At 41.9% G+C, this 72,089-nt stretch overlaps 4 protein-coding genes across 4 annotated transcripts; 2 read left to right on the plus strand and 2 right to left on the minus strand.

The window, feature by feature from the left end:
• Nucleotides 1-15,376: 15,376 nt before the first annotated feature.
• On the minus strand, nt 15,377-16,228 carry LOC110891219. Its single transcript, XM_022138921.1, has one exon. The coding sequence runs from the start codon at nt 16,226-16,228 to the stop codon at nt 15,377-15,379; it is 852 nt and encodes a 283-aa protein (XP_021994613.1).
• A 1,496-nt stretch (nt 16,229-17,724) lies between these two features.
• On the minus strand, nt 17,725-18,144 carry LOC110891228. The gene has a single exon (XM_022138926.1). It carries the CDS (start codon nt 18,142-18,144, stop codon nt 17,725-17,727), a length of 420 nt encoding a protein of 139 aa, XP_021994618.1.
• A 25,101-nt stretch (nt 18,145-43,245) lies between these two features.
• Nucleotides 43,246-46,344, plus strand: LOC110891238. Its single transcript, XM_022138932.1, has one exon. The coding sequence runs from the start codon at nt 43,246-43,248 to the stop codon at nt 46,342-46,344; it is 3,099 nt and encodes a 1,032-aa protein (XP_021994624.1).
• A 15,186-nt stretch (nt 46,345-61,530) lies between these two features.
• LOC110891242 lies at nt 61,531-66,754 on the plus strand. The gene is made up of 2 exons (XM_022138934.1): nt 61,531-63,085; nt 63,192-66,754. Exons 1-2 carry the CDS (start codon nt 61,531-61,533, stop codon nt 66,752-66,754), a joined length of 5,118 nt encoding a protein of 1,705 aa, XP_021994626.1.
• Nucleotides 66,755-72,089: the final 5,335 nt, after the last annotated feature.

Consider the following 72,089-nt stretch of genomic DNA (forward strand, 5'->3'; position numbering starts at 1 on the left):
CATCTGTGTTGTTTGATACTGGTGCCGATTATAGCTTCGTATCTCTAGAATTTAAGAATATACTTGGTTTAGTAGCAAGTAAGTTAGATGTTCCGTACTCGATAGAACTAACTAATGGAAAGCTAGTAGAAGCTAATGAGATGATTAGAGGTTGTGTTATAGAGCTTGGAGAGCGGGAGTTTCCGATAGATCTTCTGCCAGTTGACTTAGGAAGCTTCGATGTCATAGTTGGAATGGATTGGTTGTCTAACAATCGTGCAGAGATTGTGTGCCATGAGAAGATTATTCGCATCTTGATGGCGAATGAAGAGACAATCGTGATTCATGGAGAGAAGCATGATATGTCTTGTCACACCCCGACCACGTAAAACAACAAATCATGGCGGAATCGTCGGGGAGTGTTGTAACAGAATCATTGTTTCATAACACATGGAAATTTAAATGTCGTTTTATTGATTTAAAAGAAATTACAATGTCTTAACAACAAAGAAACATAACATAATTAACTAGTCTTGCATCTTTTAATGTCACTAAGGCCCAAGTCCGCCTATGTGTATCTTGATCAAACCTATGCATCATTTCCTGAAACACATGTGAAAATAGGTACGTCAGCATAAAAATGCCTGTGAGATACATAGGTTTTATTGATTTAGGATTCATGACTTATAAGTTTTAAAGAAAAAATGTTTAACAAAAGTTAGTCATGATCCTTGAAAAATGTTTTCTTTTAAAGTCATTTGAAAAGCGATGATAAAATAGATGATATGTAAGATTAATGTAAGGTTAAATGAATAACCAAGTAAAAAATGAGTTTGTATATAATAAGTTGTTTTGTAAAACTTAGAGGGGAAGACATGTGAGTTCCGGTCGGCTGTAGTTTGGGACACCATTCGGAAACGTGAAAACCAGGTGTTATGGGCTGATATGGTTTGGTATTCATAATGCATCCCGAGACACTCGTTTCATTTATGGTTGGCATTCAGAAACAAACTAAAAACGCAGGATAGATTGGCAGTGTGGGAGGCGGGTAGTCACACCAACTGGAACCTGATGTGTTGTCCGTTGTGTCATTTTGATCGTGATAGTAGGGATCATTTATTTTTCAGATGTGCTTTTGCGGCTCAAATCTGGAATGAGGTGAAGAAATTGGTTAACTTGGGCAATGTTGATGATACGTGGAATTCGGTTTATCTTGGGTGGAACAACATGCTAAATCCAAGAATGCGGATCATATTGTGTGCAAGTTATTGATTGCTGCTTCTTCTTATTACATATGGCAAGAGAGAAACAACAGGCTTTTCAAGAATAGCAAGAGAACAGCAGATCAAGTGGCAGAGGTGATTAAGAATACGGTTCGGGCCCGGCTCATGGGATTCAGATTTCGAGCGGCTTCATCGAAGGAGAGAATTTTCAAGATATGGAAGATCGAAGATATAGCTACGGATCCAGGCTAGGGGCGTAGTTCGGTTTTTTGTTTGTGGTTTTGGGTTGTTTAAGTTAGTGTCGTTGGTTGGCTGTTTTTTAGTTTTTATGGATGTTGTCTTTGTTTTCCTAGACTTGGTATGTCAAGTCTAGTTGGTGTGTTGCTTTGACACACCCTTGTTCGGATTTGGTTCATTTATATAAATTCATCGGGGTAACCCTTTACCCAAAAAGTTGTTTTGTAAAACACTATCTTGTGAAAAATATGTCATTTGTGTAAAATGTATAAGTCCAAATTGAAATGATTTAGGTAACGCTACAATATGTAATATCATACAAGCACTTATATATAGGAAGTACCAGCGGTGTATCCACCATGCTTGTATCATACTACACACGTCTCGTTACTTAAATCACTTACCAAACAAACCATCAAAGTAAAAATGTTTATGTATAGTCAAAATGTCATATGTTTAAGTAAAAACCATCAAATGTAAATCATGTAATGTGTAAACAAATGTTATGTAGAGTGAATAAAAGCATTTATTGATTAAAAGCATTTATTCAACCCTATAAGAAAGAAATGTACAAAACAATGCATTTGATAAAATATAATCAAAAGTTATGTTTTGTAAGATAATGCATGCTTTACTGATACAACATCTATGCGGTTAAGTTAAACGCCTACATCCAAGCCTTGAGACAGACGGATAACCTTAGAGTGAAGGTTATCAAAAAAAATGTTTTCGGATTCAGTCATTCCTTCCACCCAAACAAACCTAGGGTTTTAAGAACGGGATTTGTCAAGTCCTATGGTACCACTACCAACTACCGAGCGGCATGATCGGTGTTAATGAATGTAATTTAGTTCCGTTAAACAAACCAAATGATATACCAAATGTAAGCATGTTTTATGAAAATAATGTACTTAGTATGCTAAGTGAACATACAAGGTAGAGATATAAAACAATGTGTCCATATGTTACGAGAACATATGCAACAGAGATGCAATGTAAAACAATGTACTAAGTATGCTAAGTTAACATACAAAGCAGAAAAGTCATGTAAATCAATGTGCTAGCATGCTCAGTCAACATACATAGCAAAAGAAAATGTAATGTAAAACAATGTGCTAGCATGCTCAGTCAACATACATAGCAAAACATAATGAAATTATGTACTAATAGTGTACTAAGGAACATAGCGAGTATATTATATGAAAACATGGAAAGCATGAAAGTAACAAGTAGGCACATGTGTTTCACCCCAAAACGTTTGAAAAACAGTAAAAGAGGGGACTATGTACTCACTTGAGGGTGCTTAGAAGTCTTGAACAACAACCAAGCAAAGCTAGAGGGATCACGGAATCAAACGACACCCTATATAGATAACTACATAAATAACCGGACCTAAATCGGGAGATTGGATAGTAGGAGGTTTCGTAAACCAAATGAGTATTGGAACTCATATGATATGGTTTAACAAAGCCTACATACTAAAATGAAACATAACCTAAGTGCTTACGACCCATTACGACCCGTTTACGTAGCTTATGCTACTTTAACGCGTCGTTTGCGTAAAACGCGTTCGGACCGCTTAACTAGTCCTATGACAAGTAAAATATGCCATAACATGTCTAATATAGTTGCCTAATCAGTTTAGATGTCAAAATTTAGGTTACATATGCTTAAAATGAATTTATGCATAAAAAGGGTATTTTGGTAATTTCCTAAGGCATATAAACTACCTATCATACAACTACTTAAACGACGTGACCATAAGGTATAACCTCGGAGAGTTATTCCCTATACAACTATGGTCACCTAATGTGTTTGGTCGGATCCTAATGATCGACCAAACGGGTCGGGTTCGAAAGTATAAGCGATTGTTTAGATCGCTTACCTTACGACCCTATATAAGCACAAATCTAAAAAGTGACGAGCTAAACATGTTAAAACATGTTTAACGAGGTTTGAAAACAGGTTTGGTATCAAGACAAAGGGTCTTGATACCCAAAAGTAGTTTGGTTACAAAATACGCAAGAATGCGCATTTTGGCCGAAACTACGACTCGTCACTGAGCCTAGATAACGTGGTAATCAGTAGGTATAGTCACTAGGGACTATAACCATCGTGATTACACTCACGTTATGAAGTTCAAACGAACTTCGCATTGACCATAAACTGGTCAATGCAGAAAGTCAAACAAAGTTTGACTTTAACGCTAAAACGTAAAAGAACGAAAGAATACTTACAACGGGTCCAAAAATGGAAGCTTTGATCCGATTACTCTCAGGTATGAAGTAGATACTTCAACTTAGAGAGATGAAATCAGATTCAAAGGTGTGAGTTGCAACAAATGAATGGGGGTATTTATAGATTTCATGGAACCGTTAAGATCATTCGTCGAATAACGTGCTTTAATCTCAACCGTACATGTGCACCCCTTGTTTTATGAAACCATGGGAGCCCCTAATATGAGCCCATGGTATTGAAAATACCTTTAAATACCAGCCCATGGTTTTGCAAAACCATGGGTTAAAACCATTAACACTTCATGATAACCAATGCAGGATTTTTGTTACATGCCAAGGTTACGGATGTTTATTCTGATAATTCGTGGGCTTGGCCGCAGGCTTGGAGATCTCGGTTTAATGATTTGAATCAGCTGGATATTATCCACTTGCAACCGAATAAAGTTGACAGATTATGCTGGAAAGAAGGTGACGTTCTGCATGATTTTTCTTCTTCTAGAGTATGGCAGTCTCTTCGTTCTAGGGAGCAAGAGATCGATTGGGTTAATATTGTGTGGTTTAATCAATGCATTCCTAGACACGCGTTCTTAATGTGGCTCATTATGCGTCGAAAGCTCCTCACGCAAGATATCATCTTAAAGTGGGATGTTTTTTTTTTTGGGTAAAGGGTTACCCCGGTTAAATTTCATTCAACAAAACCAAAACAAAACAAGTGAGGGACAGTGTATCACCCCAGTTCTCTAGAATGACATGCCATTGCTAGAGTAGTACAAAAAAATACGCAACAAACTGCAAACAAAATAACAAAACAACGAAAACTCGACAAGCAAGTAACCACACATGGCTACAGACACACGAGAACAAACTCAGCCAAAATCATCTTGGTCTAACAGCAACTCTCGAGGAAGACTCCACTCACTTAAGATTTGGTTCACACTATTTGTCCTTCGAAACTTCATTGTATGTAGTTTCATTCTAACAGTCATCAGGACCACCTCGATAAGTTGAGCCGCATTCCTTTTGTTAGCCGAGAACAATCTGTTGTTACGTTCTTGCCAAACAAAATAAGCCGATGCTGCCACCACTAGTTTACCAATAATGTGAGAAGCATGTTTTGAAGCCGCATGATGCCTTAGGTAATCCATGATATCGTCCCATCTCTTCCCGATCATTTGCATGCCCACTTTGTCACGAACCCCATACCATACTTGAGATGCAAACTCACACTCAAAAAATAGGTGATCATGAGAGTCCGGCCCCAAAGTACATAAGGAGCAACACAATAAATTATAATTTGCATTACCCGACGCCCGCCAATTGCACATGATATCCTGTGTTTTAAGTTTCTTGCAAACGATAAGCCACATAAGAAACGAATGCCGGGGAATAGCCTGTGGATACCACACTATACGATCCCAATCAACCGGTTCTTGGATTTCACGAATATCATTCCACACCCCAAAAGTGCTATACTCCATATCTTCACCACTTCTAGACCGCCAAACAGCTCTATCTTGAACTTGTGGGAGTAACGTGACATTATCGAGCTGTTGCAAAGCCGGAACTCTAGCTACCCAAGAGTTCGGCCAAGCCCACCCCCCGTTATGAACCATATCCGCAACCGTAGCCCCCATCTCAAGACCCGCATTTGTTATCATTCTCGGAGTGATGACTCGGCTCAATGGACATACAGCATCCCATTTATCAAACCAGACTTGCGTATTAGCGCCATTGCCCAATTTAATCCAGATGTGTTGGCGAATGATCGACCTTAATTGGAGAATCTTACGCCAACCCCACGTAATGTTGTTCCGAATAGGCACATCCCAAAAACTTCTACCCCTGATACGATACGAGTGAACCCATTTAACCCATAAGGATTCCCTGTGAGTCAAAAGGCTCCAGATATGTGCTACCATAAGAGCATTGTTCATGTCATAGATTCTCCGAATGCCCAAACCACCTTCTGTCTTAGGCAAACACACGCGACTCCATTTAACTTTAGCTTTACCTTTGATGTTATTTCCTTGAGCCCATAGAAACCTTCGCATCCTATCTTCAAGATCGTGAATAATTCTTTTAGGCAAGATGAAAACAGACGACCAATAGGCATGCATAGAGGCTAAAACTGATCTAACAAGTTGAAGACGACCAGCAAAAGACAAGCTTTTAGCTTTCCAATCAGTGATTCTCGATTCCAGATTTTCAACCAGCTTTTTACAATCCGAATAAACTAGCCGAGAAGAGATAAGAGGGACACCGAGATACCGTACCGGAAGTACACCTTCCTCGAACCGCATAATGGTTTGAATTTGCATTTTAACATGATTCGGAACTCCACCAAAGAAAGCAGTACTCTTAGTCATGCTCGGAACCAGCCCCGACATATTCTTGAACATATTCAACGATTCTTGAATGACAGCCGCAGATTTAGGATCGCCTTGAGCAAACAAGAAAAGATCATCTGCAAAACATAAGTTAATAATCCTCTGTTCCTCACATTTGTGATGGAATCGAAAATCGGTAGACATATCAACTTGCTTTTGCAGGATCAACGTAAGGACCTCCATTACCAACGTAAAAAGATAAGGAGACATAGGGTCCCCTTGTCGTAACCCCCGCTTCCCCTTAAAATAGCCATGAAGATTCCCGTTTATCGCCAGAGAAAACGTGGTCGAGGTGACACACGCCATTACCCATTTGATCATCTTTTGGTGGAACCCAAACCCGTGAAGAATATTTTCCAAGAAACCCCAATCTACCATATCATATGCCTTCTGAATATCAACTTTAAAAGCACATCTTGGGGGGCCATGATTCAGATGATAATTATGCATTAACTCTTGAGTTAGGAGAATATTATCAGAGATCTTTCTACCCGGGATAAAAGCAGACTGATTAATACTAACAATATCTCCAAGGCCCTCTTTAATACGAGTGGTAATAATCTTACTTATACACTTATAAAGAGTATTACAGCAAGAAATAGGCCTATAGTCCGTAACAGACTCAGGAGTCTTAACCTTCGGGATTAACGAAATTACCGTGTGGTTTAGCTGATTAAGAAGCTTTCCATTCATAAAGAAATTCTGAATCGCTAAACAGACATCCTTCCCCACAATATCCCACGCCTTCTTAAAGAAAACAGAGGTATATCCATCCGGGCCTGGCGCCTTATTCCCGGCAATGGAGAACATCGCTTCTTTAATTTCACCTTCAGTCACTGATCGGATCATATTATTAGCTTTTACAGCCGAAAGTTTATTGCGAAAAAGATCCATATTAGGACTAAGATCCACCTGGCCAACATTCCCCAAAAAATTAGCAAAATGGTCAACGAAAGCTTGGGCCGCTGCGCCCCCCTCATGTAAAAGCCCACCAGAATCACGTATCGAGAGAATTCGACTACGATGATTCTTAGCTTTCACAACGTTATGAAAATATTTCGTATTCGAGTCCCCCAGATTCAACCAATCAACTTTCGATTTTTGTTGTAAGAACATTGCTTCATCATGAATAGCATCCTTGTATCTTTGAAGAAGCCTGCTATGGTTTGCGAGAAGGCTCCCATTAGACGGATCCTGATCCATATCACCCTGGCATTCATCTAGCTCTTTTCTAGCCTTCTTAACATTCTCATGCAGATTGCCTTGTTGAATGAATAGCTTTCTCAAGGGGGTTTTAAGAAGCTTAAGTTTCATAACAATTTGATACATATGAAACCCCGTAATTTCTTTGTTCCAAATCAGATTTACCTCATTAAGAAAACCATGTTTCTCCGCAATCAAATTCACAAATTTAAACGGCCTTGGTTTTTCTCTAGTTATCCCCGGCAACTTCAGAATACAAGGGGCATGATCCGAGACCCGAAACGGGTGAAAATAAGCACCTGCATTTGGAAAGTCCGTAATACAGTTTATGTTGCACATGATTCGGTCCAATTTTTTGAAAATAGTGCCACCTCGTTGCTGATTATTCGTCCATGTGAAGTGAAGGCCTGTACTATTAACATCAAAGACTTCAATGGTATTAATACATTCCTTAAACTCCCGCGAACCAATGTTATACTTTGAAGTACCAGCACTCGAATCATCAAGAAACAGTGAGGCATTGAAATCCCCCATAAGAACCCACGGCTTATCCTTCATAAAAACACTATGACCACATAAATTATGCCACAAGTTCCTTCTATTCATATAATGGTTCTCCGCATATACAAAAGAACAGAATAGAGACTTTTTATCAAGTTTGAAGATTACTTGGGTGTGAATTACCTGGTCAGATTGCGAGAGGACCATAACATCAACTACATTAGGATCCCACCCCAACATGATCCTAGTTCCTTTCGTACAGCAACTAGCATTCGTAGTCCAAAACCACGAATTAAAAACCTTTTGACACACCTTGGAAACATTTGAACTGTCAACATGAGTCTCCATGATTGCACATACTTGAACATGATTATCCACAACTACCTGACGAACCTCCTTCTGTTTGAGGGAGCGGTTCAACCCCCTAATGTTCCAAGAAAGAATACTACCCATTAAAACCCGCTGGACCGGGTGTGCTTGCACCCTCAGACTTGTTACCAACTTTGTTCGCCATGTACTTAGGAATGTCAGCTAGAAGACTATCCACATCCGTGTCATCCACCATTACCTCATCCGTGGTCTGACTCTTACCCTTCGATTTTAAAACGGTTCCCGCATCAGCTCTGCTACCCCCATTTACGTCATCCATACTATCCGCATCTGATCCTAACACATCAAAAGGATTAGAAGTGTGGATTCGGTTAGTATTTGCACCTGAATTGTTCGTTTTAGACTTGGATGTGTTGCCTCTTGTGCTTTGAGAATGTGGATTCTCACGAACACCTTTTCTTTGAGTGTCGGTTCTCAACTCAAATTTGGTGTATGGTCCGAGATAAGGCGGGTATGGCTAATGTTGATCAAAAATGGTCCTCAATTGTCAGTTGGCTTAAGGATCGAGGTAAGTCGAAGAGGGCGGCTGATTATGTTAGCAGGCTTTTGGTTGGGGCGACGGCTTATGTTATTTGGCAAGAGCGTAATCAGAGATTATTCAGAAATCAAACGAGACCCCCGGATGTTATTCGAGATACAATTCTCAAGACTATTCGTTATAAACTAATGGGCGTGAAGTTCAAACAGTGTGCTAATGTGAGGAAGCTGTTGGCAGAGTGGGAGATTGCTGAAGACAAGATGAACGATGATGGAGGCTAATTATCATATTGGCTAGTTTTTTTTTTTGGGTAAAGGGTTACCCCGGTGAAATTTTATATCAACCAACAATAAAAAACAGGGTGTGTTAAGACAATAACACACACTTCTAGGCTTGACATACCAAACCTAGCAACAAACAAAAAAGAAACAAACCCGACTAACGTCAAAACCAACGAAAAAAAAAAACTAAAACAGCAAGGGATCACAACCCAAAACAAGACACACAGCCGAACTAGATACTCCTCTTTAGCCCGGCTCCAAAGCCATATTCTTCGAGATCAGCCACCTTTCCAGAATGTTGTCATACTTTGGTTCCCCACTCACCTTGAATCCCATAATTCTAAGCCGAACCGTATCAACAATGATCTTTGAGAGAGCCTCAGCATTTCGAACAAGAGTAGAAAAAAGACGGTTGTTTCTTTCCTGCCAAATAAAATAAGTGGTAGCCGCAACCAGGATCTTGCAGATGATATGCTCAAGCGTTCTAGAATCAGAAACGCGCTCCATCCATTGAATAATCGACGGCCAGGTGTTCAGCACACCCCCCATGTCAACGTATTCCCTAACCGATCCCCAAACCTCCGATGAAAATTGACATTGGAAGAAAAGATGATCTCTAGAGTCACGATTACATTTACATAATGGACAGCACATAAGCTGTAAGTTAGTAGCACTTCCAGCTTCCCAAACGGTCAACCTGTCTTGGGTCTTTAGTTTGTTTTTGATAACAAGCCACAAGTGGAATGAATGTCTAGGAATGCATTGAGCGAACCAAACCGATTTAACCCATAAAACCTTATCCTCTCTATTCCGTAAGCTATTCCACACCTCCTTCGTTTCAAAATGCTGCAGATTACCATCCAGATCTTTCCACTGTAGCCGATCATGTTCACCAGCTAAAATTTGTGGCGTGTCAATATTTATAAGGACCGGATAGGTATCATACCAAGCCTCGGGCCACAACCATTGACCATTATCATCCGCCACAAGATCAGCAACCATAGAAGAAAGAGTGAAACCAGCATTCGCAATCACTCTAGGCGAGATAAAAGACCGAAGAGGACTAAACGGGCACCAATTGTCACTCCAAGCATTAGTTTGCCTTCCACTCCTAATAGACATCCAGAAAAACGATCGTACTTTATCTCGGATAGATAGGAGCTTTCTCCAACCCCAACTCTCGCTACCTCTACATTGAACATCCCAAAAGTTCTTACCTCGCAACTTGTGAGAATGAATCCATTGAACCCAAAGCGACTTACGATTAGAAAGAATGCTCCAAATATGGGCTGTCAAAAGAGCTTTATTTACATCCGTAATGCTTCTAATGCCCAAACCACCCTCATCTTTAGGAGTGCACACAATTTTCCAGGCCACTTTAGCTCTAGCCGAGCCTTGGTAACCACCATTCCATAAGAACGTTCGTAACCTCTTCTCCAAATCTTTTATAACACCTTGCGGAAGCATAAAAACCGAGGCCCAATAAGAGTATATGGCAGCCAAAACCGAATTGATAAGCTGAAGTCTACCTGCAAAAGACAAGGATTTAGACATCCAATTATCTATTCGCCGTTCTACACGTTCCACAAGAATACGACAGTCACGAGCAGCCAATCTCGTAGAAATCAAAGGAACTCCAAGATACCGAACCGGAAGTGTACCCTCTTGAAAGGGCATGATCTCCAAAATCTGGTCTTTAACATAACGAGGAACATTACCGAAGAAAACGGTACTTTTAGAAGGACTAGGGACCAGACCCGAGATGTTAGTGAATTTGACAAGCGCATCCTTCAAATGTTTCACCGAAGTGCAATCCCCATGTGAAAAGATGAACAAATCGTCTGCAAACGAGACACTAATGATCTTTTGTTTAGGACAGTTAGCATGAAATTTGAACGAAGAGTGCAAAGCCGCTTTCTGAAGGAGAAGGGTCAGAACCTCCATAACTAGAGTGAACAGATATGGAGACAACGGATCACCCTGTCTAAGACCTCGTTTCCCTGTAAAATAACCATGCAGCTCACCATTGATACATAGAGAATATGAAACCGTGGTAACACACGTCATAATCCATTTAACCATTTTGCAATGAAAACCAAACCGCTTAAGAATAGTTTCCAAGAAAGACCAATTAACAGTATCATACGCTTTCTGGATATCTATTTTGAATGCACATCGAGCCGGCCCTCTATTAAGATGGTAATTGTGCATCAATTCCTGCGTGAGAAGAATGTTATGATCTTCCTGCCAGGAACGAACGCCGACTGATTTATACTGACCAAACCCTCCAAACTCCCTTTGATCCTATCTGTAATAATTTTACTTATGCACTTGAAGAGGACATTACAGCAGGATATAGGTCGGTAGTCAATAACCAAGTTAGGAGTATCCTTTTTAGGAACTAAAGCAATAATAGTGTGGTTGACCTGTTTCAAAAGCTTACCGTTCTGAAAAAAATCGAGGATAGCCGACGTTACCTCATCTCCCACTATATCCCAAGAATGTTTAAAGAACGCCGAAGTAAACCCATCTGGGCCAGGGGCCTTATTCTCACCAATGCTAAACATTGCAGCTTTGACCTCCTCTCGAGTCACTTGTCTAACCATATGGGTGGCCGTGTCAAGGTTAAGGGAATTAACAAAAAGATCTTCATCATCCAAACTTAGGACATTCTCCTCGGTACCCAAAAAATTAGAATAATGATCCACCAGGGCAGTAATGACATCCTTACCCTCAAATCGATTCCCATGCACATCATGAATGCAGCATATTTTATTTCTAGAATTACGACTCTTTACCGCATTGTGAAAATATGAAGTGTTCGAGTCACCTGCACAAAGCCACTCAATCTTTGACTTTTGCTTTAAAAAACATTCTTCATCATAGGCCGCCACCTGAAAATCATGGAGACACTTGGCCACCACGTTACGAGCTTCGATATCTAGCGGGTTCATATCAACATGATGCTGTGCTAAATCCAGCTCACTTCGAAGTCTAGTAACCTTCTCATGGAGATTTCCTTGCTGATGAAGGAGTTTGCGGAAGCACGGCTTCAAGTTCCTCAACTTCTTCATAACGGAAAACATAGCATAGCCTTGCACACCCTTATTCCATTCATCGACAACATACTGTCTAAACTCCGGTTTAGACGTTAGAAAGTTTGGAAATTTAAACGGCTTTTGCTTGTCTCGTGCTATGGAAGGCAACTTTAGAACACACGGGGTATGGTCAGAGACCCGAGCCGGCTGAAAAACGGCATACACATCCGGATATAAATCCAAAAACCTGATGTTGCTCATAATACGGTCTATTTTTTTAAGGACACCAATCCCTTCTTTAGGCTTTTGATTCCATGTATAATGTAACCCGTGGCTTTTAACATCCATAAGCTCAGCAACTTTGACGCACTCAAAAAAATCCCTCATACTAACTGTGTGATTTGAAGGCCCGTAGAGGCAATCTTCCATATTGAGCGCTGTGTTAAAATCCCCAAGAACAACCCACGGCTGGCTACGAGCTAAGCAGCTATGCTTACATAGATTTTCCCAAAGAATTCTACGTTGCTGGTATCGATTTTCTGCATAAACAAAAGAACATAGGAACATTTTTGAATCAGTTTTGTAACGAACTTGTGTGTGTATAACCTGGTCCGATTGAGAGATAACCATAAGATCAACTTCATCCGGATTCCACCCCAAAATAATTCTAGTTCCTCTTTGACACACATCCCCATTCGACGTCCAACTCCATCTACGAAAAACCGCCTTACAAATCTTTCCGAGATTGCTAACATTAACATGAGTTTCTAAAATAGCACAAATACTTAAATTATTTTCAGCAATAAGAACTCTAATCTCGTTTTGTTTCAGGGGACGATTCAAACCCCTAATGTTCCAAGCTGCAACACTACCCATTTAAACCATTAGAACCGGGAGTGCTTGCCCCCTCAGACGGACAATCCGTGACATTAGCAGCCATAAACTTGGACATCTCCGTAGGTATCTTCTCTAAAACTTCCTCAGACTCTTTAGTTTCCATCTCCTTAGATTGAGTATGAACACTACCATTGACTTCTGGGACACTCTCGTTTTTTGGATGATCATCATCATCCAATGAAATGGGCTGAAACGAGTTTGCAATTTTTACCAAAGGTTGCCCACTACTGGTACCGGAAGAGCTCGCTCCTGAATTGTTTGTTTTCGGCTTGTAGACGAACCTCGCCTTTTGCTTCTTTTGGGGAAAGCCATGTCGAGCAACACGTTTGTTATCCATTACATAACCCTCGTCATCCACAATAACCTGTTTCGCCTTACCTTTGTCATTCTTACTACACGTTTTATCATCATGTCCAAACAAACAGCAAGTAGAACAACGTAGGGGCTTCCATTCATATTCCACTTTAACACGTTCCATAACATACCCATCTTCATCCATTTTAGGGATAGCTAGCGTTATATAGTCCTTAAGATCATTATCAGCATTAACCTCTATCATAGCCCGAGCATAGCTGCTCCTACCCCAATTATCCGCACACATATCCGCAGTATATGAATCCAACCTTTTAGGGACACCAATTTTAGAGGCCAACAAACTTAGCCCATCATCTGTGTAAACCGCAATCGGAACATTATGCAATTTAACCCAAAGAGGAATAGTTTTGATACCTTCTTTTTTTAAAGAAACTTTCGGTGACCACTTATTCAGAAATAAAGGCATCTTCCTTATTAACCACGGCCCTCCTTCAAGCACTTTCGTCATACCTTCGTTCGAATCAAACTTGAAGAAAAAAAATCCTGCTGAATTCATCATGAGCTTTGAAAACCCAAACTTCGCCCAAACGTTTTTGGCATAGTATTCTACTACCAGATACGGAAGTCTATTCCCCAAAAAATAGCCGTATAGAACGTTTTCAAACTTATCCTGGACCCTTTGAACAACCTCTTTTGGGATAACAATGTCAGCATCCTCCCTTGTGTTCCACTGGTTGTATAAACCTGAAATTAACCTCTCTTTTATTACGATTCTGTGACATGAGCTTTTCAGCATATGAAACCGGCTCCTCCTGAATCGGTCCTGAAGAAAATCCATGTTGCGTCTCCTGACTGTTAGAGCCACTCGTATCCGGATGAACTGGGACCGTGATTTTCTGTAGTTCATCAATAACATTGATGACCTTAGGATCCTTCGGCACAACACCTCGACGAGGTATCAATGGAATCCCATCAATCCGCACAGGTTTGTTCAGCGAAGAAGAGTTTTGACGCATATCCTGAACATTAATTGAACCCTTTGACGTAATGAAAACATCCTCATGCATCCTTTCTGAAAAGGACCGAAACCCTAGATCCTCTAAACTGTTATCACGATTATACTCCATGCATACGAAAGTAAAAAGAACCAGAAGAATTAAACATGCAACGCGGAAAAAACACAAGAGGAACAAAACCTACGGCAATTAAGCACGATCGGCAGAACCCTAGCAGAAGACGAAACGAAAAGAAAAAACCCTAAACAACAACTTCAAAAGATTAGAAACCAGGATTGAAGTCTAGAACCCTACTCAGAAGGAACGACAACACCCCAATACCTAACCCAGATCGATTGAAGATTAGGGACGAAGATCAAGAACAAGCTAGGGTTTTAGAGGAGCTGCCAAAATCGCCAAAATCGCCAGAGAGAAGCCATCTGCAAACCTGATTGATCTTTCATATTGGCTAGTTGATTGTGTGTTTTTCTAGATAAGTGTCTAGTTGTTTTTAGTTCTGTTTTTTGTTGGATGTTTGGCTTACTTACATGGGGCATGTCTCATGTTTGAACTAGTGTGGACGTCTCCTCACTACTTGTTTTATTGTTTGTGAATATATAAAATCACCGGGGTAACCCCTTACCCAAAAAAAAAACCATTAACACTTCAAAATTGGATTAGGTTCATTGAATCTGGTCAAAAATTCAAAAATGGTCCATGTACTTGTAAAACTTGATTTTTGGCACTTTTAAGCCCCGTTAACCCCATTTCAAAGCTTTAAAATGATGCTAAAGTATAAGGAACTTAAAATATGCTCAAAAACATCTCGGATGTCGGTTCGTTTGGTCGTACGGTTGCGTTGTTCGGTTAATTACGACGGAAGTCGTAACGAACGCAAAAACGATCCAAATTACGCGACAAATGGAATTTTTTTTTGGGTAAAGGGTTACCCCGGTGAATCTATTAAAATGCAACCGCAAATAAGTACAAGTAGTGAGGATGTGTTCCACACTAATTCATATACAGGACATGCCCTATATATGTAGAACAAATAAAAACCAAAGACCTATATCACCCCATAACCTAGTCTACTATACATCATGACACGACATCTAGTAGACAAAAATGCAAAAACACAACCAGAATCTTCAACCGCCATCATCAAATATAAAGAAGCCGCAAAACAGCAGCCCCTTCAGACGGAAAGCAGACATCCTATCCATTCGAGAACTTGGAAGAAGAGGTGCTTGCCCCTGCTTTCGAAGATGAAGAGGAATGATGAAAACCCGATGTCATAAATTTACTAGTTTCATTGTAGACTTCCTCAACCACTTCTTCATCCGACTCCTCCCTGTCCCTTGACAGTTTCTTCTCCACTCTACCCACCGTGGTACCTTCTTGATTACCATCATCATCTTTAAGACTATCAAAAGGGTTCGACGTTGCAACCTGATTCGAATTTTTCACTGTCGAATTCAGTTTAGGCTTGACAACTGGACGATAGACTACCTTAGGTTTTTGATTTTTTATATGAAGCCCTGGAGTAGTAGCTTTCTTCTTTTTGGCACCCACGACCTGAAATTCATCATTATTCCTCTTCTCAGTATCCCCAAACGAACTTACCTGAGGAATCTTAGGACACGAGCTGTCTTCATGCCCGAAAACACAGCAAGATGAGCACCTTAGAGGCTCCCAATCATACTCAATCTTAACCTCCGCCACTGAATGGCCATCACCCTCCAACGATGGGATTGCAACATTAACACTCTTCTTTAAATCAGCCCCTGACTGTACCTCAATGAGTGCCCTAGCATAGCTACTTCTTCCCCACGATTCAGTACACATTGTGGCAGTATACGAGTCCAACATTTTAGGCACCCCAATCTTCGATGCAAGTAGACTAAGCCCATCCTCAGTAAATGCCGCTAAAGGCACATCATGCATCTTGACCCACACTGGAATAGATTTAAGTTCCTCTTTTTCCAACTTAGTAGAGGCAGACCACTGTTTCAAAATTATTGGAACATTTCGTATCATCCACGGTCCATCCTCGAACATTTGGTCCATTCCTTCTTTAGTTTTGAACTTGCCAATCACTAAAATAAAATATTTTAATGATTACATAAATATTTGGATGTCCGGATGTATTCAGAACGTAAGATATGCGCGAAAATGCAAACTTATGCACTTTTTGACGCTTTTAATCCCTGATTGATCAAATAAGTTTATTTTAGCACATCGAACCCCTCAAAACCTATTTCTAAGCTATGTAAATGATATTTAGGGTGTGTTTAACTTATGATTATGTTCCGGAATGTTCGTTACAGTACAAATCGACATACTTTCGCAGTTTGTCGAATTTAGTCCCTGTAAGCGAATAAACTTGATTTCGGCACACCAAACCTTCCAAAACTTATTTCTAAGTTATGTATAGGTTATTTAAGGTATGTTAAGCCTATGTCACTGTTCCGGAGCGCATTAAAATGGTTATATTTACTCATCATTGCACGTATAACATTCTAGAAAGCGATTTAAAGCCCGAAATCGAACAAGAATTGATATGTGCAAATGATACACATATTTATACAAATCCCAAGTACGAAATATAATATTTCATTAGTTTGGTATTTGTTTGATGGTTGAAGTGACACAGGTGTTACAGTCTCCCTTACTTCAGGAAATTTCGTCCCGAAATTTATTTTAGAGGAAACTTGTGAGAGTTTGAAACATGAAGTTGAAAAGATCAAACAACACTGGTTAGAGTCCTGAACTTCTAGTAACTTTAAATAACATCATGCTTGCAATGTGAGAGGGACACTTATATACAAGTATATAAAGTGTTATTGGTGCGTCCACCGTACCTTCATTACATTGTTCACATTTCGTTATTGTTGCCACTATCGCTTCTTACACAAAATAAATCACACTAGATTCCTGTGTACTGAATTTCATAATAATGTACGCGACCATAATTACGTAATGTCACACCCCAAAATCCACCCGCGGAGTATCACCGCTTGGGAGCGTGACTGACCAGGATCAAGCCACCAATCATATTGAACATGTAATTATTATATAAAAGTAAATGCCATTCAACCACAAATATGAAAGGTGTTCAAAACATAAGTATGTTATCACCGTTTAGCGGAAGCGTATAAATAAAACCCAACATTATAAAGTATGAAATGTCATAAAGTGTTTAACGAAACAATCACGATCCAAGCCCACAACGACCAGCTCCTCCCTGTGCAAGCTCCACGTATCTAACAACCTGCAAGGCATGTAACAGAGGATCAACAACTAGTTGAGCGAGTTCATAGTTTATAGTTCAGTAATTGTAATAGTATAGTAAGCCTTGTGTTTTTTTTGGGTAAAGGGTTACCCCGGTGATTCTATATATTCACAACAAAAAACCCAAGTAGTGTAGAGAGTCTACACTAGTTCAATCATGAGACATGCCCCATGAAAGTAAACAAGCAAAACAAAAATGACCCAACGACAACCAAAACAAGGGAAAACCAACTAGACAAAAATCTAGACATAGCAAGAACAATAAAAACTAATCAGCCCCCATCGTCATCCTTATCTTCCGTCTGAATCTCCCATTCTCTAAGAAGGTTACGCACCCTAATGGTATTCTTCAGCTTAGCTCCCATCAACTTGTATCGCACTATATTTATGATTACATCACTAACCATCTCAGGAGGTCTTAACTGATTTTTAAATAGCTTGGCATTCCTCTCTTGCCAAATACTATACGCTGCAGCCGCTACAAGTAGTTTAGCCACATAAGTATCGGCCCTTCTTTGATGATCATGATTACAAAGCCATTGAACAATATCCGTCCATCTCGGCGAAACAGAACTCATCCCAACCCGGTCTCTAACTTTAAGCCACACTTGAGTTGAGTACTTACATTCAAAAAATAGGTTCGGATGAGAATCAACGTTCTCATAGCACAATAAACAGCACATCATATTCATGTTTTTTCTCCTAGATAAATCCCATTGCAGAATTTTATCTTGCGTAAGGAGCTTACCTTTCATAATTAACCACATCATGAATGCGTGTCTAGGGATACACTGGGCAAACCAAACAATGCTACACCAATCCACTTCCGGTTCTCTATGCCGAAGAGAGTGCCAAACACCAGAAGAAGAAAATTCGTTAAAGTCACTACCATCTTTCCATAACAATCTGTCAACTTTCAAGGGATCTAAATGAACATGATCAATCTGATTGAGGACAGGAAAAATATCCCTCCAAGCAGTAGGCCACAACCAAGAACCTTCAGCATACACATCGGCCACCCGGCTTTCCAATCTAAAATCAGCATCGGAAATATTTCTTGGCGATATAAAATCGCCAAGCGGACCTAGCTCATCGGAAGTAAGCCTTGTGTTCGTTCATTAAGTCAAGCATCGTATTAGTTCGAATCGCGGCCCTCTAGGCATGTATGCGAAGATTTGAGAAAGTTTCCAACTATTCTAGACTAGGTATATTTGTATCGCGGCCACCCGGCACCTGTGCGAAGTTTTGTGTATAGTTTGCAGCCTTCCTAGGCATGTGTGCGAAGATTAGTCATATTATCGCAGCCAACCCCGGCGTGTATGCGAAGATCAGTTCTATTAGTATCACTAGTCTAGTAGTATCTTATCAATAACCTTCCTCACCCGAGGATCATATCACTAATTTCCATTATCTAGGTAAGTACAAGTAAATAATCAAATCCCATTCCCACCCTGGGAACCCCATGCCTTGGCTGTGAGAACTCACCTTGGTTTGCTCGGTATGTTATTGCTTCTAGGGTTTATTAAATGTCTAAGTCCGTTACACACGACCTAGGATACATTGCACATGATACGATGTAAGTGTTACATTCAAGTAGGGTTTACAAGTCCTTGATATTCAAGCAATTGTGTTATGTGTGTTCATTGTGTACAGAATGATATGAAGAGATTGTTCACACATACAGGAACATACAGTTGCATTCAGTAGCATACAATCATATATAGCATCATACAGCAAGCTTTGATACACACAGCACTTGTAAAGTTCGGACTATTAGCATGCAATCAAGGTAACATAATGTTTAATTCACAAAGGTTGGACATAACAACACAATAAAAGGTCAGACAATGTTCCAGGACCAGAAATTCGGACTCAGGGTTCCCTCCTTTAAAATTCGGACCCATGAAGCCTTAACAAAACTCTGACAAATGTTCCCCCTTTAAAATTCGGACCTCCTAGGGTTTCATTTACAAAATTCGGACAAAAGGGGAGGGGTTTGGGGCCATAAAACTCGGACAGGAACAAGGGGGGCTTCCCCTTCAAAAGTCGGACTAAGGGTGGGGCTTCCTTACCTTAAAACTCGGACAGAGGGGGTGGGGGACCTTCACAAGGTCGGACAAGGGGAGAGGGGTTGAAACTCCGACCAAAAGTCCTCTTGCAAAACTCGGACCACTCATGTGGTGTCAAAACTCGGACCACAACACTTTAAGAAACTCGGACCCTCTTCTAGGGTTTAAAGGTCGGACAAGGTTCAACATCACCTAAAATTCGGACTATAACCTCAAACAAGAAACTCAGACAACAACACATACGAATATTCCAGTTCATTGTAATTGTAACAGTTACGTTTTCATACAATCAGAAAAACCCTAATTCATGCTTTCACAGTGCAGAACCAAATCAACCATCAATAGTTTTGACATATTATACATCTAAATCATCAGGCAATTGACTACATACATACAACCTTATACATTTCTCAATAATCAGAATAAATCAAATAGGCAGAGAATATCATATGAAGAACTTAGGGTTTACAAGAATCACAAGAATCAAGAATTGAGAACAATCAAACAATCAATAAACAATTACCTTGAATTGATTCTAGTTAGAGTGTGGAATCAAGAGTGATGAATAGCTTGTGCCAATGATGAAGATGATGAATGCCAGAGAAGATCAGAGGATGAGAAAGTACGTGCTTTGGTTTTTGTGTGGTGATTAGTGAATGATTAGGGTTAAGAATGATTAGGATTCACTAATTACTCTATACATCCCGAAGTATCATATTTTACATAAGTACACCATCTCAAAATAGTTCACAGTTTCACCACCAAGTTCATACATTTGACAACACTTAACACATAACCATGTACAATCACAAAACACTTTATTGTATCAAAACGTATACAGTTTCATAGCAAACTAATTGTGCAAATAAATAGCTAAACAAACAATGAACGTGCAATAAATGCAAAAGTAGAATCTTGGAAACTCGAGTTGTCACATTATCCCCAACTTGAAAGAAATTTCGTCCCGAAATTTAGCATGCGGTTACTGAGGAAGCTAGGTGAGTTGTATCGTTTACTGGTTTTCCTGGGGTGTCACATCATCCCCCCGTTGATTTGGAATTTCGTCCCGAAATTCTGCAGTAGTAGCTTCAGCCAAAGTAGTGGTTGCATGGTTTTCGAATAACTGGGGATACTTGAGTTCCATTTGATCTTCTCGTTCCCAGGTGTACTCTAGGCCACGACGGGAGTTCCAACGAACTCGTACAAGAGGTATTCTAGTGTTCTTGAGGACCTTGACATCCCGGTCCATGATTTCAACTGGTTCCTCGACGAACTGCAACCGCTCGTCGATAGTGAGTTCCTTAAAAGGAACTATGAGGGTCTCATCTGACAGACACTTCTTCAGATTCGACACGTGGAATACGTTGTGAACTGCACCGAGTTCAGCTGGTAGGTTTAGTCTGTAGGCTACCTTGCCTATTCTTTCAGTGATTTCGAACGGTCCAACATACCGTGGATTGAGCTTGCCCCGCTTACCAAAGCGAACCACACCCTTCCAGGGTGAGACTTTGAGTAGCACTCGATCCCCAACTTGGAATTCGAGCGGTCTTCTGCGTTTATCAGCGTAGCTTTTCTGGCGATCACGAGCTGCCGCCATGCGTTGTCGTATCTGTGCAATTCGTTCGGTAGCGTCAACTACCATTTCTGGACCTGTGATTTGACTATCTGTGACAACTTGAATTTCCAAGATTCTTATTACGCATTTATTGCACGTTTATGTGTTGTTTAGTTGTTTGATTCAATATAACGTTTTGACACAATGAAGTGTATTGTGTGATTATGCATGGTTATGTGTTAATTGTGAAAGACTTGTCAAATATGTGAACTAGGTGGCAAAATTGTGGAATGGTTATGAGATGGTGTAATTGTGTAAAATAAAGTAGTTCAGGGTGTATTGTGCAATTAGTGAAAAGTTAATTATACTTAACCCTAATTCTTCACTAAATCACACACACAAAAATCCAAGCACGTAGTTCACAATTCTCTGGCAATCATCACCGAATCATTGGCAAGACATCACAAGTTTGATTCCTCTCTTCCTCTAAAATTATTCAAGGTAATTGTTATTGATCATTGTACTATTTGTAAACCCTAATTGATTTCTTGATTATTATCAATCCCTGATTGTTGATTAAGTGCTCATAAAAGAACCCTAGTGCTTCATATAATACGCTACAATTCTTGATTTGATTCGGATCGTGATGATAATGATATTGAATGGTGGTTTAATCGGTTGCCTGTGAATGATAGAATAGTTGGATGTCAACTGATGTTTGCAATGCAATGAAATCTAGGTTTCCAGATCGTAGAATATGAGAACGTAACTGATGGAATGTATGTGTGTGTAACTGTTACGATTGTGATTATGTTTGTCTGAGTTTGATTTGATATGTTAGTCCGAGGATTGAATAAATTAGTCTGAGTTTCATAGAATGTTTAGGCCGAGGTTTCATGATACACTTAAGTCCGACTTTCATTACCATATAAATGCCCGAGTTTTATTCATGAACTATGATCCGAGTTTCATTCATGAAGCATGGCCCGAGTTTCATCCAAGAAACTCTTGTCCGAGTTTATTACTAAGACTAGTCCGAGTTTTTGAACTCCCCTACCCATGTCCGAGTATATTTTGATGTTCCTTACCCGAGTTTAATAAGAAACACAAGTGTCCGAGTTTAAATGATTGTGCAATGTCAGTTTTATCAAGGTTCTCCTGTCCGAGTTTACAAGAGGACTCAAGGTCCGAGTTTTGTAGTCTTGTGGTTAAGTCCGACTTTTATTTACAAGAGGGGGTCCGACTTTTTATTAATGTTACATGGTCCGACCTTGTTGAGAGTATCTAAGGACCGAGTTTCTTTTTAAAGATGTTGAAGTGTCCGAACTTTATCCACATGTATATGTGAGGTCCGAGTTTAATAAGTAAGCTCCATGTCCGACTTTTAAACATTTCATATGGTCCGAGTTTCTATTACAAGTATAGTCCGACCTATATGATATATTGTGTTTGATCCGAGTTTTGTGATCAATCCCTTAGGTCCGACTTTGTGAAAGGGGTTTCTCCCAGGTCCGAGTTTCAGGGCAGCCCCCCCCCCCCACCTTTATCCGAGTTTTGTAAGATGATGGCATGTCCGAGTTTTAAAGCATGAACTTGGTCCGACTTTCACTTGTATAAGTGTTAGGTCCGACTTTTATCCCTCATAGTTATAGTCCGACTTTTATACATCATGTGCATGATCCGACCTTGGTAGATTAAGTAATGTCTAACATGATAAGTCACATGCTTGTTAACCTAATCCGAGTTTCGTTATCTGTTTGTATGTTAATACTGGTGATATGATAACACTGTTACGTATGTAAACTCTCTTATGCTTGCTAGTTCTGTAATTCTGAGCAACGATATAACACGATTAAAATTACTAAGACTGTTGATGAATAACTGAGTTAAAACGACTGAGAACAACCCTGATTGTAAAGCTTAAGCTGCATAAATGTGATTAGCTGTTTATGTGGTACATGATGATAACTATCAAACGCTGTGTGACATAGATGTCATGCGAATACGATGAACTGATTACATAATGTATGACTCTATATGCGTATAATCGTATGATACTGAATGCAACTGTATGATTCTGCATGCGCGAACATTCTATGTGATATCATCATGTACACAATAAACACACAAGACACAACTGCTTGAATGTCAATGATTTGCAAACCCTAATTGGATGCAGACACTTACATCGTATCATGTGCATCATATCCTAGGTCGTGTGTAACGGACTTAGACATCTGATAAACCCTAGAGCATAGCATACCGAGCAAACCAAGGTGAGTTCACACTCTTACTAAGGCATGGGATTCCCAGGGCACGGGAATTGGGATTGAAGGATTGAGATTGAATTGAACTGTACTTACACTATCGCTAGACTACCATACCATCGTCCTCGGTTGTGCAGGACACATACGTGCAATCTACGCACACATATACTTACTACTATCCTCGGTTGTGAAGGATACTTATACTTACTACTATCCTCGGTTGTGAAGGATACTTATACATACTACTATCCTCGGTTGTGAAGGATACTTATACATATTACTATCCTCGGTTGTGAAGGATACTATTACTTAATTACTATCCTCGGATGTGAAGGATACTTACGTAAGACCTACGTGAACTTATACTTACTACTGTTCTCGGATTGTGAAGAACACATATGGTTACGAATAGTCTAGTGGATATACAACATGGGAAGCCCCCACCAATAGAACGTACTATCGGCCCAGTAGAGCCACATATTACAAATGAATTTACTATTACGCATTTACTTTCTATGAACTCGCTCAACTAGTTGTTGATCCTCTGTTACATGCCTTGCAGGTCGTTAGATACATGGAGCTTGCACAGGGAGGAGCTGGTCGTTGTGGGCTTGGATCGTGATCATCTTGTTAAACACTTATGATACTTGATACTTTATTACGACGGGTTTTATTTATACGCTTCCGCTAAACAATGATAACTTACTTATGTTTTTGGAACACCTTTCATATGGATTGGGTTTGGTTTGATAGCAATTACTTTTACTATATATATTGTTCTGTATGATTGGTGGCTTGATCCTGGTCAGTCACGCTCCCAAGCGGTGATACTCCGCGAGTGGATTTTGGGGGTGTGACAGATTGGTATCAGAGCCATTGGTTATAGAGAACTTGGTTTTAATATGGGAAAAACGTTTTTATTAAAACCAGACTATAACCAGAACAGTGCTCTCAACGATCCACAACGACGCTTCGCTCCACGTGCAAGACTCGACATCCTAGGTAATAAGGTTTATGTTTATTGCCTACATGCTAGAATTGCATAGAACTTTGCTCGTAGTATGCTCACATTACTTTGCTCACTACTTGTTATTGCTTGAGAACACCTATGTGCCTACACTTTTCTGTCATCGCACTACTCGCGAACCATTCATACTTATGCTACCTTTACTATTCGATCATGTCTGGACGTGTTAACATGACTCAAGCCCAGTGGACGGCTCTCATTAACGAAAAAGTTGCTGCAGCGCTTGCAGCCGCACAAGCAGGAGGTATAACCTGCTAATCCAGACCTATCCTAGGATGTTAGATCCTACTCTCGTGACCCAACTCTCGCGCTTAACCTTGATCTATCTTTCTCGCGCAACGGGTCAGAACGCATAGCAACCTGTCTACACATTCAAGAACTTCATGGACTGTCGTCCAAACGCATCCAGTGGCACGGAAGGAGCAATGGGACTACTCCATTGATTTGGGAAGCTCGAGTCAGTATTCGAGATGTGTGAATGCCCTGAGGCACGCAGGGTCAAGTACGCCACTAGCACGTTGGAAGGGATCGCGCTAACCTGGTGGAACGTGCAAGTTCAGATATTAGGGCTGGCAGCTACTCACGCCACCCCTGGAACGAATTCAAAGAACGCATTAAAAGGGAAAATTGCATGCGTGATGACATCCACAAGTTGGAAGTGGAGCTTTACCATTTGAAATGACGGGGTCAGAAATTGAAGCTTATACGAAATGGTCAAACGAACTGGCCATCTTGTGTCCAACCACGGTGGACCCTCCAAGCAAGCGTATCGAATTGTACCTCAAGGGTCTAGCCTCAGAGACGCAGAGCCATGCTACATCGGCTAACCTCGACAATATCCAAGACATTCAGCGTCTTGCTCATCGCCTCACGGATCAGGCAGTGGAACAGAACAGGCTGCCTAGTTGTATCAGCGCTATTACTACCGCTATCACTTCTGCTACTCTCGCTACTCCTAGTGACAACAAGCGGAAATGGGATGGGTATTCCAGCAAGGGTTCCGCTACCGTCCAGTCTCAAGCACAGCAGCAGCGCAAGAATAGTGATCACCAGAGCCGAGTCAGCCAACTTCTGGTGGTCAGGGGCAGGGTGGATATCGGGGAATTCACCCAATGTGTAACTAATGCAACAGACACCACGGTGGTTAGTGCAACGAGGGACGTTGCCAGAGGTGTCTCAAGATGGGCCATGAAGCTAAGGATTCAGGAGCCCACGGCCTGCAAATCGGAATCGCCAGCAGCAACAGCAAGCAGAAATCCTATGCAAAGAAAAGATTGTTCGCATTCCTCGTTCTGGTCAAGAACCTCTCGAAGTTCAAGGCGACAAGAGTGGTGCTGTGGTTGGCATCACCTCTTTCTTGAAGGCTCAGAAATGTTTGCGGAAGGGCCACACCGCAATTTTGGCTCTCGTTACTGACACATCAGCGAAAGAAAAGAAGTTGGAAGACCATCTAGTTGTACGCGACTTTTTTCAGGTGTTTCCTAAAGATTTACCTGGTCTACCGTCTCATCGTCAGGACAAATTTCAAATCGAGCTCGCTCCAGGAGCAGCACCCATAGCTCGAGCACCGTATCGCTTAGCTCCACCAGAATCAGAAGAATTATCGACGCAGCTACAAGAAATCTTGGATAAGGGATTTATCCGACCTATCTCTTCGCCTTGGGGAGCTACAAGAACTATTGGATACCAATTATCGGTGAAAAGAAGGATGGCACCTTCAGGATGTGAAATTGATTACCGTGAACTCAACAAGGTTTGGCGGGTTACTACAGACGGTTTATCAAAGATTTCTCAAAGACTGCTCAGCCACTTACACTGCTGACACAGAAAGGTGTTACCTACCGTTGGGGAGATTCCCAGGAAACCGCTTTTCAGTACTTAAAGGATAGGCTTTGCAGCGCACCTATTCTCTCATTGCCAGAGGGCACGGACGATTTTGTAGTATACTTGATGCATCCATCCAGGGTTTTGGATGTGTGTTAATGCGGCGCGACAAGGCCAATGCTTATGCTTCGCGCCAACTCAAGGTTCACGAACGGAATTACACGACGCACGATTTAGAGCTGGGAGCTGTTGTTTTCGCGCTTAAGATATGGCGGCACTACCTGTACGGTACCAGGTGCACGATTTACACCGATCACAGGAGTCTCGAGCATATTCTTAAGCAAAAGGATTTGAGCATGCGACAACGAAGATGGGTTGAACTACTGAACGTCTACGAATGCGCCATCAAGTATCATCCAGGCAAGGCCAATGTTGTGGCCGACGCCCTCAGTCGGAAAGACACTCTACCTAAGCGCGTGCGAGCGCTACAGCTTACCATTCAGTCCAGTCTTCCTGCACAGATACGAACTGCTCAGATAGAAGCATTGAAACCCGAAAACGTCAAAGCTGAAGCTTTACGCGACTCGAGGCAACGAATGGAACAAAAGGAAGACGGCGCCTACTATGTAACGGGGCGTATTTGGGTTCCACTTTATGGCGGTCTACGAGAGCTTGTGATGGACGAAGCGCACAAGTCTCGCTACTCAGTACACCCAGGGTCGGATAAAATGTACCACGATATCAAAGCCACATACTGGTGGCCAAGTATGAAAGCCCACATCGCCACCTATGTTGGCAAGTGCTTGACCTGTGCGAGAGTCAAGGTTGAATATCAGAAACCCGCAGGCCTACTTCAACAGCCTAAGATACCTCAATGGAAATGGGAAGAAATTTCCATGGATTTCGTTACAGGCCTACCTAGATCCCAGCGCGGGAATGACACTATCTGGGTGATCGTTGATCGACTCACAAAGTCTGCTCACTTCTTGGCTATCAAAGAAACGGATAAGTTTTCTATCTTAGCAGACATCTACTTGAAAGAAGTTGTTTCGAGGCACGGAGTGCCAACCTTTATCATTTCGGATCGGGATGCACGATTCACGTCAGAGCTATGGCAAGCGATGCACAAAGCGTTTGGCTCTCGTTTAGACATGAGCACAGCATATCATCCTCAGACGGATGGGCAGTCTGAGCGCACGATTCAAACTCTAGAAGACATGCTTCGAGCGTGTGTTATCGATTTCGGCAACGGCTGGGAAAAACACCTCCCGTTAGTGGAGTTTTCATACAATAACAGTTACCACACCAGCATTCAAGCCGCTCCATTCGAGGCATTGTACGGACGTAAATGCCGGTCACCTCTCTGTTGGGCAGAGGTGGGGGATAGTCAGATTACGGGTCCAGAGATTGTAGTGGACGCCACAGAAAAGATTGCGCAGATACGACAACGCATGGCGGCAGCTCGCGACCGTCAGAAAGCCTACGCGGATAAGCGTAAGAGGCCATTGGAATTTCAGGTCGGGGACCGGGTTTTACTTAAAGTCTCACCCTGGAAGGGTGTGGTTCGATTTGGTAAACGAGGCAAACTCAATCCACGGTATGTTGGACCGTTCGAAATCACTGAAAGAATAGGCCCAGTAGCCTACAGACTGAACCTACCAGCTGAACTCGGTGCAGTTCACAATGTATTTCATGTGTCGAAGCTGAAGAAGTGCCTGTCAGATGAGACCCTCATAGTTCCTTTTAAGGAACTCACTATCGACGAGCGGTTGCAGTTCGTCGAGGAACCAGTTGAAATCACGGACCGGGATGTGAAGGTCCTCAAACACAAGAGAATCCCTCTTGTTCGAGTTCGTTGGAACTCCAAACGTGGCCCAGAGTACACATGAGAACGCGAAAACCAGATGACAGAAAAGTACCCCCAGTTACTCGAAACCAATGCAACCACTACTGAGGCTGAAGCTACTACTACTGAATTTCGGGACGAAATTCCAAATCAACGGGGGGATGATGTGACACCCCAGGAAAACCAGTGAACGATATAACTTACCTAGCTTCCTCAGTGAGTGCGTACCAAATTTCGGGACGAAATTTCTTTTAAGTTGGGGATAATGTGACAACTTGAATTTCCAAGATTCTTATTACGCATTTATTGCACGTTTATGTGTTGTTTAGTTGTTTGATTCAATATAACGTTTTGACACAATGAAGTGTATTGTGTGATTATGCATGGTTATGTGTTAATTGTGAAAGACTTGTCAAATATGTGAACTAGGTGGCAAAATTGTGGAATGGTTATGAGATGGTGTAATTGTGTAAAATAAAGTAGTTCAGGGTGTATTGTGCAATTAGTGAAAAGTTAATTATACTTAACCCTAATTCTTCACTAAATCACACACACAAAAATCCAAGCACGTAGTTCACAATTCTCTGGCAATCATCACCGAATCATTGGCAAGACATCACAAGTTTGATTCCTCTCTTCCTCTAAAATTATTCAAGGTAATTGTTATTGATCATTGTACTATTTGTAAACCCTAATTGATTTCTTGATTATTATCAATCCCTGATTGTTGATTAAGTGCTCATAAAAGAACCCTAGTGCTTCATATAATACGCTACAATTCTTGATTTGATTCGGATCGTGATGATAATGATATTGAATGGTGGTTTAATCGGTTGCCTGTGAATGATAGAATAGTTGGATGTCAACTGATGTTTGCAATGCAATGAAATCTAGGTTTCCAGATCGTAGAATATGAGAACGTAACTGATGGAATGTATGTGTGTGTAACTGTTACGATTGTGATTATGTTTGTCTGAGTTTGATTTGATATGTTAGTCCGAGGATTGAATAAATTAGTCTGAGTTTCATAGAATGTTTAGGCCGAGGTTTCATGATACACTTAAGTCCGACTTTCATTACCATATAAATGCCCGAGTTTCATTCATGAACTATGATCCGAGTTTCATTCATGAAGCATGGCCCGAGTTTCATCCAAGAAACTCTTGTCCGAGTTTATTACTAAGACTAGTCCGAGTTTTTGAACTCCCCTACCCATGTCCGAGTATATTTTGATGTTCCTTACCCGAGTTTAATAAGAAACACAAGTGTCCGAGTTTAAATGATTGTGCAATGTCAGTTTTATCAAGGTTATCCTGTCCGAGTTTACAAGAGGACTCAAGGTCCGAGTTTTGTAGTCTTGTGGTTAAGTCCGACTTTTATTTACAAGAGGGGGTCCGACTTTTTATTAATGTTACATGGTCCGACCTTGTTGAGAGTATCTAAGGACCGAGTTTCTTTTTAAAGATGTTGAAGTGTCCGAACTTTATCCACATGTATATGTGAGGTCCGAGTTTAATAAGTAAGCTCCATGTCCGACTTTTAAACATTTCATATGGTCCGAGTTTCTATTACAAGTATAGTCCGACCTATATGATATATTGTGTTTGATCCGAGTTTTGTGATCAATCCCTTAGGTCCGACTTTGTGAAAGGGGTTTCTCCCAGGTCCGAGTTTCAGGGCAGCCCCCCCCCACCTTTATCCGAGTTTTGTAAGATGATGGCATGTCCGAGTTTTAAAGCATGAACTTGGTCCGACTTTCACTTGTATAAGTGTTAGGTCCGACTTTTATCCCTCATAGTTATAGTCCGACTTTTATACATCATGTGCATGATCCGACCTTGGTAGATTAAGTAATGTCTAACATGATAAGTCACATGCTTGTTAACCTAATCCGAGTTTCGTTATCTGTTTGTATGTTAACACTGGTGATATGATAACACTGTTGCTTATGTAAACTCTCTTATGCTTGCTAGTTCTGTAATTCTGAGCAACGATATAACACGATTAAAATTACTAAGACTGTTGATGAATAACTGAGTTAAAACGACTGAGAACAACCCTGATTGTAAAGCTTAAGCTGCATAAATGTGATTAGCTGTTTATGTGGTACATGATGATAACTATCAAACGCTGTGTGACATAGATGTCATGCGAATACGATGAACTGATTACATAATGTATGACTCTATATGCGTATAATCGTATGATACTGAATGCAACTGTATGATTCTGCATGCGTGAACATTCTATGTGATATCATCATGTACACAATAAACACACAAGACACAACTGCTTGAATGTCAATGATTAGCAAACCCTAATTGGATGCAGACACTTACATCGTATCATGTGCATCATATCCTAGGTCGTGTGTAACGGACTTAGACATCTGATAAACCCTAGAGCATAGCATACCGAGCAAACCAAGGTGAGTTCACACTCTTACTAAGGCATGGGATTCCCAGGGCACGGGAATTGGGATTGAAGGATTGAGATTGAATTGAACTGTACTTACACTATCGCTAGACTACCATACCATCGTCCTCGGTTGTGCAGGACACATACGTGCAATCTACGCACACATATACTTACTACTATCCTCGGTTGTGAAGGATACTTATACTTACTACTATCCTCGGTTGTGAAGGATACTTATACATACTACTATCCTCGGTTGTGAAGGATACTTATACATATTACTATCCTCGGTTGTGAAGGATACTATTACTTAATTACTATCCTCGGATGTGAAGGATACTTACGTAAGACCTACGTGAACTTATACTTACTACTGTTCTCGGATTGTGAAGAACACATATGGTTACGAATAGTCTAGTGGATATACAACATGGGAAGCCCCCACCAATAGAACGTACTATCGGCCCAGTAGAGCCACATATTACAAATGAATTTACTATTACGCATTTACTTTCTGTGAACTCGCTCAACTAGTTGTTGATCCTCTGTTACATGCCTTGCAGGTCGTTAGATACATGGAGCTTGCACAGGGAGGAGCTGGTCGTTGTGGGCTTGGATCGTGATCATCTTGTTAAACACTTATGAAACTTGATACTTTATTACGACGGGTTTTATTTATACGCTTCCGCTAAACAATGATAACTTACTTATGTTTTTGGAACACCTTTCATATGGATTGGGTTTGGTTTGATAGCAATTACTTTTACTATATATATTGTTCTGTATGATTGGTGGCTTGATCCTGGTCAGTCACGCTCCCAAGCGGTGATACTCCGCGAGTGGATTTTGGGGGTGTGACACTATCCCCCACCTCTGCCCAACAGAGAGGTGACCGGCATTTACGTCCGTAAAATGCCTTGAATGGAGCGGCTTGTATGCTGGTGTGGTAACTGTTATTGTACGAAAACTCCACTAACGGGAGATGCTTTTCCCAGTTGTTGCCGAAATCAATAACACATGCTCGAAGCATGTCTTCTAGGGTTTGAATCGTGCGCTCAGACTACCCATCCGTCTGAGGGTGATAGGCTGTGTTCATGTCTAATCGAGATGTGACAACCCTCAAAATCCCATGTATTCCGTACAATTTATTCTTGATAATTAAAGTGTTTGACGACTGTGTGGAATTACTTAACTGCTCTCTGATTACTGTGTTATGCTTACATGTCCGTGTTAACATACTGGTAGTATACAGAAAAGTTACTAAATAGTCCGGTATATTTTCCTATGTGTTAGGAATTAATTGAGTTACAAATATATATATATATATATATATATATATAAGACGCCTTACGGAACAATTAAACACTTTAACGGAACAGTATCCGACCGAACAACCGGACATTACCCGGGACACCAAATATTTGTCAAACACATTATTTAATTATTTTTGGCTAGTCATGATGTCACACCCCCAAAATACCACATACGGAAACTCCCGCGAGGCGTGTGACATACCAGAATCCCAGCCACCAATCACATTGAACTCGTAAATATATTTAAATAAAAATTTCATTCATTAACATAAAATGTTACAAACGTTACATGTCATTCATTGTATACAGCGGAAGCATAATTCATTTGTTAAGTGTTTCATAAAACATGTGTGTATAAACCATTAAGCGTATATTGCGATACCACGTATCTCGACCCATGACCACTCCAGCCTCCCAGACAGCAAGTTCCAAATGATATAAGCCTATAGACCTGCAAGCATGCAGACAAGTGTGTCAGACGACGCTGGTGAGTTCAAAGTTTTGTTAACGCGTTTTGTTACCAGATGTGTGTTTAAAACAGTTCAACGATTTGATTTGATGTTGTTATTATCTCGATTACCGTATGTGGCTACTAGATGTGAATGCCCAACCCCAATGCCTCCATTTAGGCATTGGTCATGAGGTCAAGGTATCAAGAAACCTTGAATAGATGTAAGGGGTCTTATATGTACACGATGAGAATGCCCAACCCCAGTGCCTCTAACTAGGCATTGGTTATGAAGTCCAGGTTTGGCATTGGGGTTGGGCATTCTCATCGTGGACTTCATAATAGCGCTACCAACTAATACCCGTTACCTGGACTTCATAACCAATGCCTAGTTAGAGGCATTGGGGTTGGGCATTCTCATTGTGTACATATAAGACCCCTTACATCTATTCAAGGTTGCTTGATACCTTGACCTCATGACTAATGCCTAAATGGAGGCATTGGGGTTGGGCATTCACATCTAGTAGCCACATACGGTAATCGAGATAATAACAACATCAAATCAAATCGTTGAACTGTTTTAAACACACATCTGGTAACAAAACGCGTTAACAAAACTTTGAACTCACCAGCGTCGTCTGACACACTTGTCTGCATGCTTGCAGGTCTATAGGCTTATATCATTTGGAACTTGCTGTCTGGGAGGCTGGAGTGGTCATGGGTCGAGATACGTGGTATCGCAATATAAGCTTAATGGTTTATACACACATGTTTTATGAAACACTTAACAAATGAATTATGCTTCCGCTGTATACAATGAATGACATGTAACGTTTGTAACATTTTATGTTAATGAATGAAATTTTTATTTAAATATATTTACGAGTTCAATGTGATTGGTAGCTGGGATTCTGGTATGTCACACGCCTCGCGGGAGTTTCCGTATGTGGTATTTTGGGGGTGTGACACATGATCCCCGTGTACCATAACACCCACCAAAAATCATCACACAAACATATACTATCAAGATACTTGCACTCTAACTATCAATTACCATTTAGTTGAAATTTTACATCAAGACCCCCCCCCCCAACCGAAATTTCGGTCCCCCATGGACCCACAAATCATTCTCCATCCTCCATATATTTGATTAGATTTTATGGCAATTGTTTATTTGATTCTTGCTTGTGTAAGTATCCATAATATTTGATTCTTGCTTGTGTAAGTATCCATAATATTTGATTCTTGCTTGTGTAAGTATTCATAATATGTGAAGATGATTATAAGGCATGGCCATGAGATCTTACAATCAATTCAAGTCTTACACACCCTCACATTACTACTCCCTCTCTCTCATTTTTTTTTTTGGGTAAAGGGTTACCCCGGTGATTCTATATATTCACAAAAATCAAAACAAGTAGTAAGGTAAAATCCTTACTAGTTCAAACATGGGACATACCCCCATGAAAGTAGAACAAGAAAAACAACTAAAAGACTCTCTCTCTCTCATTTGGGTAAAGACACCCTCTCTCTCATTCGGTTTCCCCCAAAACCGAAATCCATCACCACCACTATCATCATCCATCTCTTCCATTTTTACAAGTTCCATTCAAGTTTGAAGGTGATCTATGGAGGTGGCAACTTGAAGGACTTTCTAAGGAGTTTGTTCTAGTCTTTTTCACCATCATATTCTCAATAGATTCTACCCTAGCTATAAGCTAGTAGTAAGCTCTCGTTTAACCCTTGATTATCTTACTTTTATGGCTAATATTTGTAGAATGATGTTTATTTCACAAGAACACAAAAAAGGGTTTAACCAAGAAGATGAAACATGATGTACTTGTGTTAGTATGAAGTTGTTTTGATATGTACTGAGTATTTGCTGATTTACTTGTTGATATTGATGTGGGATGTTGTTACAATCACTAAATATGATTAACGAGATCAACCGAACACAAACTAGTAAGCTAGAGACTAAAAACAGCAATCTGTCCATACTTTACAGCCAACTTCAGTTGGCTGTAAACAAGTCATAAGCTTAACGAAAAACCGATATTTTGAATCTAAAATATGTTATTATGAAATACGGTTCTAATGGCACCGGAATCGTAATTTTTGGACTCCGTTTACTATTTTTAAAGTGTTAATTTGTAACAGCAACTTAAGCTGAATTTTGACAGCAATAAATGGGTGTTATACTTTCGATCATAACCTGAGTTTTGTGATGAATCGGACCATGAAATTTGTACAGTAGATGACAACCGATGCATGTGTAATTACCCCACTGGAATTTCGTAAATCGGACACTCGATGAATTTTTAATAAATTGTTCCGTTAACTGTGGTAAGAAAATACATAAATCTGAGTTCAGTCTGGAAAATGATTTTTAATAAAATATTGGCGATGGATTAGATCCCGAGATATTTACACAATAGTATTTGGGTCATTTAGCATCTTCTGTAAAAATTTGGGAATTTTTGGAATAAGTTAACTATTTTATTAAAATCCCCGAAAACAGCCCGCTTTTGAATAATTAAGCTGAAACTACATAAGTAGTGATTTGCGTGACTAAATGTCGAATATGTTATCTGTGAATGATCTAACATGTTATGTGTCGATAAAAGTGTTATGTGCAATATCGTATGTTTAATTGTGAATGGGAATAGATGGGGAGGTTACATGGGCATAAACCGTCAAAGTAATGCATGTTATGTGATAGATACGTGTAGGAACTTTGTGTTCTATTTGAAAGCCACTAAATGACTAACTGGTAAATTATATTAGGACGTGATTGACCGACCTTGACTATTAGCTATATTTGAGAATCTAACCGAGCAAACCGAGGTGAGTTCACACACTTTCTAAGGCATGGGATTCCTGGTTGTTTGGGAATCGGTTAAATAATTAAAACGGAATTTACATATCCTACTTAGGTACGATATGTACGGCCATCCTCCTCGGGTAGGATGCCAGTATTAATCCTGCGTATTCTCTTTGGGAGAACTACGTACGTTCGTCCTCCTTGTGTAGGACAACAACCTTAAACTTACTAGACAAAACTCTATCATAAGTCCCTCATTTTATATCGACTTAATCGCCGAGGCCAATGGCGAGCAGGTCATTAGTTAATAGCGCTATTAGGTTTAACAAACCTCACACCGTGCCAGTCGGACGGGCGTGTACTAATGGACTATGGCAAACGATCAGTGATGATAGACACTGATGTAGGGTACAACTTACTTGCGTAGTAGTCGATACCATACGGTCTAGTAGTTCACATGGGGAAGCCCCCACTAATCATAGAAATGGTTTGGGTAATAAAGAATGAACTGGTTAATCTTACTTTCAACTACGGGGTAACCCCCACGGCAATTACGCCAACGAAAGACAAACCACGTTTTCAGAAACAACTTAAAACTAAACAACTACACGTGAACTCACTCAACTTTGTTGTTGACTCGTTGTTACATGCCTTACAGGTCGTTAAATGCTTGGAGCTTGCACGAGGAAGGAGTCGTTGTGGGATACGGACTGTCATGTTCCGTAATAAACACTTAATCCTTATGAACTTACTAAATCTACGTTTTGGATTTTAAACTTATGGACTATGAACTTATATTTTGGTATCACGTATTATGCTTCCGCTGTTTAATTTAAAACTTGGTTAACTGGCTTTTGGTCACCAATTGTATTGTGGTTGGTTTTATTTACTTAAATACGTTGTTCAATATGATTGGTGGCTCGATCCTGGTCACGTCACGCCTCCAAGCGGTGGTACTCCGCATGGTGGATTTTGGGGGTGTGACAGATTGGTATCAGAGCCATTGGTTATAGTGAACTTGGTTTTAAAAAAAAGGGGAAAAGTTTTTGATAAAACCAAACTATAACCGGTACAGTGTTCAACGATCCACAACGACGCTTCGCTCCACGTGCAAGACTCGACACCATAGGTGGTATGATTTATGTTATATTGTCGGTTAGATAGTTTACACTGTGCATTAGTTAACGTGATAATTGCTATTTGAACCTTGTGTGCTTACTCTCTTCTGTCGCCCCACACTTATGCACGTTGCGATACCTTTCTTACCTGTGTTCCCCTTGATGTGAAGATCATGAGTGGGCATCTCAACATGACCCAGGGTCAGCTGACGACCTTGATTAACGAACGGATTGCTGAAGCCTTAGCAACCCAATCAGGGAGTCAACCCATGCACACCCAATCCCGCATGGGCACCTTCAGGGCGTTCTTGGAGTGTAAACTGTCACACCCCGACCGCGTGTAACATGCAACCGCGGCGGAAAACGTCGGGGAGTGTTGTGGACAGAATTAATTGTTTCATAACCATGGCATACAAAGTTATATTTTATTTATAAACAAGAGTGCCAAATTGTTCCAAAACAAGAAATACAAAGTTCATAACATATTTAAACTAGCATATCTTCATTTTTAGGCTCTAAGGCACAGGTCCGCCCTAGTATCGTGATCAACATCTTATGGAACAGCTCCTGAAAACACATGTGAAAGTAGGTACGTCAGCATAAAAATGCCTGTGAGATACATAGGTTTTGTGAAAATGGGATTCATGACTTGAGTTTAAAGAATGTTTAATAACAGTCAGTCATGAACCTTGTAATTTGTCTTGCTTTGTAAACCATTAGAAAAACGATAACATCATATGATATGTATAGATAAGTGCAAGGTTAAACGAGTAACCAAGTAAAATGAGTTGAATAAGATAAGTTGTTTGTGAAAATAATGTCTTGTGAAGAATATGATATTTGTGTAAAATGTAATGTGTCTAAACTGAAATGACTTAGATAACGCCCTGATATGTAATATTATACAAACATTTATATATAGGAAGTACCAGCGGCGTATCCACCACGTTTGTATCATATTACATACGCCACGTTACTCAAATCATTTACCCAAACCAATCCACCATGTAAATTGTTCATGTATAAACCAAATGTTAAGTGTTATTGTGTAAACCATGTCAAATGTTTATGTTCAATGTAAACCACCAAATGTGTATGTCAATGTCAACGTGTTTATGTTCAATGTAAATCATGTAATGTGCATCCCAAATGTATCATGTATGGTAAGCGAAATGTATCAACTTAAACCATATGTAAAATGCACAAAACAAGTCGTTGAAGTAAAACGTGGTTTAAATCAACGTTATGTTCTGTGGAAAAATGCATGCTCTATTGATACTAACATTTATGCGGTATTGTAAACTATGCATAAATCCAAGCCTTGAGACTGCGGCGATAAACCCTCAAACAAATTAAAGGTTTATCTAAGTTATGTATATCGAATTCGGTCATTCCTTCCAATCCTATCAAACCCAGGATTTCATAAACGGGAGTTGTCAATTCCTATGGTACCACTACCTACTAACGAACGGCGTAGCTAATGTTAATGAATGTATTGTCCCATGTTAAACAAACCAAATGTCATAACAAAATGAAGGCATGTGATGTAAACAATTGTACTAAGTATGCTAAGTAAACATATGAAGCAGAAATGTTCATGTAAATCAATGTGCCCATATGCTGAGTAAACATATGCAGCAGAAATGTTCATGTAAATCAATGTGTCCATATGCTGAGTAAACATATGCAACAGAAATGTTTATGTAAATCAATGTGTCCATATGCTGAGTAAACATATGCAACAGAAATGTAATGTAAATCGTGTACTATAATGTACTAACAACATAGCAGGCATATGACGTGAAAACATGGAAAGCATGAAAGTAACAGATAGGTACATGTGTTTCACCCCAAAACAGTTTGGAAAACAGTAAGAGATGGGGTTCTATGTACTCACCTGAGATTGCTTTGGAGTTCTTGTATAATAACCAGATAATGCTAAAGATCACGGGATATCAAACGGCACCTAATAGGTAGCTATGTTAATATACCGGACCAAATCGGAAGGATCGGATAGTATGCGGGTTCGTAAACCAAACGAGTATGGAGACTCGTGTAATATGGTTTAACAAAGCCTACATACTAAAATGAAACCTAACCCAAGTGCCTACAGCCAATCACGACCCGTTTAGGTAGCTTATGCTACCCTAACGCGTCGTTCGCGTAGAACGCGTTCGGAACGCCTAACATCGCGACCACAAGGTATAACCTCGGAAGGTTATAGCTATGGTCACCTAATGTGTTTGGTCGGATCCTAATGATCGACCAAATGGGTTGGGTTCGAAAGTATAAGCGATGGTTTAGATCGCTTACCTTACGACCCTATATAAGCACTAAACTAAAAGTGACGAGCTAAGCATGTTAGAACATGCTTAACTAAGTTTAGAAAACAGGTTTGGCATCAAAACAAACGGCTTTGATGCTCACGAGTAGTTTGGTTACAAAATACGCAAGAATGCGCATTTTGGCCGAAACTACGACTCGTCACTGAGCCTAGATAACGTGGTGACCAGTAGGTATAGTCACTACGGACTATAACCATCGTGATCACGCTCACGTTATGAAGTTCCATGAACTTCGCATCGACCATAAGCTGGTCAATGCAGAAAGTCAACAAAACGTTGACTTTCGGACTCGAAAAAGCGAATAAAAGAACGAAAGAATACTTACGGAGGGTCCCCGAATGCTAATCTAGACCAAAATGGCTCAGGTATGAAACAATGGTTCCAACTTAGAGCCTTAAGATCAGATTGTGTGGGTTTTGAGCAAAATGGGGGGGGGGTATTTATTGGAAAAGTGGAACCGTTAGGATCGTTTCTTGGATTTCGTGCCACGATCTTGTCCGTCCACTTGTCACAATGTTGTGGTAAGTCAGAGGTTGCCCCTCATTTGCTGGAAGAGGCAAGGGCCATTTGGTCTTTCGAAACTTGAAGAGCCAATCAGCATTTAATGTGGGTTCTGCTGTACTGGGGACTCCTTACGGACCGTATGGCTTATGGCTTACGGTCCGTAAGCCCCTAGTTTGGCAGAATTGCAGTTTTGGTCCCTGCAGCACCAAAACTTGGTATTTGATGCGTTTTTGGCACGTTTAAGCCCCGTTAACCTCATTTCTAAGCTCTAAAATGATGTTAAAGTATAGGGAACTGAAAATGTGCTCAAAAATATGTCGGATGTCGGTTCGTTTGGCCGTACGGTCGCGATGTTCGGTTAATTACGACGGAATGCGCATAAGTGCGAAAGACGATCCAAATTGCGCGACGAATGGATTTTTCTCATGCCAAACACTAAGGCATAATACTAGGATGCTTACATAAATTTTTGGATGTCCGGATGTATTCAGAACGTAAGTTATGCGCGAAAGTGCAAACTTGTGCACTTTTTGACACTTTTAGCCCCTGAATGATCCAAAAGTTTGTTTTAGCATACCAAACCCCTCAAAGCCTATTTCTAAGCTATGTAAAGGATATTTATGGTATGTTTAACTTATGGACATGTTCCGGAATGTTACAGTTTAAATTGGCATACTTTCGCAGTTTGTCAAGTTTAGTCCCTGTAAGCGAATTAACTTGTTTTTGACATACCAAAGCCTTCAAAACTTATTTCTAAGTTATGTAAAGGTTATTTAAGGTATGTTGAGTATATGTTGATGTTCCGGAGTATTTGTCGCATTAAACTGAGTATGTTTACGTACTAGTTTGCGTATAATTCTCCAGAAAGCGATGTAGAGTTTGAAATCGAACAAAAGTCAAAACATGAAAAATGTAAAACACAACCAAACAAACATTGGGATAAAATAACGTTGTTTTATTGATAATTGAACTGTTCACAATGATTACAAGTACAAATGTTACAGTCTCCCCTACTTGTGGAAATTTCGTCCCGAAATTTAATTAGAGGAAACTCGTGGAAAAAGATGTGGATATTTTGCCTTCATTTGATCTTCACGTTCCCAAGTAAACTCGGGTCCACGTTTAGATTCCCAGCGAACCTTGACCAAAGGAATGCGCTTGCGCTTGAGCCACTTGACTTCACGCTCCATGATTTCCACTGGTTTCTCAACAAATTTCAGTGTTTTATCAACACGAATTTCGTCAAGCGGTATGTGGAGGTTCTCATCAGCTAAACACCTCTTGAGATTGGACACGTGAAAGGTTGGATGAACATTTCCAAGTTCAGGAGGTAACTCAAGTCTGTAGGCTACCTTACCGATTCTTTCGACGATCTTGAATGGTCCAACGTATCTAGGTGCAAGTTTTAAGTAATACACGATCACCGACTTGAAAATCCAAGGGCTTGCGTTTTAGGTCCGCGTAACTCTTTTGACGGCTTCTAGCTGTCTGAAGGTTATCACGAACTTTCTATACCTTATCTGTTGTCTCTAAAATGAGGGCAGGTCCAGTAAGTTGAGCCTCGCCAATCTCATTCCAGCAGACTGGTGAACGACATTTTCGACCATAGAGAGCCTCGAAAGGAGCCATGTTGATGCTGGAGTGATAACTGTTATTGTAGGAGAATTCAATCAATGGAAGATGTGAATCCCAACTACCACCAAAATCGATCACACACGCTCTAAGCATATCCTCCAGTGTCTGGATTGTTCTTTCAGATTGACCATCCGTTTACGGATGATAAGCTGTGCTTAGATTAAGTTGGGACCCGATAGCAGATTGCATGGTTCTCCAAAAATGAGAAGTGAAACGAGCATCTCTGTCAGAAATGATGTTCAAAGGAACACCATGTCGAGCTACAATTTCATCTACATATATTTGAGCAAGTTTGTCAGCCGAAAAATCCTCACGGGTTGGCAAGAAATGCGCTGACTTGGTAAGACGATCCACGACTACCCAGATGGCATCGTGACCTTTCTTTGTGCGCGGGAGTTTAGTAATGAGATCCATAGTAATGTTTTCCCATTTCCAAACTGGGATCTCTGTTTGCTCCAATAAACCAGAAGGACGCTGATGTTCAGCCTTAACCTTAAGACAAGTAAGGCATTTGGATACGTATAAGGCAATGTCTTTCTTCATACCAGGCCACCAATACTGAATACGAAGATCCTTATACATCTTATCTGAGCCAGGATGAATAGAATAACGAGACTTATGGGCTTCATCCATAAGCAAGGTACGAAGATTATCTTGGCTCGGGACCCACAAACGGTCCATGAAGTAATACGATCCATTGTCCTTCAGCTCTAGAGCAGGAGTTATGTGATAAGGAAATTCCTTATCCATTAAACCTTGTGAAACACAAGCTTGTTGAGCCTAAGATATACGGGCTTGGATATCGGTTTGAATAACAGATTGGACACGTACACAATGAAGCTTAGTACGTTCCTTGCGACTTAAAGCATCGGCTACGACATTCGCCTTACCGGGATGGTAGCGAATCTCGCAGTCGTAGTCGTTTAGAAGTTCAACCCAACGTCGTTGCCTCATGTTGAGCTCTTTTTGATTGAAGATGTGTTGAAGACTTTTGTGGTCAGTGAAAACCACACATTTTGTACCGTACAAATAGTGTCTCCAGATCTTAAGAGCGAAGACAACTGCACCCAACTCAAGATCATGAGTGGTGTAGTTTTTCTCATGTATCTTCAACTGCCTTGATGCGTATGCTATGACTTTGTTTCTTTGCATCAGGACGCAGCCAAGACCTAATTTAGATGCGTCGCAATAAACGACGAAATCATCATTGCCCTCAGGCAATGTTAGGACAGGTGCGTCGCAAAGCTTTTGTTTCAAAGTCAGAAATGCTTCCTCTTGTTTGACTCCCCTATCAAATGGCTTGTTCTTCTGAGTTAGAGTAGTTAGAGGAACTGCAATCTTCGAGAAGTTCTCAATGAAGCGGCGATAATAACCCGCTAGACCAAGAAAAGAACGAACCTCAGTAGGGGTAGTAGGCGTATCCCAATCCTTAATCGCACTGATCTTGGAGGGATCTACATGAATACCTTGTTCGTTGACAATGTGTCCTAAGAATTGAACCTCTTTAAGCCAGAATTCACACTTGGAGAATTTGGCGAAAAGTTGCTCTTTCTTTAGGAGTTCCAAAGTAAGACGAAGGTGTTGCTCATGATCAGCTCGCGTCTTAGAATATATCAAAATGTCATCAATGAAAACGATGATGAACTTATCTAAATAAGGCTTGCAGACCCTATTCATCAAGTCCATGAAAACAGCAGGAGCATTAGTCAAACCGAATGGCATGACTGTGAACTCATAATGTCCATAACGAGTACGGAACGCCGTCTTGGGAATATCTTCTTCATGCACACGGAGTTGATGATATCCGGATCGCAGATCAGTCTTTGAAAAATAAGAAGCGCCTTGCAATTGATCAAAGAGATCATCAATGCGAGGTAGGGGATATCGATTCTTGATGGTGAGCTTGTTAAGCTCACGATAATCGATACACATCCTAAAAGATCCATCCTTCTTCTTGACAAAAAGAACGGGAGCACCCCAAGATGAAAAGCTAGGACGGATAAAACCTTTGTCAGAGAGCTCCTGAAGCTGCTTAGATAACTCTTGCATCTCAGACGGTGCAAGACGGTATGGAGCTCTGGCTATGGGATTTGCACCAGGTACGAGATCAATACGGAACTCGACTTGGCGTGCTGGAGGTAGACCAGGTAACTCTTCAGGGAAAACTTCAGAATAATCCCGAACGACAGGAATATCTGAAATAGACTTACCCTTGCCTTTATCTGCTGTAACATGTGCTAAGAAAGCCACATATTTCTTCCGTAGATACTTCCGTGCTTTAAAACAAGACATGAGTTTGAGACCACCGGCAGGCTTCTCACCACGAACCTGAAGGATCTCGCCTGTCGACAGTGGCACACGAACAATCTTCTCAGAACAAACTATCTCTGCGCGATGCTTAGACAACCAATCCATTCCCACGATAACGTCAAAGCTTCAAAGTTGCATTGGCGTGAGGTCAATAGGAAAAACATGATCGTTAAGGTTCAACTGGCAGTTGCGTAGAACAGAATTAAGAACTATGGGTTCTCCACTGGCAACCTCTACTGTCAAAGGTTTACCTAGTTTCGTTCTAGAGACGCGAAGCATTGTCTCAAAAGACAATGACACAAAACGGAAGGTCCATGCGTTCTAGGGTCATGTGTAATGTTAAGGGTTTAGACATGTTTCCTGACGCTTATGTTTTGTACCATGCGTATCGGGTCTCGGACCACACCCCTTGCATTTTAAAGCTTACAAACGTGCCTAAAGGGTCTAAGCCAAAACCGTTCAAGTTCGCGAATTTTATTACTTCTAAACCGGAGTTCAGGGTTTGTGTCGAGCGAGAATGGGTGAAGACGGTTGATGGGATTTCTATGTTCTCGGTTACCTCTAAGTTAAAAAACTTGAAGCCAGGTCTTAGGAAAATCCTGAACCAACAAGGGAATTTACACTTAAAGGTGAGTGAGTTGCGTAAAAAGCTTGATGAGATCCAATGCCTTCTAGACAAGAACCCTCTTGATGTGGAGCTTCGTAATAATGAATCGGAGTGCCTAAAGGAGTTCCAGATTGCGGCGTATGATGAGGAATGCTTCTTGAAACAAAAATCAAAGGTTGAGTGGCTTTGTACCGGGGATTCGAATACAGCTTTTTTTCACAATAGCCTGAAATGTAGAAACGCTAAAAACAAGATTCATTGTATTCGGGATGTGGCTGGAACCCGATATGAAGGGGATGCGGCTTCGGACGCGTTAGTAAATCACTACGCGGGCTTCTTAGGAATGGAGGATCAAGTTGCTAGTATTGACTTGTCGGAGGTATGTGTTAATACGCTTAGTCCGGAAGTGGCAAGCAACATGGTCAGACAGGTTACTCCAGAAGAAATTAAAAAGGCTATGTTCAGTATTGGTGAAAATAAAGCTCCGGGGCCGGATGGTTACACGTCTGCCTTTTTCAAGCATGCATGGGATATTGTGGGGGCTGAGGTTACAAAAGCGATTCTGGATTTCTTTGAGAACGGTAAAATTCTGAAGCAGTTGAATCATACAATTTTGGCTCTAATCCCTAAAGTTGATACCCCGGATTCGGTTTTGGATTACCGTCCAATATCTTGTTGCAATGTTCTCTACAAATGTATAAGTAAAATTATAACGGAAAGATTAAAGGGGTGTTTGGAGACCCTGGTTAGCATTAATCAATCGGCGTTTGTGCCTGGTAGGAGGATATCGGATAATATCCTCTTGACGCAAGAACTGATGCATAATTACCATCTAAACAAAGGCCCGCCAAGGTGTGCATTCAAAATTGACATTCAAAAGGCGTATGACACTGTTAGTTGGTCGTTTCTAGAACAGATTCTTTGTCAGTTTGGTTTGCATAGAAAGATGGTAAACTGGATTATGGCGTGTGTTACCACGACTACCTATTCATTGAGTATAAATGGTAATCTCCATGGGTTCTTTAAGGGGAGAAGGGGGCTTCGTCAAGGAGATCCAATGTCTCCTTATTTGTTCACTCTTGTCATGGAGGTGCTCACTTTACTCCTTCAACATAATGCTCGTTCAAGCACAACGTTCAAGTATCATGCAAAATGTGTAAAGCAGAAAATTATTAATGTCTCTTTCGCTGATGATTTGTTTATTTTTGTTCATGGGAGTGTCTCTCCGGTAAACAGAATAAAGGAGGCGTTGGAGTTGTTCACTAATATTTCGGGACTAGTTCCGAGCCCTGCAAAGAGTACGGTCTTTTTCTGTAATGTTAGTCAGCAGGTTAGACAGCATATTCTCAACATTATGCCGTTTCAGGAAGGCACCTTGCCTGTTCGGTATCTTGGTGTGCCGTTGATTACCACGAGGTTAATGGCAAAAGATTGTAAGTTGCTGGTGGATCGTATGGAGAAGAAAATTGATAACTGGATGACAAAGACTCTCTCGTTTGCGGGTAGGTTGCAGCTGGTTAACTCTGTTCTTTCAGCCATGCATTTATATTGGGCTTCGGTATTCATGATTCCGGCTCGTGTTACCAAGGAGTTAGAAAAGCGTATGCGGCGTTTTCTTTGGAATGCAGGTACGAATGGGAGAATCAAAGCAAAGGTGGCGTGGAATGATATATGTTTGCCAAAAGCGGAAGGTGGTTTGGGTATTAGATGTATTGCGGATGTCAACAGGGCCCTCATTACTAAGCATATTTGGAGTATCCTCTCAAAAAGGAACTCGTTATGGGTGCAGTGGATCTATACTCATAAACTGAAAAATCAGAATTTTTGGGAGGTTCAAGGTAAAGGTAGTATGACGTGGGGTTGGAGGAAGATTTTATCCATTCGGAATGCGGTTCGGCCGTTTTTTTGGAGCATTATTCGGAGTGGTAAGCAAACGAATGTGTGGAGCGATAATTGGTGTCACTTGAGTCCTCTTAGGTCTTTTATAACACCAAGACACATTGCGAACGCGGGGTTTAATCTTCAAGACACGGTGGCAGAATTACTAGATGAGAATGGGCAGTGGAAATGGCCCCAAGCATGGTACGATGTATACCCGGTTCTGATTGGGTTAACTGTTAATCAACAGGACCCCCAGTTAGCGGACCGAATGGTTTGGAAGGACGTAGAGGGTCATGATCAGCACTTTAGCTCATTGGAAGTATGGCATACATTACGGACTCGTGACACTCCAGTTAAGTGGGCTAGTATGGTTTGGTTTAGTCAATGTATCCCGAGACACTCATTTCATCTTTGGTTAGTCATAAAAAACAAGCTCAAAACACAAGATCGATTGGCGGTATGGGAAGTGGGCAGCGAAACGAACCGGAGACTCATGTGTTGTCCTCTTTGTAAACATGGTACGGATTCTAGAGATCATTTATTTTTCGTGTGTCGTTTTGCTTCACAAGTCTGGTCGAACATAAGGATGTTGGTGGAATTGGATAACGTTAATGATTCTTGGACCTCGATTGCGGATTGGATGGAACACAATTCGGATTCCAAAAGATTCAAACACATCGTGTGTAAGCTAGCAATATCGGCCTCATCTTATTACATATGGCAAGAGCGGAATAATCGGCTGTTTACGTCAAAGGAGTGTACGGCTAAACAGGTGATCGAGAAGATTAAAAACATTGTCCGGCTTCGGCTAATGGGTTTCGTTTACAAAGGAGATATGGATTATCAAAGGACGCTTACAAAGTGGCAGAACCTGTGTAGGGCATCGGATGAAGACCCGGGCTAAGAACCAAGATTTTGTGTTGTCCGTTTGGTTGTAATTGTTTGTCTTGTTGGTAGTTTTTTTGGGCTGTGTGTCGTCTTTGGTTGTACGTTGATGTTGGTCGTGTTTTCTTGTTGCCTAGTCTTGGTATGCCAGGACTAGTTGCGTGTGCTATGTCAGGCACATGCTTTGTTCTTAGTGGTTATTTATAAAATTTACCGGGGTAACCCTTTACCCAAAAAAAAAAAAAAAAGACAATGACACAAAACTCTTGTCGGCACCCGAATCAAAAAGAACAGATGCTGGCTGATCATTAATAAAGAACGTACCGTTCACCACTTCGTTGTCTGCTTGTGCTTCTTGTGCATTCATGTTGAAGACTCGACCTCGAGCCTGTGCCTGATTCTGGTTTGCATTCTGGTTCTAGTTGGCTAGCCTTGGACACCGATTTCTATAGTGGGTCAGATCCCCACAGTTATAACAAGCACCTGGTGGGTAGTTTGGTCGTGCAGCCTGACCCTGGTGCTGAGCAACTTGTTGAGCAGGGTTCTGAACTGCGCGATTCTAAGCAAACCGACAAACATCGGCAAGATGACCTGACTTCCCACAGTTAGTACAGAAACGGCACTGATATTGCGGCTGATGGTGACTGTTGCATTGATTGCACAAAGGTGCACTTCCTGAATAGGGCTTCTTTGCTGGAGGCTGGTTGGGAGCTGCCTGGTTAGCTTGGGCAGTGACAGCATAGTTTTGGGAAGCCTTACGCTTCCTCGACCCCCTTGAGGAACCAGAATCCTTTCCCTTCTTGTTTTGACCTTTCTTGCTATCTTCCTTGTCAGCCGACTGTTTCTTGCCCTTGTCGCCCTTCCTGTGTAGCTTATTCTTTCGAATCTGCGACTCAGTCAGTGTCGCTGATAACTCGATTGCCTGACGGAGTGTGGTAGGGTTGCTACTAGTGAGGATGTCTTGTACTGAGTCAGGTAGGCCGTCGATGTACCTTTCAATAGCCTTGTCGAGTGGGGCGACCATAGTCGGGCAAAGTAGACTCAACTCCTCAAACCTATCAGTATATGCCCTGCGTTCGCCACTATCTTGTTTCAAATCATCAAACTCCTTCTCCAATGCTCGTTGTTCATGACGAGGATAAAACTCCCTCATCATAAGAGCTCTTAGTTCAGCCCATGTTTGTGCTAGAGCAACGTCTGCACCACGGTCTCTCATTACCCCGTTCCACCATGTAAGAGCCCTCTTCTGAAACACACTCGAAGAAAACTCGACCTTGCGATTATCCGGACACTGCACGTGGCGAAAGGTATTCTCGATGCTCTCGAACCATTGAAGAAGCCCAGTTGCTCCCTCAGAAACACTAAACTTGAGTGGTTTAGCCGAGTTAAAGTTCTTGAAATTGCATGTACCATTGTTGTTATTGTTGGCTTGGTTCCATTGAGCAAAGAGATTTGGGAATTGAGCAGCCATCTGCTGCGCAATAATTTCTGCCAGCTCGGCAGTTGCTATCTAGTGTTCGCGTCGAGGAGGCATTCTAAAAGAGGAAAACATGAAAGGAAACAAATAAAATGGTATTGGGTAAGAATAAGATGTTACAATCACCGACCATAATCACGGTTGATGGTCATTTGTTTGAATCATGAATCAAACAAACAACACCAAGGCTGAATCAAAGTAGATAGATCCTCATAGTGTATCGCGAAGACATGCTCGCCTATAAGTGGACACTCACCCCAAGAGTTCCCAGGTAAGAGTGACTGGTCCGATTATGTGGATTTGTACGAACACTCTAACCTTAGACAGAAAACCCAGGGTACAGGCATTCACTCTTCCAGTTCGCACGTGTTCACACTATTTAGGACCCAAAACCTTGACGAGAGTTTTGAAAATTCAAAGGGGTTCAAAACCTAGTAATCAATCATCCTAGAACAGATGATTGGTTTTCAAAGTGGTTTTGAAATTTATGTTCTTATTGTGGTCGTCGCCTAAGGATAGGTGACGGTATTGTTTTATGACTAAACGCAAGTGAACTCGCGTTAGGGTCCTAGGAAGGTCATAGACTAGGTCAAAGCATTACTAATAACCTAATTCCCTATAACCATTGGCTCTGATACCAACTCTTCTGTCACACCCCGAACGCGTGTAACATGCAATCGCGGCGGAAAACGTCGGGGAGTGTTGTGGACAGAATTAATTGTTTCATAACCATGGCATACAAAGTTGTATTTTATTTATAAACAAGAGTGCCACATTGTTCCAAAACAAGAAATACAAAGTTCATAACATATTTAAACTAGCCTATCTTCATTTTTAGGCTCTAAGGCACGGGTCCGTCCTAGTATCGTGATCAACATATTATGGAACAGCTCCTGAAAACACATTTGAAAGTAGGTACGTCAGCATAAAAATGCCTGTGAGATACATAGGTTTTGTGAAAATGGGATTCATGACTTGAGTTTAAAGAATGTTTAATAACAGTCAGTCATGAACCTTGTAATTTGTCTTGCTTTGTAAACCATTTGAAAAACGATAACATCAGATGATATGTATAGATAAGTGCAAGGTTAAACGAGTAACCAAGTAAAATGAGTTGAATAAGATAAGTTGTTTGTGAAAATAATGTCTTGTGAAGAATATGATATTTGTGTAAAATGTAATGTGTCTAAACTGAAATAACTTAGATAACGCCCCGATATGTAATATTATACAAACATTTATATATAGGAAGTACCAGCGGCGTATCCACCACGTTTGTATCATATTACATACGCCACGTTACTCAAATCATTTATCCAAACCAATCCACCATGTAAATTGTTCATGTATAAACCAAATGTTAAGTGTTATTGTGTAAACCATGTCAAATGTTTATGTTCAATGTAAACCACCAAATGTGTATGTCAATGTCAACGTGTTTATGTTCAATGTAAATCATGTAATGTGCATCCCAAATGTATTGTGACACCCCAGGAAAATCAGTGAACGAACGATTGAACTTACCTAGCTTCCTCAGTGAGTGCATACCAAATTTCGGGACGAAATTTCTTTTTAGTTGGGGATAATGTGACAACTCGAACTTTAGACCTATGATTGTGTAACATATGTGAACTTGATTGACTAAGTGAACGATTATTAAATGTTATGTGATATGTGTTTTAATGATTGTGTACATGATACGTTATGTGTTGTATGCATATAAGTTACACGAAACCCGAACCGCACAACGTGTATCACTCGCACAAGCCCTTTGGGCCGTATAACTTGCAATCGGACTTCAAGGGCAGCCCAAGTAAGGGCCGGCCCATTGCCCTTTCTCTTATTCGTTCAACCCACACAATAGGAAGGGTCGTTTCTCATTTGTTACTAAACACTCACAACACACTAGAAACCCTAGTCGCTACTTTTCTCTCTCGTTTGCTTGGAAGCCGACGGCAAAACACCCATTCCTAACCGAAGATTCATACTATTCGGATCACCTTTGTTACCTTCTAATCGGTTAGTGATCTATGTTTTATTACATGGTATTATGGTTAGTGTGTTATGACTTCACGATTTGATTAAATGATTTTGTATTGTATGTATGATGAACATGATGTTTAAGCATAAGAGATGTTAATCGGCCACCATGTTATATATTCAGATTATTGTATGATAAGGTTAGATTGGATGTTGCTAATTAATGATATATAGTGTTCATGTAATCGGCTTGCACATGAATCGGATATATGATTGCATGATGGATCGGCTGTTGTATATGTTAAATGGTATGAATATTGTTCATATGATTGATTAGGGTTCATGTGAATTTAATGGAAATTGCTTGATTTGATCGAATAACACATGAATGGAAACTGTTAGTGGTGGTTAATTGATAAAAATTGTAATCTTGGAAACTTTGAAAGTTGTAACCGAATAGGCATAAAATCCGGCTATTAAACTGATCGCACAAGGGGCCGATCGCACAAAGCGGTCCCCAATCACACCAGCCAGTCGCACAACATGGCTGATTCACACAAGCAAGCCGGTCACACAAGTGCCAAATCGCACAAGCGATTCCCCACCGCACAAGATGTCTTGATCGCACAAGGTTATTGGGTTAGCTTAACTGTTGGGCCGATGGACATGTTGGGTTGGGCTGGTCAGATCGCACAACCCACATAAATCGCACAAGTTGAGCTGTTATGCTGTTTGGGCCGGACAAGCCCAAAGGCTAGTCGCACAACCCAGTTCACTCGCACAAGGGTTACCGGATCATACATTTAATGCTTGTTTAACCGATTGGGCCTCAAGCCCAATCCTGATCGCACAACCTGTATGAAGCGCACAAGTCACTTAGGTCATTTGTTTGGGCCGTGTATGCCATTGGACTTTTATGTTGTTTAATTGGGCCGGGTTATGTTGGGCCGAGTACATTTGGGCTAAGATTAGAACGCACAAGTTATGCTCTTGACTGTTAAGTGCTACCATGATCTATGCGTGTTTGTAACGTGTTGCTATGATTTATACGTGCATTACTTGACATCAAAACCTGACTTGTATGGTAACCCTGATAGGACGTGGTTGACCACCTACTAGCTTACCTGTACTTTTGTGTATCTGCCGAGCAAACCAAGGTGAGTTCACACAGCCAAGGCATGGGATTCCCGGGTTGGGAATTGGGTTGGAATGTTTGATATAGACTGATTACTCGTTCTTACGCAATCACTAGACTATAGACCATCGTCCTCAGGATAGTCAGGACACTTACGTAAAACCTACGTAAACTAGTATCTACCATTGTCTTCCGGGTCGGAAGGACACTTACGTAAATCCTGCGTAACCTAATACCCACTACTGTCTTCCGGGTCGGAAGGACACTTACGTAAATCCTGCGTAAACCCCACACGTACCACTGTCCTCGGGGAAGGGCACTCACGTAAATCCTGCGTGACCTAGTACGTATTCCTGTTCTCGGATTAAGAAGAACACATGGTTGCAATTAGTCTAGTAAGTACCCTAATGGGAATCCCCCATTATAGAGAACAATTGTGAGAATCCCTCACCAGTAGTATATACTTGTATGGGAATCCCCCACTAGATGAACATACGCATTATTAACACGAACTTACTTTCTGTGAACTCGCTCAACTAGTTTGTTGATTATTTGCCGCATGCCTTGCAGGACCTTAGGTACATTATGGAGCTTGCACCAGGAGGAGCAGGTCGTTGTGGGCAACGGATTGATAAACACTTATTACGTTACAAACATTTATACTTATGATTGGGTTTTACTTTAATGCTTCCGCTACACTTATTCACATTGGTTTTTGATGAACATCAATCATGTCGTGATGAATTACTTTATCTACTTATATTATTAAATGCTATGTTTGATATGATTGATGGCTTGATCCTGGTCAGTCACGCTCCCAAGCGGTTGTCACACCCCCAAAATCCACCTGCGGAGTATCACCGCTTGGGAGCGTGACTGACCAGGATCAAGCCATCAATCATATTGAACATAGCATAATAATATAAATAAAGTAATTCGTAAAACCCCGTTCAATACAATTGACGTTTCAAAACAATCATAGTATCAGTAGCGGAAGCATAAGTAAATAACCCAAGTAAACCATAAGTTCAATTATTCGAAATGTTTAAACATAGCGTTCTTAACCCACTGCCCACAACGTCCCGCTCCTCCAGTGCAAGCTCCATAAGTACCTAAGGTCCTGCAAGGCATGCAGCAGATAATCAACAAACTAGTTGAGCGAGTTCACAGTTTATAGTTTAGTTTGAGTAATAGTGCGTTTGTTCAATTAAGTTTCGTATCGTATCAGTTCCATCGCGGCCTCACCGGCATGTGTGCGAAGATTATGTTCGTTAGTTCGCGACCATAGTCTTTACCGACCAGGGTGTGTGCGAAGGCAATTTATCAGTTCGTTCGCGACCATAGTCTTTACCGACCAGGGTGGGTGCGAAGGCAGTTGAGTAGTTCGTAAGCATCAACAGTTTAATCGTTCGTTACAGTATCAAAGTATGCACAAGTAATCTTCCAACCCATTCCCACCCTGGGAACCCATGCCTTGGCTGTGTGAACTCACCTTGGTTTGCTCGGTATGCTAAGTTATGCACTCACAAGTAATTAATCACGTCCTAGTGTATGCACGTATAACAAATCAGTTCATGTTCAAAATGATACGCATGCAATTAATTGTTCACATTGCAGTCAGTTTGCATATCAGCACGGCACGTAGTATTGCACGTTCATCACTAAGCATGGCATGTCAATTAAATCAACGTATGTTCCACTGTTCAAACATTATTCAAAACCCTAGTATCCTTCGACTCATACTATCATCTTTCGAAAACAAGTGTCACAATGATCCTTCGGACCGAATGTCATGTTTCGGACCATGACATCTTTCGGTCCTAACTATCCTTCGGTCCAACTATCTGTCGGTCAACCAGTATCCTTCGGTCAACTATGGTTCGATCAGATTATGGTTCGGTCAAACTACCATGGTTCGGGCCATTGATATCTTTCGGTCATGGCAGTTACGTTTTATCCATTAACACAATTTCACTAATCAGTTATTGTCAACAGGATCAAACAAGCATAATCACAAGGTTTCACTCAAGAACCCTAATTTGATTAACAAGCATAACACTTTATCCTATACGATTCCGTTTTCAAAAACAGTGAACAATAACAATCCGTAGTGTATACATCACAACCAATCCACAAGCCTTATCATTAACCCTAATCACAACAGATCCAATTTGCATACAAATCCGATGAACATCCAAATCCTACCAATATGCACAACCGATTAACATACAACCCTAGTATCTTTCAAAACATCCATACTAACCGATCATAAAAACACATATTGCAAAACGATTAGGCAATTATAACATTCATATCCCATTAACATACATAATCGATTAGCATACAAGTCCGATCAACAACATATTGTAAGGCGATCGATAAATCATGAAAGCATATACATTAAACACTAACCGATATTGAAAACAGGGAATTGATCAGCAAGAAGTCTCCGTAAGTTTGTGGTTGCCGTCACAAGTAAAGATGCTCTAGGGTTTTTAGAAAAATAACTACTGATTTCATGCATTCCCATATATACGTATCACAGTAATGGGCCAAGCCCATTGGAAAGACTGGGCCGAAACATATCGAAGGATATGTTTCGTGCTCGAAGGATATGTTTCGGGGTCGAAGGTTATCCTTCGTGGTCCTTCGAATCCTTCGAACTACATGTCATCCTTCGAGGGCTAGGTTAAAGTTAATATTATAATAATAACAATTCTAATATTATTTTCTATCACCACAAATAGTAACATATAGGCAAACATCTCGTATAATTCAAGTCCACAATCCAACAACTAAACAGTCAAAGTCAAAGTCAACGCGCAATAAATGCGAAAGTGAAAGTCAAACACTCGAGTTGTCACATTATCCCCAACTTGAAAGAAATTTCGTCCCGAAATTTGGTACGCACTTACTGAGGGAGCTAGGTAAGTTACATCGTTCACTGGTTTTCCTGGGGTGTCACATCATCCCCCCGTTGATTTGGAATTTCGTCCCGAAATTCAGTAGTAGTAGCTTCAGCCTCAGAAGTGGATGCATTGGTTTCGAATAACTGGGGGTACTTTTCTTTCATCTGGTCTTCGCGTTCCCATGTATACTCCGGGCCACGCTGGGAGTTCCAACGAACTCGAACAAGAGGGATTCTCTTGTGTTTGAGGACCTTAACATCCCGGTCCGTGATTTCAACTGGTTCCTCGACGAACTGCAACCGCTCGTCGATAGTGAGTTCCTTAAAAGGAACTATAAGGGTCTCATCTGATAGGCATTTCTTCAGATTCGACACGTGAAAAACATTGTGAACTGCACCGAGTTCAGCTGGTAGGTTTAATCTGTAGGCTACTTTGCCAATCTTTTCTAAGATTACGAATGGTCCGACGTACCGCGGATTCAATTTGCCTCTTTTACCAAAACGAACCACACCCTTCCAGGGTGAAACTTTTAATAAAACCCGGTCCCCGACCTCAAATTCCAATGGCTTTCTACGCTTGTCCGCGTAGGCTTTCTGACGGTCGCGTGCTGCCGCCATGCGTTGTCGTATCTGTGCTATCTTTTCTGTGGCGTCCACAACAATATCTGGACCCGTAATCTGACTATCCCCCACCTCTGCCCAACAGAGAGGTGACCGGCATTTACGTCCGTACAATGCCTCGAATGGAGCGGCTTGAATGCTGGTATGGTAACTGTTATTATACGAGAACTCCACCAAAGGGAGGTGCTTTTCCCAGCTGTTGCCGAAATCGATGACACACGCTCGAAGCATGTCTTCTAGAGTTTGAATAGTTCGCTCAGACTGCCCATCCGTCTGAGGATGATATGCTGTGCTCATGTCTAATCGTGAGCCGAAAGATTTGTGCATCGCTTGCCAAAGTTCTGACGTGAATCGTGCATCGCGATCCGAAATAATAGAGGTGGGCACTCCGTGCCTCGAAACAACTTCCTTCAAGTAAATGTCTGCTAAAGTAGAAAACTTATCCGTTTCTTTGATAGCCAAGAAGTGAGCAGACTTTGTGAGTCGATCAACGATTACCCAAATAGTGTCATTCCCACGCTGGGATCTAGGTAAGCCCGTAACGAAATCCATGGAAATTTCTTCCCATTTCCACTGCGGTATCTTGGGCTGCTGAAGTAGACCAGCTGGTTTCTGATATTCAACCTTGACTCTCGCACAAGTTAAGCATTTTCCAACGTAGGTGGCGATGTGGGCCTTCATGCTAGGCCACCAATAAGTAGTACTGATGTCGTGGTACATTTTATCCGACCCTGGATGTACCGAATAGCGAGACTTGTGAGCTTCATCCATTACAAGTTCGCGTAAACCGCCATAAAGTGGGACCCAAATTCGCCCCGTTACATAGTAGGCGCCGTCTTCCTTTTGTTCCATGCGTTGCCTTGAGCCGCGTAAGGCTTCAGCTTTGACGTTTTCGGGTTTCAGTGCTTCTAACTGAGCTGCTCGTATCTGTGCAGGAAGACTGGACTGAATGGTAAGCTGTAGCGCTCGCACGCGCTTAGGTAGAGTGTCTTTCCGACTGAGGGCATCAGCCACAACATTGGCCTTGCCTGGATGATACTTGATGGCGCATTCGTAGTCGTTCAGTAGTTCAACCCATCTTCGTTGACGCATGTTCAAATCCTTTTGCTTAAGAATATGCTCGAGACTCCTGTGATCGGTGTAAATCGTGCACCTGGTACCGTACAGGTAGTGTCGCCATATCTTAAGCGCGAAAACAACAGCTCCCAGCTCTAAATCGTGCGTCGTGTAGTTCCGTTCATGAACCTTGAGTTGCCGAGAGGCGTATGCAATCACTTTATCCCGTTGCATCAATACACAACCAAGCCCTTGTATCGATGCGTCACAATAAACCACGAAGTCATCCGTGCCCTCGGGCAGTGAGAGAATAGGCGCGCTGCAAAGCCTATCCTTTAAGTACTGAAAAGCGGTCTCCTGTGTATTACCCCATCTGTAAACGACACCTTTCTGTGTAAGCATAGTGAGTGGTTGCGCGATCTTGGAGAAGTCTTTAATAAATCGCCTGTAGTAACCTGCCAAACCCAAAAATTGGCGTATTTCTGTCGGTGTACGCGGTGCTGGCCAGTTTCTGATCGAATCAACCTTGGATGGATCGACATGAATCCCATCCTTGTTTACCACATGGCCTAAGAAGTGGACTTCACGAAGCCAGAAGTCGCATTTTGAAAACTTTGCGTACAGTTGCTCTTTTCGAAGAAGTTCCAAGATAATACGTAGATGCTGCTCGTGCTCCTCCTTACTCTTGGAGTAAATCAAAATGTCGTCGATGAAAACGATGACGAACTTGTCGAGATACGGTTTGCACACCCTGTTCATGAGATCCATGAAGACTGCAGGTGCGTTTGTAAGCCCGAATGGCATGACCAGAAACTCGTAGTGACCGTAGCGAGTTCTGAAAGCAGTTTTGGAGACGTCCTCATCCCGGACTCTCAGCTGATGATACCCTGACCTCAAATCGATCTTGGAATAGTAACACGACCCTTGCAACTGGTCGAATAAGTCATCTATGCGTGGAAGAGGATAACGATTCTTCACCGTCACCTTGTTGAGTTCACGGTAGTCGATACACATCCTGAACGTACCGTCTTTCTTCTTCACAAATAACACTGGAGCTCCCCAAGGCGAAGAGCTTGGACGAATAAAGCCCTTTTCCAAGAGCTCTTGTAGCTGCTTCGACAGTTCTTCCAGTTCGGTTGGAGCTAAACGATACGGTGCGCGGGCTATTGGTGCTGCTCCAGGAGCCAATTCAATCTGAAACTCGACTTGACGATGAGGCGGTAAGCCTGGTAAATCTTCAGGAAACACCTGAGGGAAGTCGCGTACAACTGGGATATCCTCCAGCTTCTTTTCCTTTGCTGATGCGTCAGTGACAAGTGCCAGAATGGCAGTATGTCCCTTTCGTAAACATTTCTGCGCCTTCAAGTAAGAGATGATGCCAACCACAGCACCACTCTTGTCACCTTGTACTTCGAGAGGTTCTTGACTGGAGCGAGGAATACGAATAACTTTTTCCTTGCATAAGATCTCTGCGTGATGTTGAGATAACCAATCCATGCCGATGACGACGTCGAAGCTACCCAAGACTATGGGTATAAGATCAATCGTGAAAGTCTGACCCGCTAGAACAATGCTACAACCCTTGACTACATGAGCGGCTTCTACACTTTTACCATTCGCTAGTTCTACGACGTGTTTAGTGTCTAGAGGTGTTGGTGTACGTTTTAATAAGTTACTCATTTTCATGGACATATAACTCGTATCAGCACCCGAATCAAATAAGACAGTAACGTAAATATCGTCGAGAAGGAACTTACCCATAACCACGTTAGGATCATTCACTGCATCTCCTCGACCCAACACAAATGCTCTACCACGAGCTTCATTGCCGTTGTTGTTGTTGTTGTTGTTGTTGTTGTTGCCCCCATTATTGTTGTTATGGTTCCCGTTGCCCTGATGGTTGTTGTTGCGGTTCTGGTTCAACTGGGGACAATCGCGTTTGTAGTGACCTTCAGCCCCACACTGGAAACACCCCCGGTTTCCACGCTGTGGCTGCTGCTGCTGATTCTGTGGAGCTGGCGGTGGAAGTTGCTGGTTCTGATTCACGGGTCGCGCGCTTCTACAATCTTTGGCCTCATGGCCCATCTTGTGGCATCTTTGACATTGACTCCTGCGACATCTTCCACTGTGGTGTTTGTGGCACCTGTTACACCACGGGTGATTTCCCTTATAACCACTATGTCCCTGACTGCCCGATGACTGCTGACTCGGACTCTGGTAATCGTTGGTGCGACGTTGCTGAGTTTGGGACTGAATAGACGCTGATCCCCTGCTGGAATCCCCGTCCCACTTTCTTTTATTCTCGCTGGGTGTGGCAGAAGTAGCAGCAGTGGGAGTGACTGAAGTAACAGCTGTAGCAGTAGCGCCGACACGCTTCGGCAGTTTATTCTGATCCACTGCCTGATCGGTGATGCGGTGAGCGAGACGCTGTATTTCCTGGATATTGTTGAGGTTAGCCGAGGTAACGTGGCTCTGTATTTCTGGCACCAAACCTTTGAGATACAACTCGATACGCTTGTAAGGAGGGTCCACCATAGTTGGACATAACACAGCCAACTCATTCGATCTCTTGGTGTAAGCTTCGATTTCCGAACCAACCATTTTCAAGTTATACAACTCATCCTCCAACTTGTGAATGTCTTCTCTAGTGCAGTATTCCCTCTTGATCAGTTCTTTGAATTCATTCCAGGGTGTGGCATTAGCAGCTGCCAACCCTAAAATCTGCACTTGTGCGTTCCACCAAGTGAGCGCAATCCCTTCAAGTGTGCCAGTGGCGAACTTCACCCTGCGAGCCTCAGGGCATTCACACATCTCGAAAACTGACTCGAGCTTTTCAAACCAGTGGAGGAGTCCAACTGCTCCCTCCGTGCCACTGAACGAGCTAGGACGACAGTCCATGAAAGTCTTGAAGGTACACGCAGGTTGTTGCTGAGCGGGTTGACCTATTGTGTACGAATAGGGCAAAGTTAAGTACGAGAATTAATGTAGGATCTAAAGATCCTAGTGTCTATACTGCAGGGTATACTACCTGCTTGGGCGGCTGCAACTGCCGCAGCAACGAGAGCCTCTAGCTGGGCTTGAGTCATGGTAATTCGTGCGGCCATTGATCTTCACATCAAAGGCAACATAAGTGAGAAAGGTTCGCGAGTAGTGCGATGACAGAAGAGTGTAAGCACATAAGTATTCTCATGCAATGTCAAGTTGTGAGCAAGGTAATGTAAGCATACTACGAGCAAAGTTCTATGCAAATTCTAGCATGTAGGCAATAAACATAAACCTTATTACCTAGGAAGTTGAGTCTTGCACGTGGAGCGAAGCGTCGTTGTGGATTGTTGAGAGCACTGTTCTGGTTATAGTCTGGTTTTAATAAAAACGTTTTCCCCTTATTAAACCAAGTTCTCTATAACCAATGGCTCTGATACCAATCTGTCACACCCCCAAAATCCACCTGCGGAGTATCACCGCTTGGGAGCGTGACTGACCAGGATCAAGCCATCAATCATATTGAACATAGCATAATAATATAAATAAAGTAATTCGTAAAACCCCGTTCAATACAATTGACGTTTCAAAACAATCATAGTATCAGTAGCGGAAGCATAAGTAAATAACCCAAGTAAACCATAAGTTCAATTATTCGAAATGTTTAAACATAGCGTTCTTAACCCACTGCCCACAACGTCCCGCTCCTCCAGTGCAAGCTCCATAAGTACCTAAGGTCCTGCAAGGCATGCAGCAGATAATCAACAAACTAGTTGAGCGAGTTCACAGTTTATAGTTTAGTTTGAGTAATAGTGCGTTTGTTCAATTAAGTTTCGTATCGTATCAGTTCCATCGCGGCCTCACCGGCATGTGTGCGAAGATTATGTTCGTTAGTTCGCGACCATAGTCTTTACCGACCAGGGTGTGTGCGAAGGCAATTTATCAGTTCGTTCGCGACCATAGTCTTTACCGACCAGGGTGGGTGCGAAGGCAGTTGAGTAGTTCGTAAGCATCAACAGTTTAATCGTTCGTTACAGTATCAAAGTATGCACAAGTAATCTTCCAACCCATTCCCACCCTGGGAACCCATGCCTTGGCTGTGTGAACTCACCTTGGTTTGCTCGGTATGCTAAGTTATGCACTCACAAGTAATTAATCACGTCCTAGTGTATGCACGTATAACAAATCAGTTCATGTTCAAAATGATACGCATGCAATTAATTGTTCACATTGCAGTCAGTTTGCATATCAGCACGGCACGTAGTATTGCACGTTCATCACTAAGCATGGCATGTCAATTAAATCAACGTATGTTCCACTGTTCAAACATTATTCAAAACCCTAGTATCCTTCGACTCATACTATCATCTTTCGAAAACAAGTGTCACAATGATCCTTCGGACCGAATGTCATGTTTCGGACCATGACATCTTTCGGTCCTAACTATCCTTCGGTCCAACTATCTGTCGGTCAACCAGTATCCTTCGGTCAACTATGGTTCGATCAGATTATGGTTCGGTCAAACTACCATGGTTCGGGCCATTGATATCTTTCGGTCATGGCAGTTACGTTTTATCCATTAACACAATTTCACTAATCAGTTATTGTCAACAGGATCAAACAAGCATAATCACAAGGTTTCACTCAAGAACCCTAATTTGATTAACAAGCATAACACTTTATCCTATACGATTCCGTTTTCAAAAACAGTGAACAATAACAATCCGTAGTGTATACATCACAACCAATCCACAAGCCTTATCATTAACCCTAATCACAACAGATCCAATTTGCATACAAATCCGATGAACATCCAAATCCTACCAATATGCACAACCGATTAACATACAACCCTAGTATCTTTCAAAACATCCATACTAACCGATCATAAAAACACATATTGCAAAACGATTAGGCAATTATAACATTCATATCCCATTAACATACATAATCGATTAGCATACAAGTCCGATCAACAACATATTGTAAGGCGATCGATAAATCATGAAAGCATATACATTAAACACTAACCGATATTGAAAACAGGGAATTGATCAGCAAGAAGTCTCCGTAAGTTTGTGGTTGCCGTCACAAGTAAAGATGCTCTAGGGTTTTTAGAAAAATAACTACTGATTTCATGCATTCCCATATATACGTATCACAGTAATGGGCCAAGCCCATTGGAAAGACTGGGCCGAAACATATCGAAGGATATGTTTCGTGCTCGAAGGATATGTTTCGGGGTCGAAGGTTATCCTTCGTGGTCCTTCGAATCCTTCGAACTACATGTCATCCTTCGAGGGCTAGGTTAAAGTTAATATTATAATAATAACAATTCTAATATTATTTTCTATCACCACAAATAGTAACATATAGGCAAACATCTCGTATAATTCAAGTCCACAATCCAACAACTAAACAGTCAAAGTCAAAGTCAACGCGCAATAAATGCGAAAGTGAAAGTCAAACACTCGAGTTGTCACAGCGGTGATACTCCGCAGGTGGATTTTGGGGGTGTGACAGATTGGTATCAGAGCCATTGGTTATAGAGAACTTGGTTTTAATCATGGGAAAACGTTTTTATTAAAACCAGACTATAACCAGAACAGTGCTCTCAACGATCCACAACGACGCTTCGCTCCACGTGCAAGACTCGACATCCTAGGTAATAAGGTTTATGTTTCCTGGGCGATTTCTTGCGCATCATGAACCCTAATTTTCATTGAGATTCGTTTGTATAACAGTCTGTGATTAGGGATTGTTCATCCAATCTCTATAACGAACTAGTTAGCAATAGTAATCGATCTGTTAAGTAGGGTTTTTTCGTTTCTTTCTATAATCGCCGCCATAGTTGCTGTTGTTGAGGTCCTGACTGATTAATCTGGGTGTTATTGGTCGCGGTTAACTGAGTTTAATTTAGCTAGATTGATACACTGGATTAATGGGTTAAGGATTTTGATTTCGGCACTAGGGTTTCAGGATTAGGGTTTTTCTGTTTTCGTTGGTTGGTGGCTGGATTTGAGTTTTTGTTTGGTGTTACGTGTGCATGGAGGGTAGGAGTGATGGAAACGGTACGATGGAGGGTGGAGGCACTCCAGGGACGGAAGACAAAACACCTCCAATTCGTGGTATAGGTTTGCGGGTGACGAACATTGAGGGTAACAATATGTTCCCTAGGCGTGGTATTTACTCTACCAACAATCATTCGGTTCTTGATGGGTTGTTGGAGATCTCTAAACCGGTCGAATTGAATACTGCATGTGGAGGGATTAACGTGGCGGAGATGAATGCATCCCATGCAAACCCTAGTGGAGTATCGAACTTAAACCCTAGTGGAGTATTCGGTTCTAGCACGGCAGATATGGATGTCTTGGGTGATCAACTTGGTGTGCAAGGAAGTCAGAATGTTCGTAGGGGTCCAGGTAAGACTCCGGTATCGTATGCGGATTCCATTGGGGCGTCTAGTGCTAGAAAGGTTAATTTCCGAACGCTTGCAAGTCTGGTAGAGCAGGAGGGCTGTGATGTAGTTTTGCCGAAAGAATCTGTTAGGGTTGTCAAAGATAAGCTTGCTAATACGTTATATGGATACTTTCTTGGTGATCGTGTTGCTTACCCGGTAGTTGAGTATTTCGTGAGGAACAACTGGAAGAAATTTGGCCTCCAAAAGTCTATGATGAATGCCAGTGGTTTCTTCTTCTTTAAATTTGCAGATGAGAATGGTATGATGAATGCAATGAAAGGAGGTCCTTGGATCATTCGTTCACAACCGCTTTTTCTTAATGTATGGTCTCCATCCTCGAAACTGGAAAAGAAGGAAGTGAAGTCGGTGCAACTTTGGGTTAAAATTCACGAGGTTCCTCTTGCGGCTTATACAGAGGATGGTTTAAGCATGATTGCAACAGCCATTGGTAAACCAATAGCTTTAGATTCTTATACTACCTCAATGTGTTTAGATTCGTGGGGTCGGAGCAGCTTTGCGAGAGCTCTAGTTGAAATCTCGGCAGATAATGAATACAAGGAGGTGATTGTGATTGCTGTTCCAGATTTGGAAGGGGATGGGTTTGTTAAGGAAAAGATGTACGTGGAATATGAATGGTGCCCACACCGATGCTCTCTGTGCAAGGTCTTTGGGCATAACGATGGGGATTGTCCGAAGCAAGTCACGCAGGTTACGAAGGCTCCGGCCAATATTCCAAAAGCTCATAAAGCTCCTAATTCTAAAGGGAATTCGAAAAAACCAGTGGTAGACAAAGATGGATTCAGGGATGTAGAAGCTAGGAAAGCGGCAAAGAGGACCGGGTTTCCGGTTAACAAACAAAAACAGAGATTCGAGTACCGTCCGGTTGGGTTAAAAACCAGTGGAGAGCCTAATAAATCAGCCCCATCTTCGAGTTTCTTCTCAAGAAACCCTTTTGATGTGTTAAATGATCCGAGTAATGACCATGAAGCCGGTGGAAGCGGACAAGGGGATACGAAAGATGATTTGGATGATGATGAGGTCCAGGAAATATACAACGAGACGGATGAGTTTCTGGTTAACGACGCGAGTAAACCTGTAACTAAACAAGGGGCAAGCACTCCTTTTTCAGCGGTTAATAATGGTTAGTCTTGCATCATGGAATGTAAGGGGGTTGAACCGCCCTCTGAAACAAACGGAGGTTCGACAAGCTGTTAAAGACTATAGTTTGAATTTGTGTGCAATTTTAGAGTCGCATGTTGATGTTAGTAGACTGAGTCAAGTGTGCCGTTCTGTTTTTCGCTCATGGGATTGGACATCTAATGGAGCTCGATGTAGCAAAGGTACTAGGATCATTATAGGTTGGAATCCAGCTGTCTTTGATGTTATGGTGCTGTCTCAGACTGATCAGGTTGTTCATTTACAACTATTTTTTAAGAAAGATAACAAGGTAGCTTTTTGTTCGGTTGTTTATGCGGCTAATTATTATGTGACCCGAAGGGAGCTATGGCACCATCTCTCTATGCACAAAAGTTTTGTTGGCAATAATCCATGGGTTATTATGGGAGATTTCAACTCAGCGTTAAATCTAGAGGATAAATCGATGGGGGCTTCTTCGGTGACTCGTAGTATGATAGAGTTCCAAGAGTGTGTAGATGACCTCGAAATGCTGGATATTAATCGAACCGGTCTTCACTTCACTTGGAGTCAGAAGCCGAAAAAGGGAATTGGGCTGCTTAAGAAGATTGATAGAGTTCTTGGTAATACCTCTTTCGTTACCAATTTTCCGAATGCTGTTGCTTTTTTCCAACCATATCGTCTATCGGATCATTGCCCGTGTGTCTTAAAGCTTCCAGATGCTGACATCTTGAAACATCGGTCATTTAAATTCGCTAACTTTCTTGTTTTTAAACCTGAATTTGGCGATATAGTGAAGAGGGTGTGGGATACTAGAATAAATGGAGTGCACCAGTTCCGTGTTGTTAAACGTCTTCGGCTTCTTAAGAAGCCTCTCCGTGCACTGTTATTTAAGCAAGGTAACTTACATAAAAAAGTTGAGGCTCTCCGCGAGAAGCTTGATGTCATTCAGAATTCTATTGACAAGCATCCGGATTCTGAGAGTCTTCGGGTTGAGGAAACTACTCTAAGTGCTGAATACAAAGAAGCTTTATTGGATGAGGAGCGTTTTCTGAAACAGAAATCCAAGGTAGACTGGTTACGAGCTGGGGATATGAACACGGCTTTTTTCCACTCATCTCTTAAAAGCAAAAATCACCAGAGCCGTATAGATGTGATCCGTGATACTGGGGGTGTTATCCATGAGGGTAATCAGGTGTATCAGGCTGTCGTTGATCATTATGAAAAGTTTTTGGGTTGTAGGGGCGATACTTCTCTGATTCCGGCTCCGGATTTATTTACTAATGTATTGGATCCGAATATTGCTAGTTATATGTGTAGACAGGTTACTGAAGATGAGGTTAAGAAAGCCATGTTCTCTATTGGTATTGACAAGGCTCCTGGTCCTGACGGCTTTACGGCAGCGTTTTTCAAGAGTGCGTGGCACATTGTTGGTAATGATGTCTCAAGGGCTATTATCGATTTTTTTGACACGGGAAATCTTCTCCGAGAGTTAAACCATACTCTTATCGTGCTAGTGCCTAAGGTTCCGTCCCCATCGGTTGTCACTGATTTCAGGCCGATAGCATGCTGTAATGTCATTTATAAATGCATTACCAAGATTCTGGCGGAGAGAGTGAAGAGGGCCTTGAATAATATTGTCAGCATCAACCAGTCTGCGTTTGTTCCAGGTAGGAAGATTTCTGACAATATTCTGTTAACCCAAGAATTGATGCACAATTATCATAGAAATTCTGGTCCGCCAAGATGTGCGTTTAAAGTTGATATCCAAAAGGCTTATGATACAGTTGATTGGAAGTTCCTTAAAAATATCCTGCTTGGCTTTGGTTTCAATAACAAGATGGTCAATTGGATCATGGTGTGTGTCTCTACTGTTTCGTACTCTGTTTGCGTAAACGGTAATGTTCATGGGTACTTTAAAGGTAGCCGGGGGCTTCGTCAGGGTGATCCTCTCTCCCCGTATCTTTTTACTTTGGTGATGGAGGTTCTCACGGGCATTCTGCATCATATGATCAGGATCGACTCTTCATTTAAATTTCATAATAAATGTGAGAAGCAGCAAATAATCAACCTATGTTTTGCTGATGATTTGTTCTTGTTTGCTAGAGGGGAAATTGCTTCGGCCAGGTGTATTATGAAGTCTCTTACTGACTTTTCTAAAATGTCGGGGTTGGTGCCCAGTATCCAGAAAAGCACGGTATTCTTTTGTAATGTCCCAAGTTATATAAAAAATGCTATTCTGAACATTATGCCGTTTAAGGAGGGATCCTTGCCTGTGCGTTATCTTGGTGTTCCCTTGATCTCTTCAGGGCTCGTTTATAAAGACTGTAGTGTTTTGATGGAAAGCCTTGACAAACGTATCAAGCATTGGCGTAACAAACTGCTCTCGTTTGCTGGGAGATTGCAGCTCATTGTTTCCGTCTTGTCTTCTATGCATATTTTCTGGTCATCTGTCTTTCTTTTGCCGAATAGAGTCATTCATGAATTGGAAGCAAAGATGAGGAATTTTTTGTGGTCTCAAGATGTTGCGTTCCATAGAGGTAAAGCGAAGGTGTCTTGGAAAGTCGTTTGTCTTCCCAAGTATGAAGGTGGTTTGGGTATTCGGCGTCTAGGTGATGTAAACAAAGCTCTAATGACTAAGCATATTTGGAGTATCATCACAAACCGAAATTCGTTGTGGGTGGAGTGGGTGCACAGCTACAGGTTAAGAGGTAAAAACTTCTGGATTTCAAAGGTTGTTTCGAATAGCTGCTATTCTTGGAGAAAACTTCTCCAACTTAGGCCGCAAATGAGACAATTTTTTTGGTCGGATATCGGAGATGGTACGAGGACCTCGGCTTGGTATGACACTTGGTGCGAGCTAGGGCCGCTTGGGAACTTCATCGTGCCTAGAACTATTGCTAATGCAGGGTTTCGGCTTGAGGATTCTGTTTCTCAAATCCAGTTAAACGGTGAGTGGAAATGGCCGGTCGCTTGGAGGGATTTATTCCCTGTCTTAAATCAGCTAGATCAAGTCCATATTATGCCAAACAAACTAGACAGAGTCATGTGGCGAGATGGTAATGAGAAGACAGATTTTTCGACATCGTGTGTGTGGGACTCGATTCGGTATAAGGAAACGGAAGTGGTATGGAGTACTATAGTCTGGTTTGCTCAATGTATACCGCGGCATGCGTTTCTCATGTGGCTAATCATGCGAGGTAAATTACTTACGCAAGATAAGATTCTAAAATGGGATTTGTCTCGTCGGAAAAATATGAACATGATGTGTTGTTTATTATGCTATGCTAATCACGACTCCCATAGCCATTTGTTCTTTGAATGTAATTATTCGACAAAGGTTTGGGCTATAGTGAAACGAAAGGTGGGAATGGATTCGGTTCAACCCAAATGGGCAGATATTGTAGACTGGTTGATTACTCGGTCCAAATCTAAACTAGCTAAGGATTATGTCGCTAGAGTGGTGGTTGCGGCTACGGCTTACACTATTTGGCAGGAGCGAAATGCTAGGATTTTCAAAAATCAGCTAAGACCTCCAGAGACTGTGGGTGCTCATATTATACAATTGGTTCGATACAAATTAATGGGTGCGAGATTGAAGAATACTGGTAATGTCCGCAGGCTTCTAAGCGAATGGGATGTTCATGGCAAAGAGCTATTGGACGATGGTGGCTGACTAGTTGTTTAAATTGTATTTTGTTTTTCCTAGTGGTCAGGCTAGTTGTTTTTGTTTTGGGTTTGTAGTTGCTTGATTATGGTTGTTTTGGTTTACTTTCATGGGGTATGCCTCATGATTGAACTAGTGTAGACTCTCTACACTACTTGGTTTGTTTTGGTTGTTGATATATAAAATCACCGGGGTAACCCTTTACCCAAAAAAAAAAAGGTTTATGTTTATTGCCTGTATGCTAGAACTATATATAACTTTGCTCGCATTACGCTTAGATACACATGACTTTATTACATGAGAACACCTACGTGCTTACGCTTTTCTGTCATCGCCCTACTCACGAACCACTCTCACTTACGTTACTTTTACTATGAAGATCATGTCTGGACGAATTAACATGACTCAAGCCCAGCTAGAGGCTCTCGTTCAAGCTCAAGTTGCTGCGGCACTTGCAGCTGCTCAAGCAGGTAGTATATCCTGTAGTCATAACTTACACTAGGATCTTTAGATCCTACACTCCTAAACCAGCCCTTGTATTTAAACTTTGCCCTATTCGTACACAATAGGTCAACCAGCGCAGCAGCAAGTTTGCACCTTTAAGAACTTCATGGACTGTCGTCCAAGTACTTTCAGCGGCACAGAGGGGGCAGTGGGACTCCTCCACTGGTTTGAGAAGCTCGAGTCGGTATTCGAGATGTGTGAATACCCTGAGGCTCGCAGGGTGAAATACGCCACTGGCACGCTAGAAGGAATAGCACTAACTTGGTGGAACGCCCAAGTTCAGATCTTAGGGTTGGCAGCTGCTAACGCCACACCCTGGAACGACTTCAAGGAACTCATTAAGAGGGAATACTGCACGCGTGACGACATCCACAAGTTGGAGAACGAGCTCTATCACTTGAAAATGACGGGGTCAGAGATTGAAGCCTATACGAAGCGGTCAAATGAACTGGCCATTCTGTGTCCAACTATGGTGGACCCTCCAGTGAAGCGCATTGAGTTGTATCTCAAGGGACTTGCGCCAGAAATCCAGAGCCACGTTACGTCGGCTAACCTCGATAACATCCAAGACATCCAGCGTCTTGCTCATCGCCTTACGGATCAGGCGGTGGAACAGAACAAGTTGCCCAAACGCATCAGTGCTACCACCTCAGCCGCTACTCCCACTACACCCAGTGACAGCAAAAGAAAGTGGGATGGGGATTCTAGCAAAGGTTCAGCGTCCGTTCAATCTCAAGCTCAGCAGCAGAAGACTGACCACTACCAGAGTCCTAGTCAGCAATCCTCTGGTGGTCATAGACAGAGAAGGTATCAAGGGTTTCACCCTAAGTGTCACAACTGCAACAGGCATCACAGCGGCCAGTGCAACAAGGGTCGTTGTCAAAGATGTCTCAAGATGGGTCACAAGGCCAAAGACTGTAGGAGCCCACGGCCTGCAAATCAGAATCAGCAACCTCAACAACCAGCTCCACAGAACCCACAGCAGCAGCAGCAGCAGCCACAGCGTGGAAATCGGGGATGTTTCCAGTGTGGGGCTGAAGGTCATTATAAACGCGATTGTCCCCAATTGAACCAGAATCAGAATCGCAACAACAATAACCAGGGCAAAGGGAACAATAACAACGGGGGAAACAACAACAATGGCAACGAGGCAAGGGGTCGAGCTTTCGTGCTAGGACGAGGAGACGCAATGAACGATCCCAACGTGGTTATGGGTAAGTTTCTCCTCGACGATATTTATGTTACTGTTTTATTTGATTCGGGTGCGGATACAAGTTATATTTCTGTGAAAGCCAGTAAATTGTTAAAACGTACATCAACACCCCTAAGCACCAAACATGTCGTAGAATTAGCAAATGGTAAGAGTTTAGAAGCCACGCAGATAGTCAGGGGTTGTAGTATTGTCTTAGCCGGTCAGGCTTTCACGATCGACCTTATTCCCATAGTTTTGGGAAGCTTCGACATCGTTATTGGGATGGATTGGTTGTCCCAACATCAGGCAGAGATCTTATGCAGCGAGAAGATTATTCGCATTCCTCGTACTGGTCAAGAACCTCTCGAAGTCCAAGGCGACAAGAGTGGTGCTGTGGTTGGCATCATCTCTTTCTTGAAGGCTCAGAAGTGTCTGCGGAAGGGTCACACCGCAATCTTGGCACTCGTTTCAGATGCATCAGTGAAGGAAAAGAAGCTGGAGGATATTCCAGTAGTACGCGACTACCCTCAGGTGTTTCCTGAAGACTTACCAGGCTTACCGCCTCATCGTCAGGTCGAATTTCAGATCGAGCTCGCTCCAGGAGCAGCACCCATAGCCCGCGCACCATATCGTCTAGCTCCATCAGAATTGGAGGAACTGTCAAAGCAGCTACAAGAGCTCTTGGAAAAGGGCTTCATTCGTCCAAGCTCTTCGCCATGGGGAGCTCCAGTGTTATTTGTGAAAAAGAAGGACGGTACTTTCAGGATATGCATAGACTACCGTGAACTAAACAAGGTAACGGTGAAGAACCGTTATCCTCTTCCACGCATAGATGACTTATTCGACCAGTTGCAAGGTTCGTGCTACTATTCGAAGATAGACCTACGGTCAGGGTATCATCAGCTGAGAGTCCGGGATGAGGACGTCTCCAAAACCGCATTTAGAACTCGCTACGGCCACTACGAGTTTCTTGTCATGCCGTTCGGGTTAACGAACGCGCCTGCCGTATTTATGGACCTTATGAACAGGGTGTGCAAACCCTATCTTGACAAGTTCGTCATTGTCTTCATCGACGACATTCTGATCTACTCCAAGAGTCAGGAGGAACATGAGCAGCATCTACGCCTTATTTTGGAACTCATTCGGAAGGAACAGTTGTACGCTAAGTTTTCGAAATGCGACTTCTGGCTTCGTGAAGTCCACTTTCTAGGCCATGTAGTGAACAAGGATGGGATCCATGTCGATCCATCCAAGGTAGACTCGATCAGAAACTGGCCTGCACCACGTACTCCAACGGAAATACGCCAATTCTTGGGTTTGGCGGGTTACTACAGAAGGTTTATTAAAGACTTTTCAAAGATTGCTCAGCCGCTTACGCTACTGACATAGAAGGGTGTCACCTATCGCTGGGGAGAGCCCCAGGAGACTTCTTTTCAGCACCTAAAGGATAGACTTTGCAGTGCACCTATCCTCTCTTTGCCAGAGGGCACAGACGACTTCGTGGTTTATTGTGATGCATCCATTCGGGGACTTGGATGTGTGTTAATGCAGCGCGACAGGGTTATTGCTTACGCTTCGCGCCAACTTAAGATTCATGAACGGAATTACATGACGCACGATTTAGAGCTGGGAGCTGTTGTTTTCGCGCTTAAGATATGGCGACACTACCTGTACGGTACCAGGTGCACGATTTACACCGATCACAGGAGTCTCGAGCATATCCTTAAGCAGAAGGATTTGAACATGCGTCAATGGCGATGGGTTGAATTACTGAACGATTACGAATGCGCTATCAAGTACCATCCAGGCAAGGCCAATGTTGTGGCTGACGCCCTCAGTCGGAAAGACACTTTACCTCGGCGCGTGCGAGCGCTACAGCTTACGATTCAGTCTAGTCTTCCAGCACAGATACGAAATGCTCAGGTAGAAGCATTGAAACCTGAAAATGTCAGGGCTGAAGCCTTACGTGGCTCAAGGCAGCAAATGGAACAGAAGGCAGACGGCGCCTACTATGTAACGGGGCGTATTTGGGTCCCACTTTATGGCGGTCTACGCGAACTTGTAATGGATGAAGCTCACAAGTCTCGCTATTCGGTGCATCCAGGGTCGGATAAAATGTACCACGACATCAGAACAACATATTGGTGGCCTAGCATGAAAGCCCACATTGCCACCTATGTCGGCAAATGCTTGACCTGTGCGAGAGTCAAGGTCGAATACCAGAAACCAGCGGGTCTACTTCAGCAACCCACGATACCGCAATGGAAATGGGAAGAAATTTCCATGGATTTCGTTACAGGCCTACCTAGATCTCAGCGTGGGAATGATACCATATGGGTGATCGTGGATCGACTCACCAAGTCTGCACACTTCCTAGCTATAAAGGAAACGGATAAGTTCTCCACTCTCGCAGACATTTACCTTAAAGAAGTTGTTTCGAGGCACGGGGTGCCCACCTCCATCATTTCGGATCGGGATGCACGATTCACGTCAGAACTATGGCAAGCGATGCATAAATCTTTCGGCTCACGATTAGACATGAGCACAGCATATCATCCTCAGACGGATGGGCAGTCTGAGCGAACGATTCAAACACTTGAAGACATGCTTAGGGCATGCGTTATCGATTTCGGCAACGGCTGGGAAAAGCACCTCCCTTTGGTGGAGTTCTCATACAATAATAGTTATCACACCAGCATACAAGCCGCTCCATTCGAGGCATTGTACAGGCGTAAATGCCGGTCACCTCTCTGTTGGGCAGAGGTGGGGGATAGTCAGATTACGGGTCCAGAGATTGTAGTGGACGCCACAGAAAAGATAGCACAGATACGACAACGCATGGCGGCAGCACGCGACCGTCAGAAAGCCTACGCGGATAAGCGTAGAAAGCCATTGGAACTTCAGGTCGGGGACCGGGTTTTATTAAAAGTTTCACCCTGGAAGGGTGTAGTTCGTTTTGGCAAACGGGGCAAACTGAATCCGCGGTATGTCGGACCGTTCGAGATCATAGAGAAAATAGGCAAGGTAGCCTACATATTGAACCTACCAGCTGAACTCGGTGCAGTTCACAATATCTTTCACGTGTCGAATCTGAAGAAGTGCCTGTCAGATGAGACCCTTATCATTCCTTTTAAGGAATTCACTATCGACGAGCGGTTGCAGTTCGTCGAGGAACCAGTTGAAATCACGGACCGGGATGTGAAGGTCCTCAAAAACAAGAGAATCCCTCTTGTTCGAGTTCGTTGGAACTCCAAACGTGGTCCAGAGTACACCTGGGAACGCGAAGACAGGATGACAGAAAAGTACCCCCAGTTATTCGGAACCAATGCAACCACTGCTGAGGCTGAAGCTACTACTTCGGAATTTCGGGACGAAATTCCAGATCAACGGGGGGAGGATGTGACACCCCAGGAAAATCAGTGAACGAACGATTGAACTTACCTAGCTTCCTCAGTGAGTGCATACCAAATTTCGGGACGAAATTTCTTTTTAGTTGGGGATAATGTGACAACTCGAACTTTAGACCTATGATTGTGTAACATATGTGAACTTGATTGACTAAGTGAACGATTATTAAATGTTATGTGATATGTGTTTTAATGATTGTGTACATGATACGTTATGTGTTGTATGCATATAAGTTACACG

The sequence above is a fragment of the Helianthus annuus genome, chromosome 2 (assembly GCF_002127325.2).
Source record: "Helianthus annuus cultivar XRQ/B chromosome 2, HanXRQr2.0-SUNRISE, whole genome shotgun sequence".
NCBI classification, from domain to species: domain Eukaryota; kingdom Viridiplantae; phylum Streptophyta; class Magnoliopsida; order Asterales; family Asteraceae; genus Helianthus; species Helianthus annuus.

What these genes read in the sequence shown, in the direction of transcription:
- LOC110891219 (XM_022138921.1), bottom strand. Translation starts at nt 16,228, where the DNA reads ATGGACCAAATGTTCGAGGATGGACCGTGGATGATACGAAATGTTCCA.
- LOC110891228 (XM_022138926.1), bottom strand. Translation starts at nt 18,144, where the DNA reads ATGAATATGATGTGCTGTTTATTGTGCTATGAGAACGTTGATTCTCAT.
- LOC110891238 (XM_022138932.1), top strand. Translation starts at nt 43,246, where the DNA reads ATGACACAAAACGGAAGGTCCATGCGTTCTAGGGTCATGTGTAATGTT.
- LOC110891242 (XM_022138934.1), top strand. Translation starts at nt 61,531, where the DNA reads ATGGAGGGTAGGAGTGATGGAAACGGTACGATGGAGGGTGGAGGCACT. An exon ending in TTTTTCAGCGGTTAATAATG is followed by an intron (nt 63,086 to 63,191) that starts GTTAGTCTTGCA and finishes GTGCAATTTTAG; the next exon opens with AGTCGCATGTTGATGTTAGT.